The sequence below is a fragment of the Microcaecilia unicolor genome, chromosome 12 (assembly GCF_901765095.1).
Source record: "Microcaecilia unicolor chromosome 12, aMicUni1.1, whole genome shotgun sequence".
Lineage (NCBI taxonomy): Eukaryota > Metazoa > Chordata > Amphibia > Gymnophiona > Siphonopidae > Microcaecilia > Microcaecilia unicolor.
The window spans coordinates 18,860,899-18,932,987 of NC_044042.1; the positions used below are offsets into that span (position 1 = coordinate 18,860,899).

Sequence of the window (72,089 nt, forward strand, 5' to 3'; positions counted from 1 at the left end):
AAAAATCCTAGCTTTATGGAGAGTCCCCTAGTTTTTGTACTTTTTGAGAGAATGAACAATCAATTTACTTTTACCCGTTCCACTTCACTCAACCCTATTTTAACCCTATAAGCTGTCTGTCAATGTGTACGTCTTCTCTGCTTTCTTCTCTGTCGTAAAAAAAAAAAAAAACCTTATTGCATCGCCTTGTTGCTTCCCCTTCCTGGAAACATACCAGCTAAAGAGAAGCCACACCAAAAACCAGAACTTACTAAGAAGAGCTCAGAACTAGATCTCACAGTCATTTGGAAGAGTTAAACTGAAGGTTGAGGAGAAACAGCCACAGATCTAAGGTAGGATTCCGATTTTTACTCTTTTTTTTTTTTTCAGGTTTCTCTTGAATGTACTTTTAGGGCTTTTATGTTCAATCGGTACAAATCTGACTTTTCTTAGGGAAAACACAGGGTTTTTTTTTTTGAGGGGGTACTTGGGGGTACTGAGTACCGGCACCTTTTTCATTGTCTGCTGAAATTGACCCATGGTCCCCACAGTTTTAATGAAAGAGCTCAGGCCCTACACACCAATTCTGCCTTGCCATAGATTCTGTGACTGGTTGCAAGGGACCTGGCTGTTGTGTGGTGGGTCCCTCAGTGATCACCCCACCCTTGCTGGAAACACCGCACTGGGAAAACAAGTACAAGTAAATGTTTATTTTAGTTACATTTGTACCCCATGCTTTCCCACTCATGGCAGGCTCAATGCAGCTTACATAAACAGGTACTTATTTGTACCTGGGGCAATGGAGGGTTAAGTGACTTGCCCAGAGTCACACGGAGCTGCCTGTGCCTGAAGTGGGAATTGAACTCAGTTCCTCAGGACCAAAGTCCACCACCCTAACCACTAGGCCACTCCTCCACTGCCTGCAGAGGGGTCATGGATGGTTCGATTTTATGCCATTCCACCTATGGATTTGGAGCAAAGAGCAGGAAGCTGACAAGATGCTGCTGAACAAACAGACTCTCACTTTCAAGATACATATTTTTGGGTGGAGGGTTAACAACATAGGGCTGTATTGTAAATAGCACGACACCAGGAGCCTTGAAAAGAGATGTTCTAAAGCAGCTCATGACCTATAGTGAGTCTCACAGAGCTACATCAAAAAGCCCTGGGTGAAAAAGCCAATTAGAGCTCCTGAGTATCGCCACCGGATTCAGGGGTAGATGCTCTGCTGGTTTTCTAGATCCTTCAGTGGAGTATTCCAACTCCATTATTCATCGCTCCTTCCCACAGCTCCTTTCAGTAGTCCTTCCCATCTCCTGACTGCTCCATCACCAATCTTGTCATTCTCAGTGGAAGAAATTTCTCATCCTCTGCGCCTAGAAGCTGCCACAGGTCCCTCATCCTCATCCCTACCCCTGTACCATAAGCCTGGTTTGCCTATTTCATTTGGGGGGGGATTAGGGGGAGGGAGTTCAGATTAGTGGCGGAGGGTGAATTTTCTAACCCTCCCCGGAGATGGGCATTAATTAGCTCTTTCTCTAGACATTCATGCTATTGTACACACTCAATCACTCTCAGCCCATAGTCTTTCCTACCAGACCTGCAGCCTCAACCTTCCCACCTGCTCAGCCGTAGCTGCAGCAGGGTGACACAACAACCTATTTTCAATCTTTGTATTTCTTTGTTATTTCATTTTTCTTTGTTTTTACACATTTTCTCTCCCCTCTGAGTTCTACATTTTTTTTCTGGTTGTCCACATTGTTCTTTTGGCATTTCCTCCAGATTTTGCCATCCCTTTTTAGCTTATGTTATAGGTTCCATTTTTTTGGTTTAGTTTTCACATTTTCCTTGTCTTTCCCTTTATCCCACGTATACTCTACCATTCACCTCTCCTCCTCCTGCCCACAGCCCTTGCTCCTCACCACACATATTCTTCCTCCCCACCGCTCCATAATTCCTTCATCTTTCACTCTTTCCCTAATCTTTTCCTCCACACCTCCCTCTTACTCAGGGGTGTGCTGGTAAATTTTTAACAACAGGCTGTTTCTCCGAACGTACCCAGCTCTGCAGTTGGAAGGGCCAGGGGTGGCGGGGGGGGGGGGGGGGGAGCAACACTTGCCTCTCTCTCCTCCCTCCCTTCGTGCGGGCACGCTAGGCATACCTTTGCTGGCAGCCAATAAATGGACTGCCACCACTCCCAACGTCTTGCTCTGAGCAGCATGCTGGAACTTCTCACACATGCTGGAGAAGTCCCAGCCTGCTGCTCAGAGCTGAAAACAAGGAGCGGGGAGCAGCAGCAGTCTATTTTACTTGGCTGGCAGGGCTCAGCATCCTCACCAGCAAAGTAAAAGAGAATTCAGCAGGGGGCCCAAGCCCACATTTTGGGAGCCAGTTGTTAAAGTAGCCATGGAGGGCCTTCCTTTAACAACCGGCTCCCAAAATTCTTAAAAACTTAACAACCGGTTCTTGCGAGCCTGTGAGAGCCTGCTCCAGCACACCACTGCACTTACTCCTTCTTTTGTCTGCTTCTGGTTCTTCCCACTGATCCCTCCTCCCCACTTTTTTCTTAGCAGTTCTTCTGCCCCTCTCATCTTTCTCCTTTTACCCCCCTCACCCTCCCTCTCTCCTCTTGCTTTTTTCCATCTCTCCCCTCCACCTTCTATCCCACCTTTATCTCTTTCTTTTTCACTCCCAACACCCTCCCCTCATAATGTTCCCTTCTCTCACCTTCCACCTGTCCAGCATGTTCTTTCCATCCCTTTTTCCTTTCGCTTTCTCGTCCTGGCATACTCTCTCCCTTCCATCCTTCCTGCCACTCACGCTTTCTCCCAGCCTTCATCCTCTTCTAGCACATCCTCTCTCTTCCTCATTTCTCTCTTTCTCTTCCTCCCTCCTCCTGGCTTTCTTCCTCAGGTGCAGCGGGACATCTTTTTATTTGGAAGGACCAATCAAACTAAGCACTGCCCTTGCCTTCCCCTCCCCCTCCCTTAACCCACAGGTGCTGATGGTGTGTGGGGAAAAACACTGGTAAAGCTATGGTCCCTGTAGCCTACCCCATTCTGCTGCCTGTGCTCTACTTCCTTCTCGCTCTGCCAGCACACTTTCCTTCTCTCTCCACTGCCAGACTCTATATGAAATAACACAAAATCCTGCACCCCATACCGTACCAGCACCAAGCCCAAGAACTCAAAATGCATAGGCGGGGCTGGTGGTTGGGAGGCGGGGATAGTGCTGGGCAGACTTATACGGTCTGTGCCCTGAAGAGGACAGGTACAAATCAAAGTAGGGTATACACAAAAAGTAGCACATAGGAGTTTATCTTGTTGGGTAGACTGGATGGACCGTGCAGGTCTTTTTCTGCCGTCATCTACTATGTTACTATGTATATGTCAGCATTACATCTCCAGTTGGGAAAAGAGGACAAGCCAGACTGCTAAATAATACAACCAGTATGTTAACAGAACCCCTTACCTCAGTTACCACACACATGGAAAATCTAGACTACCAACCTAGTAATAATAAAAGAACGCAAATCAAAAACAAATATGTAGACAAAAACATTAAACAGAAACCCCCGACTCTTAACAGTGGAACACTAAATAAAACAGCAGAAATGCATTTCCTCTTGTACAGAACTAAATGTAAGTCATGCGCATTTTCAAAGCTGATATTTTTCATTCTGGTCTGTCTTCTTCTTGTTTTTGCATAAGTCCTTTTCCAGGATCTCATTTCCATTTTCTATTTCTTCACTCCCCATGTTTTCTTCTCTTCATCTATCTCAGTCACTGATCCTTCTTATTCTTTTTTTCCTCCATTCCTCTTATCTGCCTTTTTGTCTACTTTTGACTTTATTTTATTCCTCCTTTTCCCCTCCAACTCTGTGTCTCTTCACCTCATATCTTACTCCTCTAGTCCTCCCATTTCCACCTGTCTCTCATTCCCATCTTTCAGCCATTTTCTAGTTCCTCGTTTCCACCATCTGTATTTATACCCATAAGAACATACAAACATAATTATAGCCATACTAGGTCAGACCGATGTCAATCTAGCCTAGTATCCTGCTTCCAACAGTGGCCAATCCAGGTCACAAGTACCTTTCAGAATCTGAAAGAGTTGCAAGAGTCCAGAATCCCAAAGAGTAGTAAGATTCTATTCTACTGATCCCAGAGATAAGTTGTGGCTTTCCCTGTATCTATCTTATTAATAGGTTATAGATTTCTTCCTTTTAAACCCAGATACGCTAACCGCTGTTACCACATCCTCCAGCAACGAGTTCCAGAGTTAACTATTTGTTGAGTGAAAAAAATATTTTATCCTATTTGTTTTAAAAGTATTACCATGTAACGTCATTGAGAGACTCCTAGTCTGTACTTTTCGAAAGAGTAAACAATCGAGTTATGTTTACCTATTCTACACCACTCAGAATTTTATAGACCTCTATCAAATCCCCCCTCAACTGTCTCTTCTCCAAGCTGAAGAGCCCTAACCTTTAAGCTTGTCCTCATATGAGAAGTGTTCCATCCCATACCCTGTCTCACCTACCTCTGCATCTCATCCCCTCACCAACCCCATTCTTTCCCTGTCACTACACCTCTAGACTCTTCCTTATGTCTTACCCCCTTATCCAGATTCCCATTTCCCTTTTTACTTCCATTTCTACCTGCTTCAAAGACTTTTCCCTTTCTCACCTTCTTCACTTTCTCACCTTTTCCTAGCAACCATTGTCCCGCCTTTCCTCTATCTCTAGCATTCATTTCCCCATCTCTTCCCCCATACCTCCTTCACCACCAACTCCTCCTCCAAGATTCGTTTACCTTGCCATTCCTATTTGCCCCAGCATCCATCCCTCTACTCCTTCATATCCACCTTCTACGGCATCTGCCCTTGTTTTGCCCACCCCACTCTTTGTACTCTTATCACTTGCCCAGTATCAACCCCCTTCTCCCACTGCCACCTGTCAGCATCTTCCTGCTTCTCCCAGCCCCAGCATCAGATTCTTCTCTCTAAATCAGTCCCTTTCTCCCAACTCAACCCCCAGCCCCAGCATCTGACAGTATCTGCCCACATATCATATCCTTCTCCCACCCTATCATTTGTCAATGTCAACCTCCTTGTCTCTTCCTCCTGTTCCTCTCCAAATTTAACTTCTCCCGTCTGTCTCCCTATTCCTCCTGCTTGGTATCTAGCATGTCCCCTCTCCTTCCCCCAAATGGTCCAACATCTTTCTTCTCCCCCCCCCCCCTCCCCACATGGTCCAGTATTTTCATCTCTCTCTCTCTCTCCTCCATCCCTGTCCAGCATCACCCCTTCTTGCCACACCCCCATAGTCTCTCCTGTCCGGTTAAACTCTTTTGAATATCGAGCCCATAGTGCCTATGGGTACTAAAATCATAAATCTGAGCCTGTTCTGGGAGGCCCTTGTACTGCCTGGGGTCAGGGCAGCTTTGCCTTTCCTCATGTTTTCCCAAAAAATCACTATCTCCCACCCAGGACTAAAATCTCCCACTTGGCTTCATAGACAGTAAGATAACCATGGACAAAGCCTGAGACGGGAAGGAATAGAGCCCAGGATACTAAGGGAGCTCAGAGAAGTTCTGTCGGGTCCCCTGAAGGATACCTTTAACGAGTGCGTTTTTCCAGCAAAAAAGGTGCTGATACTCAAATGCCAGGCCATCCTTCAGGGGTGGGGTGATCACCGAGGGGACCCACCCCACAATATTCAGGCCCCCTGCAACCAGTCACAGAATCTATGACAAGGCAGAATTGGTGTGTTTAGCCTGAGCTCTTTCATTAAAACCTGGGGACCATGGGTCAATTCTGGCAGACAATGGAAAAGGTGCCGGTACTCAGTACCCCCAAGTACCCCCTCAAAAAAAGCCCTGCCTTTAACAGATCCTTTTGATTACTTTCTTAGAGGACAATGGATCTTTATGTTAAAAAAAGCAAATGAAAACAAAAGAAAAAGGAAATCATTATGGTGATTCAAGGAGGAGGCTGTCAAAATAAGAGCAAAAAGACTAGTGCATAACCTGAATTTTGGGTACAACTTTCCCACTCGCACCCCGAGCTTGTCTACTAGGACTGAACAATACAGCGGGCCATCGCTGGCAGGTTAAACTTAAAAGACTTTGTTTGGCAGCAACTAAATGTGTTATTGCAGGGTTTTGGAAACAAACATCTGGGCCCACTGAACTGGATTGGCTGATAAAGGTGGCTTGTCTTAGAGACCTGGCCATTTTGACTGATCGACTTAAGGGATGTTATCACCCTACTTTGGAGGAATGGACATGGTAACATAGTACATGACGGCAGAAAAAGACCAGTCTGCCCAACAAGATAAACTCATATGTGCTACTTTATGTGTATACCTTACCTTGATTTGTTTCTGCCATTTTCAGGGCACAGACCGTAGAAGTCTGCCCAGCACTAGCCCCACCTCCCATCCGGTCCCATGGCTTTGTCCACCTTTATATTTTCAAGTTGTTCATACACATTCTCTTCTGTGAAAGGTCCTATATCCACTCCATTCTCATATATACTTTTGCCAGCCAATTATGGTCCTTCACCAGGATTTTCTTAATTGAAAACAGAACAAAAGTATCTATTTAGCAAATTTGCTTTTTCTTCATCATTACCTACATAGCGGTTCGCAGCATCTTTCAGTCTCACAATTCCCTTTTTAGTCTTCCTCCTTTCACTAGTATCGGTTTCCTTTTTCTCTTGCTTTTATTTACTCTCCTTACATAAAGGTTTGTGGCCATATTTATAGCTTCTTTCAGCCTGGACCACTGTCCTTCCACTTCTCGTTCGTCCTCCCAGCCCATCAGCTCCTTCCTCAGGTATTCCCCCATTTTACTAAAGTCAGCATGCTTGAAATCCAGGACTTTGAGTTTTGAGTGGCCACCCTCCACTTCAGCTGTCATATCAAACCAAACTGTTTGATGGTCACTGCTGCCCAGGTGGGCACCCATGCGGACATTTGACACACTATCCCCATTTGTGAGCACCAGATCCAGCGTCGCTCCCTCCCTCATGGGTTTCGTCACCATTTGTCTGAGCAGAGCACTTTGGAAAGCATCCACGATCTCTCTACTTCTTTCCAATTCCACAGATGGAACCTTCCAATCTACATCCGGCAGATTGAAATCTCCCAGCAACAGCACCTATCTCTTCTTTCCCAACTTTTGAATATCTGCGATCAGATCTTTATCTAGTTCCTCCAATTGTGTCAGAGGTCTGTAGACAACACCCACGTGGACAGAGGTTCTATCATCTCTTTTTAAGGTGATCCATATTGCTTCTTCCTTTCCCCAGGTCCCTGTCATTTCAGTTGCTGCGATATCATTTCTCACATACAGAGCTACTCCTCCACCTTTACGACCATCTCTAGCCTGGTATGTTTGCATCCCATTCATGGGAACCATTGAGCCATGTCTCCGTGATTGCAACAACGTCTAAGTCTGCCTCCAACATCAGGGCTTGAAGGTCATGAACTTTATTGCTTAGGCTGCGAGCATTTGTGGTCATCGCTTTCCATCTACATTTCCGAGGAATTTTTATCTTCTGTTTAGTTTCTTGTTTAGTCTCACTTCCTGCTGTGTTGGTAAGAAGTGATTTGCTAAGATTGTTGTTTTCATTGCTTTCTTGTCGACTGACGCATCTTGTCTTTAGCTTTAGCTAGGGGTGACCACTTGAAGTGAACTGCCTTCATATGCCACCCCCGCCTTCTAGTTTAAATGCCTAGAAATATATTGTCTGAATTTCTCCCCAAGGATTTTTTTTCCTGCCACAGTGAGATGCAGCCCATCGTTACAGTATAGTCTTTTGTTTTTCCATGTATTGCCCCATCCTCCTATGTCCCTAAATCCTTCTTGGTGACACCAGGCTTTGAGCCAGCTATTGAAATTCTCAGTACTTTGCAATCTTTTCTCTCCCTTTCCAAAGGTAGGTAGTACTTCAGAGAAAGCTATTGATTTTATCAAAGGTTTTAACCCCTCTCCCAACCCCTGAAAAGCTCTCTGCGTGGCAAGTGGGGTATTACTGGACAAGTCATTTGTTCCTAGGTGGACACACTTGGCTATGTTGTACCCAGCACCAGAAATGATTGTTTAGGGAGAGAGGGGGGTTGGGAAAGAGGAGGATGGGGATGGGGGTTAGAGAAGGAGGGCTTATAAGGACGGGTTGGCGATGTTGTGGGAATGGGGGGGTTAGTGGTGCTTTGGTGGGGGGTGGAGAATTGGGATGAGCTTGTTTATTTGTTGTTGTTGTTGTTGTTGTTGTGAAGTGCTTTTTTTTACTGTTTTGTTATATAAAATTGTACAATAAAAATTCATATTTCAAAAAAAAAATACTATTTGCATACTCTTTAAATTGATAGTCCTTACATTTAAAACCCATAGGCTTGGTCTATTATTTATTTATTTATAACACTTATACCCCGCGCTTTCCCACTCGCTAGCAGGTTCAATGCGGCTTACAAAGTATAACAAGTTTACAACGAAACATAGAATGGATGCAGCTGTAATATAATGAATGAAGAGGTTGTCAATTTGATGTGGGTAGGTAAGATGGGCAAGGGGGAGGATGGTAGAGGTGGGGGAGTGGAAGGAAGGTGTGTATTGGGATTAGTGAGTTGTTTAGAATGGGAGAATGTATAGGGAGGGCTTGGAAAAAGGATGTGCTTAGAAAGGATTAAGTAGGGGAGCATATTCCAGGTTCTGTCAACATAGTCTGATCCGGGTAGCACATAGTTTAAGTCAGGTCATTTGTGTAGGCTTGTTTGAAGAGGTAGGTTTTTAGCAGCTTCGGGAAGGGCAGAAGGTCAATGACTATTTGAATGGATCTTGGTAAGGCGTTCCAGAGTTGGCTGCCTATAACGGAAAAGTTGGATGTGTAATATGTTTTGTACTTAAGACCTTTGCAGTTAGGAAGATGTAAGTTGAGATAATGATGAAGAAAAAGCAAATTTGCTAAATAGATACTTTTGTTCTGTTTTCACAGAAGAAAATCCTGGTGAAGTTCTACCCCACTACCTCTCTTCCCTGACTATCCCATACTCTCCAGCTCATCTCCTTCATTCAATAAGTGATCACCATCTAATTCTGCTCGGCCCCAAATGTGCCCAGTTACAGTCTACTCATCTGCTGTTATCTTGACTTGCTTTCACTTGACTTTGATCCACTTCACTCTGGCTTTCACCCTCTACATTCAACTGAAACAGCCCTTGCTAAAGTCTACAATGACCTGTACCTAGCCAGAACAAAAGGTCTCCATTTTATCCTCATCCTTTTCAATCTATCTGCTGCTTTTGACACTGTTGATTACCACCTACTCCTTGATATCCTGTCCTCACTTGGATTTCAGGGCTCTATTTTTTCTTGGTTTTCTTCTTGTCTTTCCCATCACACTTTTAGTGTGGTGGATCCCCCTCCGGTTCTATCTCACTATCAGTTGGTGTACCTTAGGGTTCTGTCTTGGGACCTCTTTCTTTCCCTATCTATACTTCTTTCCTTGGTGCTCTGATCTCCTCCCATGGTTTTCAGTATCATGGTTTTATGCCGATGACTCCCAGATCTACCTCTCCACACCAGAAATTTCAGCAAGAATCCAGGCCCAAGTCTCAGCCTGCCTGTCTGACATTGAAAGTAAACATGGCCAGGACTGAGCTTCTTATCTTTCTCCCTAAACTCACCTCTCTACTTCCGCCATTCTCTATCTCTGTGGATAACACTTTCATCCTCCCTGTCTCGTAATCTTGGGGTCATCTTTAACTCCTCTCTCTTTTTCTCTGCACATATCCAACAGAGTGCTAAAACCTGTTGTTTCTTTCTCTATAATATCACCAAAATGTGCCCCTTCCTTTCTGAGCACACTACCAAAATCCTTATCCACACTCTTATCACCTCATGCTCAGACTACTGCAACTTGCTTCTCACAGGTCTCCCATTAAGCCATCTCTCTCCCCTTCAATCTGTTCAAAATTCTACTGCATGACTTATAATCCACCAGTGTTGTTATGCTCATATTTGCTCTCTCCTCAAGTCACTTCATTGGCTCCCTATCCATTTCTACATATAGTTAAAATTCTTCTTATTGACTTACAAGTGCATTCACTCTGCAACTCCTCAGTACCTCTCCACTCTTATGTCTCCCTACACTCCTCCATGGGAATTCCGTTCATTGGATAAATCTCTCTTATCTGTACCCTTCTCCTCCACTTCTCCAGACTCCATTCCTTTTATCTTGTTGCACCATACGCCTAGAATAGACTTCCTGAGCCAGTATGTCAAGCTCCAGCTCTGGCCACCTTCAAATCTAGGCTAAAAGTCCACCTTTTTGAGGTTGATTTAGCTCCTAACTCCTATTCACTTGTTCTGTACCCATGTTTTATCATTCCCACCGTAACTAATTCCCTTATCCCTTATTTGTCATGTTTGTCTGTCTTGACTAGATTGTAAGCTCTGTCGAGCAGGGTCTGTCTCTTACATGTCTAGTGTACAGTGCTGCATATGTCTAGTAGCACTATAGAAATGATAAATAGTAGTAGTAGTAGTAGTAGTAGTGTTTGGGATTCCGGAATCTGGCTACTCTTTGGGATTCTGCACAGAATCTTGCTACTCTTTGGGATTCCGGAATCTTGCTACTCTTGTCCTTATCCCTTATTTGTCCTGTTTGTCTGTCTTGACTAGATTGTAAGCTCTGTCGAGCAGGGTCTGTCTCTTACTTGTGTAGTGTACAGTGCTGCATATGTCTAGTAGTGCTATAGAAATGATAAGTAGTAGTAATGGTGGTGTTCACAGAAGAAAACCCTGGAGAGAGGCCACGGATAACTAGCAAAAATACATTGCAAAATGAAATGTGGTTAGGGTGGTGGACTTTGGTCCTGAGGAACTGAGTTCGATTCCCACTTCAGGCACAGGCAGCTCCTTGTGACTCTGGGCAAGTCACTTAACCCTCCATTGCCCCATGTAAGCCGCATTGAGCCTACCATGAGTGGGAAAGCGCGGGGTACAAATGTAACAAAAATAAAATAGATACTATTGGAGATTCTACATAGAATGTTGCTACTATTGGAGATTCTACATGGAATGTTGCTATTCCACTAGCAACATTCCATGTAGAAGGCTGCGCAGGCTTCTGTTTCTGTGAGTCTGATGTCCTGCACCTACGTGCAGGACGTCAGACTCACAGAAGCAGAAGCCTGTGCGGCCACATTGGTGATCTGCAAGGCGGAATGTTGCTAGTGGAATAGCAACATTTCATGTAGAATCTCAAATAGTAGCAACAGTGGAGGAGTGGCCTAGTGGTTAGGGTGGTGGACTCTGGTCCTGAGGAACTGAGTTCCATTCCCACTTCAGGCACAGGCAGCTCCTTGTGACTCTGGGCAAGTCACTTAACCCTCCATTGCCCCATGTAAGCCGCATTGAGCCTGCCATGAGTGGGAAAGCGCAGGGTACAAATGTAACAAAAAGAAAATAAATAGATACATCATCATTCATAGAACAGGATGTTTGTGGAGAACTTGCAAGACTGATGACTGTGACATAGAGAAACTTGAACAGGAAAATGTATTTTGAGGAAGGGACCACAATCAGCACAAGAGAAAAGAGAAGCAAAACAAACCCATTTGGAAATACTGCTCCCACATATTATTTCCTATGGGAACAATGACACTTAAAACATTTTTACACTTGGACAAAAGTAAGAAAGCACTCTGGCTGTTTTAACATGCGTTAGCCATTAGCGTTGGTCTGCGCTAACATTTAATGCTCGGTAAATGCCGCTTAGTAAATATGTCCCGAAGTTAGGCCGATAAAAATATCAGCCGATGCCTCAATAACTTCTGGGTAGATGCGATTATCTGGATATTCGATATCGGTGCCCAATCATGGGCTGGAATCGACTATCCAGGCTTAATTCAGACCAAGGCTGTAAGATGCTTAAAAACTGCAGATTGCCCTGGGCCGAACAGCAGGGGCGTAGCCACGGGCGGGCCCAGGCCCAGACACTTTTGCTCCAGGACCGCCCACCCTAACTAGCCCCAACTCAACAACATCCCTCGCTTCCTTTTCTCCTGCGGGTCCGGCCGTCCGGGAGCGTTGCCTGCCTGAACTTCTGCTCCTCCCCGCCGCTGCCTCGGTCCCTGCAGCATTCTTGTTTTCACCCATCGCCTGCAGCGCTGCGATTCACACAGGCAGCTCCGCTCCCCCCTGCCGCATCCATCTGGCCCTAGGTAAACAGGAAGTGCATCGGAGAGGGCCGGATGGACGCGGCAAGGGGGAGCGGAGCAGCCTGTGTGAATCGCAGCGCTGCCGGCGATGGGCGAAAAAAGGAATGCTGCAGGGACCGAGCAGTGGAAGACGCTGAAGCAGAAGTTCTTCAGGGAGGGAGACATGTTGCATGGAGAGGGGATAGGTTGTGAGAAAGGGAGAAATGTTGAATATAGGGGAGGAGAGGAGGGAGAAATGGTACACGAGGAGGGAGGGAGAAATGTTGGACATAGGGGTGGAGGAAAGGGACAAATGTTAGACAAAGGGTGGAGGGGAGGGAGACATGTTGGACATGATGGTAGAGGGGAGGAAAGAGATGCTGCATGGGAGGGGGAGAGAGATGTTGGACCCAGAACACAAGGGAGGGGGAGTGAGAGATGGTGGACAGTGGGAATGAGAGGGGGAGATGTTGGACATGGGGGTGGATGAGAGGGGGAGAGAGGTACATAGGAGGTGGAGAGTGGAGAAAAATGCTGGACTATGAGGGAGAGGGCAGGAGGGAAGATAGAAGGGACAGAGAACTGTCAGGCTATGAGGGTTGGGTGGGGAGGGGAGGGGAGGGGAGGGGAGGAAGAGGGATCAGATGCTGGGCTAGAAGGGCGGATGGAGGAAGATGATGGGAATGGTAGAACCCTGTGGAAGAGGCCAGGAGGGGGTGGCAAGGAAATGAATGAGAGGATAGTGATTACAGAAATATGGTAATGGGTAGTAGATTAAAGACGAAAGGGAATGTAGGGCTGGGGAAGGAGTGAGATGGGGAATGGAAGAGCTAGTGGGTGAAAGAAGAAGATGGAAATTTGATAGGTAGTTGAAAAGTAAAAAGGAGACGAAGAAGGGTGAGAGAGAGGCAGAAAAGAGCTAAAAAGGAATGATCAATATGTCAGAGGCAAGAATAGTGAGGGAACAGACAGGAGAGAGGAGAAAAGACAAATGGACTGCAGCCGCTTGAAGGAGAATTAGCAGACAGACAGGAAAGCAGAGAAGAGAAATTGGAACCAGCAAGATGGAAAAATAAAATGTCCAGACAACAAAGGTAGAAACAAAGCATTTTATTTTGAATGTTTTAAATGGAATGTGTTAGCTTTTGGAAACGTGCATAGCAAATGTCTTTGTATTGTGTTCAGTAGAAAAGGAAATGCATTTCTGTTTTATGTCTCCAGTGTTGCATTAATTCCAAGTTTAACTTCTTGGGGTTCCCATTCAAGTCTTGTCTAAAAATGTTTATTTCTAATTTGTGATCCCTTGTTCTGTGTTTGGTGAGGGTCTGTTGCTGTGATAGTAATGGAAGGTGAAAAATCGGAGCGGAGGTAGAGAGGAGAGAGAATCGAGGAGGGGGGGCCCTCCTTTATTTTCTGATCTGGGATCAAGCAGGGTCTAACACCAGTTCTGACCCTTGCTGTATAGCCGGTGAGGATCCCCAAGCATCCCCAGCTAAGGACCTCCTCCAAAGACAGCCAGAACTCTCGTCTACCAAGCTCTGCAGTTGGCAACAGCATCCTTGAACCATCGACAACTAAGTATGTGTGGGGTACAGGCATCAGTGGCTTAGGGTCATTGCTGCTGCCTGCCAAGGTTGGTAAAAGAGAGTTCTGGCCACCTTCAGAGAAAGTCTTGAGCCGACAGAGCTTGGGGATCCTTATTAGCTAAAGTGTATATATTTTGAGGTGGGAGTAGGGCGGGGCAGAGAAAATTTTGTGCTCACCCACTTTGGGCTCAGGCCCATCCAAAACTGGCTGTCTGGCTACACCACTGCCGAACAGTGAGTGACCTCTCGGCAGTGGCGTTCCCAGGGTGGCTGACACCCGGGGCGGATCGCCGATGCACCCCCCCCCCCCGGGTGCAGCGCCCCCCACCCCCGGTGAAAGGCCACCCCCCTGGTGCAGCGCGACCCCCCCACCCCTGGCGAAAGGCCACCCCCCCTCACGAAAGGACACACCTCCTCCCCGGCAAAAGGACACCCCCCCGGGTGCATTTTTACCTGCTGGGGGGGTGCCGCGCGCCTGTCTGCTTCGCTCGTTCCATGCTCCCTCTGCCCCGGAACAGGAAGTAACCTGTTCCGGGGCAGAGGGAGCATGGAACGAGCGGAGCAGACAGGCGCACGGCAGCCACCCAGAGGCGTGCACCTGGGGCGGACCGCACCCATCGCCCCCCCCCCCCCCCCAGGAACGCCACTGCCTCTCGGTGTCTTTCTTGCCAGGTGAGGAGATGATGAGGTGGTGAAGTACAGCAGGGGCCCCCTTTCCTAAACATCTCCTCCTCTTGCAGGATTCTCTACTATAAAGCAGTGGCGTAGCCAAGGGTGGGCTTGGGTGGGCCCAGGCCCACCCACTTTGGGTTCAGGCCCACCCAGTAGCAGCATACCTATGATGTGGCTGGCAGGGATCCCCAAGCCCCACCAGCCGAAAACTCCCAACAACTGTCCCTCCTGCATACCTTGTAAGTAGCAGATCTTCGCCTGCAGTGAGCAGTGACATACATACTGCTCGCACCGGCCCCACAGCCTCCCCTCTGATGTATTTCTGCCTAGGCGGAAACAGGAAGTTGCATCAGAGGGAAGGGTGTGGGGCCAACATGAGCAGTGTGTATTAGTTGCTGCTCGCTGCTGGTGAAAATCTGCTATTTAAAAGGTTTGCGGGGGAGGGGATGTTTGAGAGACCATATGGCATGCAGGCGAGAGAAGGAGAGACCAAATCACCTGTGGGACGGGGCGAGGTTCTTCTGCCCACCCATCTTGGGCCCAGGCCCACCCAAAATTGGGTGTCTGGCTACGCCCCTGCTATAAAGGACCCCAAAATTGTTCCCTTTTTTTCAGCTGATAATTGTATTATCAACAAAGTGTGACTCCTAGTAGACCTGTTTTAAGAACTAAACCTATGGATTTTGTAAATATTAATTAGACCCAGATGGGTTGTGGGGAGGAGGGAGAGAGGAATGAAAACCGATTCAGCTAATCAAATTGACGCTGCTTTGTAACAGCAAAACAACACAGTAAGTTCAGCGGTTTTTATAACTGTTATTTCTAACAGCGGAATCTATAAACGGAAAGTGGGTGAAGGTTTCATGAAATGGGAACTTCCTGTTACATCTTGCAGCTGCCCCATGTCTGGTTCCCACACACAAAAACATGTTTAAGGTACCTTAGAAAGCGATTTTCTAATAGGTCAGCTGAAATCAGACCGGCAGCTTACACATTCTTCAAGATATAAACTTCCCCCCTTTTTTTTTTTAACTGTTACTTCCTCTTTTGGCTATATTTTATTATTTATTTATATCTGAGTCTCAACTAAATTGTATTTTAGGCCAGGTTTCTAGCCTGTTCTTTTCGCTTTTCTTGTCCGAATGTTGTAGATTTTTTACATTTTATGGAAGGCTGGTATGCACCTTTTTTTTAATGACTCAGCAGTCTCCTGCTGAAAAGCAGCCAAAAGTCTAACCCCCCCCCCCCCCGTGCCCCCACCTCATAAGCCACAACCGAGCACAAGTTTGCCCTTTACCAGCCCCTCTAAATCCAGGACAGCAGACTGGCGCTAATTATTTCTTAATCTTTTCTTTCCTTAGGAATAAAACCCTGACAGAATGGCTAAAAATTGTTTAAGAATCCTGAAATACATGCTGTTTTTCTTCAATTTATTATTTTGGGTAAGTTTACGTTTCAACATTTTTATTGAATTAAACAGATACATACACATCTCGAAACTGGTGTTGACAAAATTCTTGTCTCAAATTTCCATTTTACACAGTACCACCATCAATGTTTTAAGATATTTTCTCCCCTCCCCCCTTTCCCTCCCTCCAAACCTCCGCTCCCTCAACTATTAGAGGCTTCAAACATGTCTTATATACCAACAGTCCAACCCCCCCCCCCCCAAACCTCCTACCACCTTAGTATTCCATTAACACGAAGTGACAACAATTACCAACTTCTCTTCCTACCCATCCTAGCCTTCTCCACTCTCCCCCCCCCCCCCACTGTCCTACCCCACTGCAACGCTCAAATTGCCTAATAATCATAATTACCTTTGCCAAGGGAGTCTGTCCAGGATTTGACTGCGTGCTCGTGGCGAGATTATATTTAAATACGCCCCCCACACTGCCAGGAACCTCCGCTGCCTTCCTGGTGACAAACCCGCACCTCTAGCCTCCCAGATCATTAACTCATGCGGTTTGTTCCTCCAATTTTGGGTAAGTTTATAAAGCCAAATAAGAATGATTCAGAATTTAGTTAGAACATGCTATCTCTGATGCAGAGCTGTAACCTGGGGGGAGGGGCAGGCAAATATATCTATGCCCTCTCCCCACTCTTCTCTCCCTCTGACCCAACCACTCTGATCCCCAGTCCGTTTCCACGCTCCCCTCTTCCTTCCTCAGCCTGAATGGTAGGACAGTGCAAATCTTGGTTTTTCATCTGCTGCCTAGGGCTGGCCCAGACACTAGATGATCTCGTCTCTGCCTAGGAAGTCAGGCTTGGGGAGCACAGCTGGTAACTGGCAGCCCTTTAAAGGCGGTATAAGTGGTGGACCTTTCAGCATCTGTGTGTGCATGCTTAATGCCGGCCATGCCCACCCCCATGAAAGGCACAGAAGGAGAAGGGATGCTGTTGGCTTAAAATTTGCATGCATGCCATGCTGAAGCCTGCTGCTGCAGGGTAGGCTCCCAGCTCGGCTCAGGAGGTGGGGGCGACAGCAGTAGTAATAACAGTGGTCTCAGGGAGAGGAGAAAAGAAGGGAGGTGTTGGACGCTTTGGGGGAGGGAGAAAGGAGAGACACCTGGGGATGAGGGAAAGAGAGAGATGCCGGACGCCTTGGGGAGCGGGAGTGAAAGGGAGAAATGCTGGACATCTATGGGAGGGAAGGAGGGAGATGCTGGACACCAGAGTGGGACTAGTGAAGAGTTGGTGCTGGATTATGGGTAGTGTGTGGGCGAATGGCTGATGGATTGCCTAGGGCAGCACATATTAGGTAAAACTCAAGGACAGAGAAATTCATGCTGTATCTAGATGTGCACAGCTTTGATAACTTTGGGTCTTGTAGGCAGTATATAAGAAATTGAAATAAATCTTTGGGCCAACTACCAAGCTACACTTACATTTCAGTCATTATTCTTCCTGTCCGCCTCCCAAGGGCTTTGCGTTCAGGTTTGGCTGTTTCTGTTGCCCAACCCTAGTTATAGCCCTGCTGTGATGTCTTCTGGTTCCCCTAGCTGGCCTTTAGGACCGTGCAGTAAAGGCAAACAGAGGGACCCTTTTACTAAGCCGCGGTAGACTCTACGTATGTGCAGCACACGCCGAAACGAGACTACCGCCAGACCAGCACGCCCTCCTGGTGGTGATTTCAGATTTGTCACGTGCCCATAATGCCTAGATGAATTATTTATTTATTTCCTGCTACGCGCACCAGTTCCGATGTTAATTCGCACTTGGTGCGCACCAACCGGTCCCCGCACGTGTAGCGCGTGAGCCTTTACCGCTAGATCAATGGGTGGTGTTAAGGGCTCAGGCCAGTTTTGAGCGTGCACTAGTTTCATTTTTACCGCAGGCCCTTTTCCCGTCCCATTAAAAAAAAAAACCACATTTTTTGTAGATGCGGTAAAAACTGGCCGGGCGAACGCCCAACACATGCACCTACACTACCGCAGGCCAATTTTTACCATGGCTTAGTAAAAGGACCCCAGAATGTTCTCTGAGCTTTTGGGGGTAAAATTCAGCCAGTAGAGGTCAATCTTTTTTTTAATCACTGACCACTGCCACATTTCGGTACTGACATTAAATATGCAAGTATGTGCAAGCAGCCAGCATTTAACTGTATAAGTGCCAATATTCAGGGCGTCTTTATCAAGCTGTACTAGCAGTTCCTACGTGGCCTTACCTCAGCCTCATGATCAAAAGCAAACGCCGTCGCTAGAGGCTGTTAGCGCCATACTAGTGCCGGCGTTTGCTACCGCCCCATGATCAGAGCCCTCAAGCGCGTGAAACAACGCCCTTGAGGGCTCTTAGCGCAAGTAGCCTGAAAATGCATGCTAATCAGCACTTAACACATTCATCCCCAATGATCAGCATCCAGCGCGCCAAAGATTGGGTCGCTGGCCTTGACAAACCCTACACCAGCTCCGAGCTGGCGTTAGGGTTTGCAGATCATTGGGGAGGAATGGTGAGCCCTGTCCAGCATGCATTTGCATGCTGGCAGGCCCCCATTCCCCCCAACGACGCAAACAACCCCCCCCAGCGACAGGGGATTGGAGGTCCAGCGGACCTCCGGTCCCCCCGACTATCCCACCCCCCCAGGTTCAGGGAGGGTTGGAGATCCGGTGGGTCTCAACCCCCACAACCCCCCAACAAATGGTCCCTGGTGGTCTAGTGGGCGCCAACCAAGCCCCCCCCCCCCAGCGACAGGGGGGCTGGAGGTCCGCTAGACCGCCGGTCCCCTCTCCCCAACCCAACCCCCAGCATTGGCAAGGGTCCCTGTGATGGTGTCACTCTATCTGCCGCCCGCCCGCCCTCCCTCTCTGCCTGCCTGCCCCCCTACCTTGGTTGGAGGAGGGACACAGCCTGCCTCCCTCCTCTTCCTTCGACACCACAAAATGGCGGCGCCCAGCCCTGCCCAGCGCATTCTGGGATGTGCTGGGTGGGGCTACACACCATATATACACACCCAGCCCAGACCTGTCAAACAAGTGCGGGAGGACTGTGCTGAGCGCACGCTCAGGCACAATTCTCCCGCACTTCTACCCCCCTGATCAGAGATAATTGCACTGCTTCAATTTGCATGCATTATCTCTGATCATACATACATACATACATACATACATACATAGTAGATAACGGCAGAAAAAGACCTGCATGGTCCATCCAGTCTGCCCAACAAGATAAACTCATATGTGTATACCTTACCTTGATTTGTACCTGCCTTTTCATAGGTCTAATAGCGCTCTGCGCTGTTCCAGCGCTATTTTAGAGCGCTGTTTGGAACAGCTCAGGGCTTTTGATCATCTGCCTAAAGCCGCTAAAAGAACTTGATAACTCAGTTTGCAACTGGTTAAGTTAAAGGGGCCAGAGACAGGACTGCTATTTATGTGGTCCTCTTTGACCAGTTAACTTAACCGATAAAGAGCTGAATATTGGCACCTATTTGGTTAAGTGCGGACTCCACCCCAGACCACCCACACAATAGCAGCACTACCGGTGGGTAGGGGGTGGAGAAGGAGAAGGGCCCAGGGATACCCACAATTGAAGGTTTGTCTACCATGTGTAACAGCCTTGCACCAACCTGCAGGGGTATATTATTATCTCCTGATGATATATTTTCCATCTAAAAACGACCAGCAGAAAAAGAAGGTGCAAATCCCCACTGGTGCTTTTCCCCAGTGCAGTAATGACAGGAAAGAAAAAAGAAGCAGTAGATCTAAAAAAAAAAAAAAAACCTCCAGGATGTGCAAAATGTACAAAATGTTCAATTCATTCACCACCCAGAGGAGATGACAGAGCACGTCACCTACTGGTTTTAAACTCTCTTCTCAGAAGCTGCAGCACTGAGTCACCACACCATGACTTTATGAAATGTACAATAAATGTTGCATTGCACCATGTGCTTTGGGACTTTCTTGTCACCTTTGCTATTTGTGATTTTGGTGAATAAATTCAACATTATGTACATCTTGGAATTTGTTTGAGATCCTCTGAAGGAAGCAGGACTGAGAATCTGAAAGCCATTTCCCTGGGGTGGTGGGAGAGAGAAGGGAACTTGATATACCACCTTTCTGTGGTTTTTGCAACTACATTCAAAGTGGTTTACATAGTACATACAGGTTCTTATTTGTACCTGGGGCAATGGAGGGCTAAGTGACTTGCCCAGAGTCACAAGGCGCTGCAGTGGGAATAGAACCCGGTTCCTCAAGATCAAAGTCTACTGCACGAGGCGCTAGGCTACTTCTCCACTAGCAACATTCCATCTAGAATCTCAAATAGGGAAAGGGAAATGGGACTTGATATACCGCCTTTCTGAGGTTTTTGCAACTACATTCAAAGCGGTTTACATATATTCAGGTACTTATTTTGTACCAGGGGCAATGGAGGGTTAAGTGACTTGCCCAGGGTCACAAGGAGCTACAGTGGGAATAGAACCCAGTTCCCCAGGAATCAGGATCAAAGTCTGCTACACTAACCACTAGGCTGCTCCTTCACTAGCAACATTCCATGTAACATACATGTGATATAGTAAATGACGGCAGATAAAGACCGGAACGGTCCATCCAGTCTGCCCAACAAGATAAATTCATTTTACATGGTATGTGATACTTTAGAATCTCAAATAGTAGCAACATTCCATTTAGAATCTCAAATAGGGATGCTTAGTAACTTGACAGTATTAATTTACAATCCTTAGTCTGATTTTTATTTTTATTTAAGAACATCTGATCTACTGGTCTCTTTTGCAACCTCACTATCAGGATACCCTATCTTCCCCGTTTTGGTGATATCTTTGAAAGATACCTTATCTCAAACCATGCGCTTTTGAGCGACTGTCGGCCTTCCCCCCCGTTTCTAGTTTAAAAGTTGCTCTATCTCCTTTTTAAACGCCGATGCCAGCAGCCTGGTCCCACCCTGGTTAAGTTGGAGCCCATCATTTCGGAATAGGCTCCCCCTTCCCCAGAATGTTGCCCAGTTCCTAACAAATCTAAAACCCTCCTCCCTGCACCATCGTCTCATCCACGCATTGAGACTCCGGAGCTCTGCCTGTCTCCTGGGCCCTGCGCGTGGAATGGGTAGCATTTCAGAAAATGCTACCCTAGAGGATCTGGATTTGAGTGTCTTAAGCAAATTCCAACGCATTAAAAAAACAAACAAACTTGATATAACATCGACACAAGAAAAAAAGACCAAAATACATCCTGGTATGAAAAATCTTTGGAGGATGGGTAATAGCTGGGGGGTGGGGGTGGGGGAAATAGTCCTAGGAAGGAATTTTCCCCAGGGAATTGATGGGTGGGAGATGTCCAGGGGAAACTGTTCCAGTGGCAACTCACTAGATGTAAGTAGGGGCAGCTTTTAGATCTGGGCTTCCCAAACCTGTCATGAAGACCCCACAGCCATTTGGATTTTCTGGATAACTTCTAGGGATGAAGAGCAAATCCAAGAAAACAGGAGGAGCCTCCAGGGAGAATCAAAGCGAAACAGCAAAAGCAGAGGCTGACAAATGTGCAAACCAATAGGGAGATAATATCAAGAAACAGTTTATTCAGAATATTCATATCAAGGACCCGACAGGGTCCGTGTTTCGGCGCCAAAGCGCCTGCCTCAGGGGTCACAAAAAACTTTCTACAAAAAAAAACAGGACAAATTAACAAAAATGTTTAAAACATAATATTAAAGAGATATCAAATAATATATCTGCCTTTATTAAATATATAGCCAAACATATATGGACATTCATAATAGTATTGCACATTCGTAGATTTATAACGATAAATGATATGAAATTTTTTTAAAATTCATAATATATTATAAATTTGTAGGCAGAAATTACGGACAGAGAAACACCAAATAAATAAAAAGTAATAACTATCCAATAATGGCTGATAAGCAAAAGACATAGGTCGGGCTGATGAAACATTGACATATCTACATACCGTATTTTTCGGACTATAAGACGCACCTAGGTTTTAGAGGAGGGAAATAGGAAAAAAAAAATTTCCTTTTTCCCTCCTCTAAAACCTAGGTGCTCCGGTGCGTCTTGTCCGAGTTTTGGATCGCCCTCCCCTGCTCTCTGTGCTCCTGACTGCTTCCTGACGGTCTCGGCGAGACCGTCAGGAAGCAGTCAGGAGCACGGAGAGCAGCGCGCTGGGCAGGAAAGAGGGGGCTCTTTCCTGCCCCGACGTCATTAGACCACCAGGGAACATCGCGTCACGTAAGTAGGGGAGGGCGATCCAAAACTCGCTACCTTCGGACTATAAGACGCACCCCCCATTTTCCTCCCAAATTTTTGGGGAAAAAAGTGCGTCTTATAGTCCGAAAAATACGGTATATGTTTGGCTATATATTTCATAAAGGCAGATATATTATTTGATATCTCTTTAATATTATGTTTTAAAAAATTTTTTTAATTTGTCCTGTTTTTTTTGTAGAAAGTTGTTTGTGACCCCTGAGGCAGGCGCTTTGGCGCCGAAACACGGACCGTGTCGGGTCCTTGATATAAATATTCTGAATAAACTGTTTCTTGATATTATCTCCCTATTGGTTTGCACATTTGTCAGCCTCTACTTTTGCTGTTTTGCTTTGATTCTCCATGGAGCAGTGGCGTACCAAGGGGGGGGGGGGGCGGTGGGAGCGGTCTGCCCCGGGTGCACGCCGCTGGGGGGCGCCGCGGCATGCGCCTGCTGCGAGAGTTCGCTAACTTCTCTCGTTCGCTGCAGCTCCCTCTGCCCTGGAACAGGTTACTTCCTGTTCCGGGGCAGAGGGAGCTGCAGCGAATGAGCAAAGTTAGTAAACTTGCAGCAGGCGCGCGCTACGGCACCCCCCCCCCCCGCGGCATGCACCCGGGGGGGGGCTCTTTCGCGGGGGGGGGGTCTTTCGCCGGGGGGGTTCCGCGCTGCATCGGGGGGGGGGGGGGGCGCTGCACCCGGGGGGGGCAGGGCGCCTCCCCGGGTGTCCACCCCCCTAGGAACGCCACTGCCGTGGAGGCTCCTCCTGTTTTCTTGGATGTTTTGCTTAACTTCTAGGGATGTGCATTCATTAGCATACATTTGGTTCATTAAGGTACCTTTAAAAATCACCGCATGCTTCCTGGTTACTGCTGGGTTAGCGCAGGAGCCCATACCGCCATCTCAATGGTTGGTGGTAAGTGCTTCCCCCCTCCCCACCCCCAAAAATGGCCATGCGGTAAGTGGGTCACTTACCACACAGCCATTTCTTGTAGAGAAAAAAGACAGCCTTTTACTCGCTGCGGTAAAAGGGGGCCTTCGTATGCATCAAAAACACACGCTGACACTAGCGCAGGCCTCCTTCTGCCGCAATACAGTAAAAGCGGCCCTGAATTAGCTAAATTTCCCCCACATAATGCTGGGAGGACACATTATATTAATATAAGTACATAAGTACATAAGTATTGCCGTACTGAGAAAGACCAAAGGTTCATCGAGCCCAGCATCCTGTTTCCAACAGTGGCCAATACAGGTCACAAATACCCGGCAAGATCCCAAAAATGTACAAAACATTTTATACTGCTTATCCCAGAAATAGTGGATTTTCCCCAAGTCCATTTAATAACGATCTATGGACTTTTCCATTAGGAAGCCGTCCAAACCTTTTTAAAACTCCGCTAAGCTAACCGCCTTTACCACATTCTCTGGCAACAAATTCCAGAGTTTAATTACACGTTGCGTGAAGAAAAATTTTCTCCGATTGTTTTAAATTTACTACATTGTAGCTTCATCGCATGCCCCCTAGTCCTAGTATTTTTGGAAAGCGTGAACAGACGTTTCACATCTACCCGTTCAACTCCACTCATTATTTTATAGCCCTCTATCATATCTCCCCTCAGCCGCCTTTTCTCCAAGCTGAAGAGCCCTAGCCTCTTTAGCCTTTCCTCATAGGGAAGTCGTCCCATCCCCTTTATCATTTTAGTCGCCCTTCTCTGCACCTTTTCTAATTCCACTATATCTTTTTTGAGATACGGCGACCAGAATTAAACACAATATTCGAGGTGTGGTCGCACCATGGAGTGATACAAAGGCATTATAACGAGTTTTACATTCCTTTCCTAATAATACCTAACATTCTATTTGCTTTCTTAGCCGCAGCAGCACACTGAGCAGAAGGTTTCAACGTATCATCAATGACGACACCTAGATCCCTTTCTTGGCCTGTGACTCCTAATGTGGAACCTTGCATGACGTAGCTATAATTCGGGTTCCTCTTTCCCACATGCATCACTTTGCACTTGCTCACATTAAACATCATCTGCCATTTAGACGCCCAGTCTCCCAGTCTCGTAAGGTCCTCTTGTAATTTCTCACAATCCTCCCGCGATTTAACGACTTTGAATAACTTTGTGTCATCGGCAAATGTAATTACCTCACTAGTTCCTCCCATCTCTAGGTCATTTATAAATATGTTAAAAAGCAGCGGTCCCAGCACAGACCCCTGGGGAACCCCACTAATTACCCTTCTCCAATGAGAATACTGACCATTTAACCCTACTCTCTGTTTTCTATCTTATAACCAGTTTTTAATCCACAATAATATTATGTCCAAATGAAAAAAGCTATGGGGTGATTATCTGAATTTATGTCATCGCCCTAGCAGGGAGATAATGATCTTTACTAAGATATGCCTGTTTTGTATTTTGCAGATATGTGGCTGCACCATCCTGGCCTTTGGAATATACTTCCTGGTAAACAACCATTTCACCGAGTTATTCCCCAGTATCCCTTCTCTCTCGTTCAGCAATGTTCTGATTGTCACTGGTTCCATCATCATGGTGGTATCGTTCCTGGGCTGCATGGGAGCCATCAAGGAGAATAAATGTTTGCTCATGTCGGTAAGTCAGTCCATGGCTGTGTGCTTGTTTTCAGGGTTGACACAGATGCGCTGAGGCCCAGGGCAGAAACTGAAGAGTAGGTCCCTCCGGTGCCTGGAGCCCTGAGCTCTGGCCAAGCGACGTCGCTCAGATTCACCAAGGAAGCACGCAGGGGCGTATCTGGACTCGGGCGGTAGGGGGGGCCAGAGCCAGAGGGAGGGGGCACATTTTAGCCCCCCCCCCGGCGCCACCGATCCCCCCCCCCCCGCCATTTCCGGACCCCCCCCTCGCCACCAATGACACCCTCCCCCGCTGCTGTCACTTACCTTTGCTGGCGGGGGACCCCAACCCCCCGCCAGCCGAGGTCCTCTCTTCCATGCAGGCTGCGCCGCTGCAAGTTTCAACGCTTCCTGTTCTTCTGAGTCTGACGTCCTGCACGTACAACGCGCAGGACGTCAGACTGAATTCCAAATTCTGAGTCTGACGTTCTGCACGTTGTACGTGCAGGACGTCAGACTCAGAAGAACAGGAAGCGTTGAAACTTGCATCCTGCACGGAAGAGAGGACTTCGGCTGGCGGGGGCTTGGAGTCCCCCGCCAGCAAAGATCGGCGACGGGTTGGTGGCGGGCGGGAGGGAGGGGGAGGTGGAGAGGGTCTGTGGTAGGAGGGTCCAGGGTGAAATCTGCGGGGGCCCAGGCCCCTGTGGCCCCACGCAGATACGCCCCTGGAAGTACCTAGTACTGCTGGGACCCTGCTTGGCCACTCTCTGTAGCCAGCCCTGCATGTTTTAAAGGAGTTGCAGTGGTGATCTGCTATTATTTTATGCTACCAATAGGGTTGCCAACTAGATCCAGATTTGTTCATTTGCAAGGTCAGTGGACCGCTGAGGAGGCTCGCTTGTCAATCGGTTGGAGCTCCAGGCGGCGGTCAGCGCTCTAGAAGCTTTCCGCTCGGTGGTAGAAGGTAAACTGGTGCAACTGAAAGGTATTAATCCGCAAACGAATCTTTTCCGGAGATGGGAAGGCGGTAGAACGAGAGGACATGAAACGAGATTGAAGGGAGGCAGACTCAAGAAAAATGTCAGGAAGTATTTTTTCACGGAGAGAGTAGTGGATGCTTGGAATGCCCTCCCGCGGGAGGTGGTGGAAATGAAAACGGTAATGGAATTCAAACATGCGTGGGATAAGCATAAAGGAATCCTGTGCCGAAGGAATGGATCCTCAGGAGCTTAGTCAAGATCGGGAGGCGGGGCTGGTGGTTGGGAGGTGGGGATAGTGCTGGGCAGACTTATACGGTCTGTGCCAGAGCCGGTGGTGGGAAATGGGACTGGTGGTTGGGAGGCGGGGATAGTGCGGGGCAGACTTATACGGTCTGTGCCCTGAAGAGCACAGGTACAAATCAAAGTAGGGTATACACAAAAAGCAGCAAATATGGGTTATCTTGTTGGGCAGACTGGATGGACCGTGCATGTCTTTTTCTGCCGTCATCTACTATGTTACTATGTAACTGCTTTCTGACAACATGACTGCAGTAGCTTACATCAATCGCCAGGGCAGCATGCACAGCATCACTTTAGCAGTGGAGGTGTGTCGTCTCTGTGCTTGGGTGGAAAAAAGGGGTAAAGTGGGAGTGGGTTATATCTGGGGAAAGCAGAGAGGTGCTCAGATCCAAGAGGGGATAAAGTCTGGGGTGAGGGTAGGGAAGAAGAAAAAAATGGAGGAGGGCAGGCTAGGGAAGAGAGGGTAGAAGCAGAGAGAGTGAGTACAGCTTGAAGGGGTCAGGCATAGGCATGCAATTGAGGTCTGGAATTCGTTGCCAGAGAATGTGGTAAAGGCGGTTAGCTTAGCGGAGTTTAAAAAAGGTTTGGACGGCTTCCTAAAGGAAAAAGTCCATAGACCGTTATTAAATGGACTTGGGGAAAATCCACTATTTCTGGGATAAGTAGTATAAAATGTTTTATACATTTTTGGGATCTTGCCGGGTATTTGTGACCTGGATTGGCCACTGTTGGAAACAGGATGCTGGGCTCGATGGACCTTTGGTCTTTCCCAGTATGGCAATACTTAAGTACAACAAGATTGATCCAGTCCTGGATTTATCCCATGGCATGCAGGGACTTGTAGTTATGATTTTCCCATGCAAGGCCGCCGAGAGAATGAGCAGGGCCCGGGGCAGTGCGATCCTGAGGCCCCGCCAGTAGAAGAAGTCTTCCTCCAGCGCACTCCGCTGCGATGCCTGCATCGCCCCTGAGGCTGCTTTTTCTTTCACGTCGCACGTGCTCGGTTTCAAAACCGAGCATGCGCGACCTGAAGGGGGAGGGAGCAGCCACTTGGCAGGCAATGCATCAGAGTGAAGAGCAGCGCTGGAGAAAGGCCTCTTCTGTTGGCGGGGCCTGGGGGGACCCCCGCCAGCCAAACCAGAGGCCCTGGCCCGAAGCCCTGCTGTGTCTGCTCCTCGCCAGCCACCAAGGGGGGGGGGGCCTGGTGCCAGAGTTTTCTCTCTTCTGCTTCTGTCGGGACACGATCACATGGGTCCCGTTAGGAGCAGGAGAGAGAGAGAGACCCTGGCACCGGGCCCCCATTGGAGGCTGGGTCCAGAGAATTTTGCCTGCTGCTTCTCTTTTTTCCCCCCCAAGATTATACAGAGTTTTTCCTGCTTGTTCTTTTTTGGAAAGTCTTTGATTTTCTTTGTTAGTTTTGGGAAATGTATATCTACTACTACTACAACAAATCATTTCTATAGCGCTACCAGTCGTACGCAGCGCTTCACAATTGAACATGAAGAAAAGACAGTCCCTGCTCTAAAGAGCTTACAATCTAAATCAGGACAGACAGATAGGACCAATAAGGGATAAGGGTAGGACAGACAGATAGGACACATAGGAATGATTCTAAATGGAATGTTGCTACTATTGGAGATTCTACATGGAATGTTAATGTTGCTATTCCACTAGCAACATTCCATGTAGAAGCCTGCCCTTGCAGATCAGCAACGCGGCCGCGCAGGCTTCTGTTTCTGTGAGTCTGACGTCCTGCACGTACGTGCAGGACGTCAGACTCACAGAAACAGAAGCCTGCGCGGCCGCGTTGCTGAACTGCAAGGGCAAGCTTCTACTACTACTACTATAAATCATTTCTATAGCGCTACCAGTCGTACGCAGCGCTTCACAATTGAACATGAAGAAAAGACAGTCCCTGCTCTAAAGAGCTTACAATCTAAATCAAGACAGACAGACAGGACAAATAAGGGATAAGGGTAGGATAGACAGAAGGACACATAGGGATAAGGGACTATTGAAGAGAGGAAGACAAGATAAAGGTTACGAACAAGTGACAAGTTAGGAGTCAAAAGCAGCATCAAACAGATAGGCCTTTAGCCCGGATTTGAAGGCGGCCAGGAATGGAGCTTGACGTAACAACTCAGGGAGTCTATTCCAGGCATAAGGTGCGGCAAGATAAAAGGAACGGAGTCTGGAGTTAGCGATGGAGGAGAAGGGTGCAGTTAGGAGAGATTTACCTAGTGAACGGAGTTCCCTGGGAAGGAGTGTAGGGAGAGATGAGGGTGGAGAGGTAGTGAGGGGCTGCGGAGTTAATGCACTTACAGGTCAATAAGAGGAGTTTGAATTGTATACGGAAACAGATAGGGAGCCAGTGAAGTGACTTCAGGAGAGGGCTGATATGAGCATATCTTTAGAGCGATAGGATAATGCATTTCTGTTTCTATTTCTCCAGCATTGCATTGCTTACAAAGTATGACTTAAACTTCTCTACACAAACTGATTACAATGTTTTCTTTCCCTTAGTTCTTTTCATTGCTGCTGTTCATCCTTTTGACAGAAGTCACCTTGGCAGTGCTTCTCTTCATTTACGAAGCAAAGGTACATTTCAAACCCCTATATTCTTGCCTTTCCTTGGTCTTTTTCCTCAGTACTGCTTTTGTAGTGCAATTACAGGGGCGTAGCCAGACAACAGACTGTGGGTGGGCCTAGGCAAGAAGTGGGTGGGCACCAAGTGTTCTCCCCCCACCCCCCCACCACCACCACTACCATCACCAAAAAAATATCTAAGCTGGCAGGAAAACGCTTCTTTCCACCTCGGTAGTCTGCAAAGGCATGCGCTGAAAACTGAGACTGCGCAGGTTCCGGTATCGTTGAGAGTAGCGTTTTTGTTACCATTAGGCGGAAGTCTTCAGCTGGCGGAGCCTGGGGATCTCCACCAGCTACCGCTAAACTTGTGCTACTGTTGGGTGGGCCTAAGCCCTAAGTAGGTGGTGCAAGATCAAAGCCTAGTATCACCTGAACAACCTGGATGCTCTTGAGTCCGAAATTCAATTCCTAAGGGCCCTCCAGCCACGTCTATAGATTGGGTGCAGAACTTGGTTCTGTGCCCAACTGGTACCCAAGTCTTCTGCTGCTTCAGAGGCCTGGAAACACCAGTACAAGTTGTTTTACTTATTTATTTATTTATTAGGATTTATTAACTGCCTTTATGAAGAGTTTCGCCCACGGCGATTTACAGTAGGTACAGTTCAACATCAAAGTTACAATTTTGTTAACAGCATAACAATGGTTAAATGAACAAGTATAAACATAAATACAATGAAACAGGAAAACTTGAAAGCAGCAAATTGAAAACTAATACTAGGATTACAACAGGATGAAAAATATACACATTTAACAGCGCTGAAATTCAAATGACAAATATAATAAGATGCAAGCATAACAGTGATAGAATATCTAATATGCAGACAATTAGAACATTTAAATAACATTGCTATGATCCTAATGCTTTTCTACAATGCTGCGAAGTTGTGTTGAAATAAACAGTGCCCCCTTTTACGCCATGTACTGATTCAAAGACCTGTTCTTGGTTTTGGCATTGATTTTTCAGTATCAGTCAAGTCCAAGAATTGTCCCATCATTTACCGCTCCGTAGTTTTAACGTTTCAACCTTCACAAAGCCTTAAGGGTTACCACCAGATGCTTCAGTGACACCGTAGTTGGCTGGTATCACTACTACTACTACTACTACTTAACATTTCTAGAGCGCTACAAGGGTTACGCAGCGCTGTACAAATTAACAAATAAGGACGGTCCGTGCTCAGAAGAGCTTACAATCTAAAAGACGAAATGTCAAGTTGGGGTAGATGAGATTTCCTGAGAAGAGATGAAGTGATTAGGTGCCGAAGGCGACATTGAAGAGGTGGGCTTTGAGCAATGATTTGAAGATGGGTAGGGAGGGGGCCCGGCGTATGGGCTCAGGGAGTTTGTTCCAAGCGTGGGGTGAGGCGAGGCAGAAAGGGCGAAGCCTAGAGTTGGCGGTGGTGGAGAAGGGTACTGAAAGGAGGGATTTGTCTTGAGAGCGGAGGTTACGGGTAGGGACGTAAGGGGAGATGAGGGTAGAGAGGTAAGGAGGGGCTGCAGATTGAGTGCATTTGTAGGTGAGTAGGAGAAGCTTGAACTGTATGCGGTATCTGATTGGAAGCCAGTGAAGTGACTTGAGGAGAGGGGTGATATGAGTATATCGGTTAAGGCGGAAGATAAGACGTGCGGCAGAGTTCTGAATGGACTGAAGGGGGGATAGATGGCTAAGTGGGAGGCCGGTGAGGAGTAGGTTGCAGTAGTCAAGGCGAGAGGTAATGAGAGAGTGGATGATCACAGCCGCAAAACAGGACAACATAAAAAAAAGACATCAGTGCCGTTAATTTGAAAAAAAGCGTTGGAATTGTTGCTATGAAATGGGATCTGCAGCTATGCCACCTTGGGCCAAATCCCCAGAAGAATCCAGCTGTTGCAAGAGGCGGTACTGCTGTGTACACAGCAGAACAAGAGTTTTACAATAATACTCGGGGCAGGGGGGCAATACTGCCCGGGCCCAGCCTCCAAGTGTGGGGCTCCAACGCCGGCAAGCTTCTTCTTGCCTGCCTGCTTCCGGGTTTCTCTCTCTCCTGCTCCTGTATGCCGGGACCCGGATGATTGTATTAACACGATAACCCGGGTTATAGCGTTAATGCAATCATCCGGTTCCAGCACGCAGAAGCAGGAGACGACAGACCGAGGGAGGAGCAGTCAGACACAGGAAGGTAAGGGGGCTGGCGGGGGCAGCGGCTGGAATGTGGGGGCCAGCCCGAGTGGGGGGGGGGGGTGCAGCATGGCACGGCAGCCCAGGTGGGGGGGTGGCGGTCGTGCCCTGGGCCCAGCTGTGTCTCTCGGTGGCCCTGCTCGGGATAGAGGGTTCCCTGTGCTTCTTAAGGTGACATCTTTTGGAAGGTACATTTTATCGAGCCACAAGATACTCTGCGGATAGTCATATTCCCGGAGCACATCACGGGCTGGATTCAGCAAATAGCACTCAATATTCGGCGCTGAACAGCATTCCAGGATCAGCACCCTTTATAGAATAGCGAGCAGGGCTGGGATCCGCCCATAACTCTGTGTGCAAGGAGTTGCACCAACTGAAACCAGGGGTAAATCCCAGCCCACCGGTCAGGCGCATTATTCTATAACACTATGTGCATTTTAAGAGAACACCCCTGACCTGCCTGTGCCCCTCCCATGGTCACACCCCCTTTGTAGATCATGCGGAAACACTTAGGTGCTATTCTCTAAATGGGTGGCATTATTGTGTTTTCACGCAGATCCACCATTCTTGGCCCGTTTTGATGCCTTGCATCCGTTAGAGCGCTTTCCTGCACCGAAAATTCAGCAACGCAATTAGCACTTAATGTTCAGCACCAGATATAGAATTCCTCCCTTATATATGACCATAACTAACCCCATCCTGTGCAGAAACCAGTGCACAGCTTTTTATGATGACTTCCTACCTGCCTGCTGACATGATGCTTTGATTCAACAGCTGGATGCCATCATTGAAGAACAGCTGCACTCAAGTCTGGAAGAACATATTAGGAAGAATGCAACAGACTCATCCATCTGGGATCAAATTCAGAAAACTGTGAGTAAAGGGGGGGGGGGGGGAACCCATCAAGGTGCAGTCAGCTGCTCTGTAAACACAGCAACAGATGATGGCAGATAAAGCTGAAAATAGCATGAACAAATTATGATCAGGTTTGGACGGTTTCCTAAAGCAAAAGTCCATAGACCATTATTAAAATGGACTTGGGGAAAATCCACTGCTTTTGTACTTGGGATTATGAATGGAATGTTACTACTCTTTGGGGTTCTATATGGAATCTTGTTACTCTTTAGGATTCTAGAATCTTGCTGTTGTTTGCAGCTCTACATGGAATGTTGCTACTCTTTGGGTTTCTGCCAGGTACTTGTGACCTGGATTGGCCACTGTTGGAAACAGGATGCTGGGCTTGATGGACCTTTGGTCTGTCTCAGTATAGCAATACTTTTGTACTTATGTACTTGGGATTCTAAATGGAATGTTACTACTCTTTGGGGTTCTATATGGAATCTTGTTACTCTTTAGGATTCTAGAATCTTGCTGTTGTTTGCAGCTCTACATGGAATGTTGCTACTCTTTGGGTTTCTGCCAGGTACTTGTGACCTGGTTTGGCCACTGTTGGAAACAGGATGCTGGACTTGATGGACCCCAGTATGGAAATACTTATGTACTTATATACATATGTTGTATCACCTCATACCTTTATGTATTGAGTTTATCTACTCGGGCACACTAGATGGACCGTACAGGTCTTTATCTGCCGTCATCTACTATGTTACTATGTAAGTAGCTGCATGGTCCATCCAGCCTGCCCAATATTGCAAATGTTATAACACAATCGAAGCATACATGTATGCTTCCTTGATTCCGTTTTGTCTTTGCTATTTTCGACCAGCACTGGTCTTACTTCCCAACTACAGCAGTTACCGTCAAAACCCACTACAGCCAGTGCCCTGCTTCCCCCTCCCCTGTGCGCATTCTGGTTTTTAATGACATTGAGCTTGCACAAGGTTCACATATGCTCAATTTCACTAAAACCCAGCATGTGTGCCAGAGCAGGAGATCATGGCAGGCAGCTAAAGGTGGTTGATCAATCAGCTTAACCAATTGGGTTTCAGGATACCATAATACATGAAAACTCACAATGGATCTCCTGAAAATCCAAGCATCTCGGTTGGGAATCACTGTTTCTAGAAGGCCAGTAGATGCAGCTCCTATCCAGTGCTTAATATTTTTTTATGCCATTTTCATTTTAGCTGAAATGTTGCGGTGTGAAGAATGGCACAGACTGGAAACAGTCATTGCCGCAGTCCTGCAAAGAAACCCCTGGCCACTACTTCAAGGAAGTAAGTACAAAGCAATGCATACAGGTCAACTGAACATAATATAAACAGCACCCTGTAACCCTTTTACAGAGCAGCAGAAAATTGTGAAAAGGACGCTAATGGCAAATGAGATCATTCATTAAAGAGGAACACCAAAAAAGCTGAGGTGGATAAGGAGCACACGGTCATGCTTCTACGTTTGGCAGCTGTCACAGGGTGGGCCACAAAGATCATGGCCTGACCAATATTTTACCCAACACAGCATCAACATCTAGAGAACTTGGGGGTGGGGCCAGAGATGTACTGCTGCCCCTGGTGCCTGATAAACCTTAGCAGCGCAGACCAGAATGACTGGGCAGACTGGATAGGCTAGTTGATCTTTCACATCTGAGAGCCTATTAAATTCATAAGGCACCTAAACAATGAGACCAAGCAGGTTGGAGGGGGGGGGGGGGGGAGTTAGACACCCACCCCCAGATTCTATATATGACGCCTGAAAATCTGCGTGGAAATCGAAGCATAATCCATAACGACACGCATAACCTAATTGGTTAACTAGCTAATAAGCCCTGTTAATTGGATGTTGTACTGCTATGGATTTACAGCCTGTCTCACTGACACAGGCTACCCAATAATTACCGTGGATTCTTTTGGATTCGTATTAGATAAATGAAACCTTTATTAGAGGTGCTAAAATCTACAATGATTAAGATATATACAATGGTTAGCTATATACACACAATGATTTGCTATTTAACTGAAAATAAAGCTATAAGACAGATATATTATACATACAACAAGTTTTACTTGGCGTAAATGCCCGCAACTACATTTATACAAATCTTATGTCCCAAACATCCAACTTTATCTAGCACAGTTCAGTCTCTCTTATTCATTGTGCTCTATTTATTCACGGGGATTATTTCATCAGCAATTCCCATTTGGGCACAGCGTCCCATTCACTATGGTGCTGTGTATACCTTCATAGATACACCCGAATATTTTTTTATATATGTATATATTTTTTCTGAATTACCAAACATTTCAATCTTTTAGTGCAATAACTAGGTACTTAACTTTAGCAGCAGCCCTGCAAACCGATCAAACCTCTGCCGACAAGGCCAGGTTTCGAGATTCTTCATCAGGGTAGAGGTTTGCTCATAATCCGCTCTTGCAAGTATAAAAAGATGGCCGCTCGGCCTATTCTATAAACTGCACCAAAATGTAGGCGTATTCTATAAAGTTTGCCTAAATCTAGGCATACTTTATAGAATATGCCTAGGCGTATTTTTTTGTGCACGGATTTTTTAGGCATGATATATAGAATCTAACCCCATGCGCTTAACTGCCAATAGATAGTCATGAGCAGTTTGCTCACGCCTAAAGCTAGGTGCAATACTGCAGACTTACACTAGTATTGTATAAAAGCAGGTTCCATGTGGAACTGCCGTTATGGAATTCACGTGCTCAGCACGCATCCTCCCAGTGACAAAGTTTGGACACTATCAGGGGCATTTTTGAATGAGAAGGGCGCCCATCTTTCGACACAAATTGGGAGATGGGTGTCCTTCTATCAGGGTCGCCCAAATCGGCATAATCGAAAGCCGATTTTGGGCATCCTCAACTGCTTTCCGTCACGGGGATGACCAAAGTTTACGGGGGCGTGTCGGCAGTGTAGCAAAGGTGGGATTGGGGTGTGCTTAAGAGATGGGCGTCCTCGGCCGATAATGGAAAAAAGAAGGGCGTCCCTGACGCGCATTTGGCCGACTTTACTTGGTCCCTTTTTTTTCACGACCAAGCCTCGAAAAGGTGACCGAACTGACCAGATGACCACCGGAAAGAATCAGGGATGACCTCCCCTTACTCCCCCAGTGGTCACCAACCCCCTCCCACCCAAAAAAAAATAAATAAAAAACATTTTTTTCCAGCCTCTATGCCAGCCTCAAATGTCATACCCAGCTCCATGACAGCAGTATGTAGGTCCCTGGAGCAGTTTTTAGTGGGTGCAGTGCAATTCAGGCAGGCAGACCCAGGCCCATCCACCCCCCCCCCCCCACCTGTTACACTTGTGGTGGTAAATGGGAGCCCTCCAAAACCCACCCGAAACTACTACTACTTATCATTTCTATAGCGAAACCCACTGTACCCACATGTAGGTACCCCTCTTCACGCCTTAGGACTATGGTAGTGGTGTACAGTTGTGGGGAGTGGGTTTTGGGGGGGCTCAGCACCGGAGGTAAGGGAGCTATGCAGCTGGGAGCCATTTGTGAAGTCCACTGCAGTGCCCCCTAGGGTGCCCAGTTGGTGTCCTGGCATTTGAGTGGGACCCGTGCACTACGAATGCTGGCTCCTCCCACAACCAAATGCCTTGGATTTGGTCGTTTTTGAGATGGGCATCCTCAGTTTCCATTATCGGCGAAAACCGGGGACGACCATCTCTAAGGTCAACCATCTCAACATTTAGGTCGTCCACCTCTAAGGTCGACCTAAATGTTGAGATTTGGGCATCCCCGACCGTATTATCGAAACGAAAGATGGACGTCCATCTTGTTTCGATAATACAGGTTTCCCCACCCCTTCACCGGACAGAGATGGTTGTCCCCGTTCGATTATGCCCCTCCACTTATAGAATTTACCCCTATTTGCATTTAGCACACACTCTTTAAGAAAAGTCCACAATATCAACATTCATTTTGAAATGAAAAAAAAAGTGGGGGAAAGCGAAACATCCCTTAGTTCCAAAACAAAACTTTTCTGACTGCCCATCCCTTTGTTCCAACAACCTTGTCAATCCTTTCTTCACCGCATGTGCTTACATTGGTCACTCTGTTGCACGTATCCTACATTGTGGGGCCCTTTTACTAAGCCGCATAAGCGTTTATGGACGCCCAATATGCGCCAAAATGGAGTTACTGCAAGGCTACTGCGTGGATCTTGCGGTAATTTCATTTTTGCCATGCTGAAATGATTCTTGAGCACGTATATCGGTTGCGTGCCAAGTGGCATTTGGCACGCGTAGGTCATTACCGCCCAGTTACCTTGTGAGGCTTTACTACTAGGCCAATGGCTGGCGGGAAGGTCGCAGACCCAAAATAGACACGTGACAATTTTGATTTTGTTGCACATCCATTTTTGGCGGGCCTTTTTTACAGGCATGTTGAAAAATGATTGGCACACGCCCCAAACCCTCGCCTACACTACCGCAAGCCATTTTTCGGCGCACCTTAGTAAAAGGACCCCTGTGCATTTTGAACTGGCCTTGTCTAAGAAGCTCCCCATCTCTGTCACCTTTCCATGTTTCATCCTAAATACCATTTGTCTTCATTTATTATTATTTTTTAATGTATGTGTGGTTTACAAGAATAACATTCATAATAAAACCTACATAATGTAATTCGAGTTTCTACTTCTTTAGAAGTCAATATCGAGACTTGGAAATTTCTGCACCACAATTCAACTGTATAATAAATTTCATTGTTGATAGTTTGTTCTTAATTGAATACAAATTCAATTTGAATCTTTATATGTAAGCCACATTGAACCTGAGCTTCCTCGGTATAATGCGGGATAAAAATGTCATCATAAATAAATAATAACTAAAACAAACACAACAGTAATACACAAAACAATCATTACAGATCAAAATCATCCAGCATTAAAAAGCTTGTTGGAAAAAGAAGGCCTTTAGCTGTTCCCTAAAAGAAAGGACTAATTGAACATGACATAAATGCTGCTGTAAACCATTCCACAATTTAAGCGCTGCAATCATAACAACCTTTTCCCTATATGGATTTAATCTCACCTGATGAAAAGATAAGTAAATTCTGATTCTGGGATCTCATTGTATGCATAGAAGTATAAATCTTCAAAGTACTTGCAAGACGGGCTGGTGCTTGATCATGTAACAATTGAAAAACCAACACAGCGACTTTAAAATGGATCCACCAAACAACAGGAAGCCAATGTTGTTGTTTCAAAAATAGTGAAATATGTGTAAATTGTGAACAACCCACAGAGCTCGAAGGGATCTTCTTGGTCATCCCATCAGCGGCGTACTGAGGGCAGGGCGGTCCGCCCCGGGTGCACGCTGCAGGGGGGATTCAGGGAGCAGTCGGCTCTGCCGGTTCCCTGCTCCCTCTGATGTTACTTCCTGTTCCGGGGCAGAGGGAGCAGGGAACTGGCGTGGCCGACAGGCGCACGGTTGCTCCCTGCACCCCAGGAGGTAAAAACAATGAACCGGGGGGGGGGGGGGGTTTGAGGCAATGCGCCGGGGGACGACAGCACTACACTTGGGGGTGGGGACAACGCTGCACATGGGGTGGCAGCTGACCAAGGAACACCACTGAATCCCATGAATAAAGCATTACAATAGCTGACAAGTAGAAAGACAGATTCCTGAACCACTGTACAGAAATTATCAGCATTCAGGAAATCACATACATTTCTTAGATATTTCAATTTAAAATGTTTTTTTCCCATTTATTTATTTATTTATCATTTTACTTAATTACATTCACATTTAACATATAAATGTAAGGAAATACAGAAATTAATATAAAAAGGAAAACATTTTCTCTCAACAATATATATTTACATAATTGTCCACAATTGGAAGATCCAAGATCAGGAAAACAATCTTAAAGAAAATAATAACAGGGGACTTTTGCAGCTGTGCCAGCTGGTGGATCTCATTGACGTTTAGAACATTTGTTGCAGAATAATGGGGAGTTGTTGCCATTTGAGGCTATACAAGACAAGGTGGGAGTAGCCTGGGGTAACAGATTTGCTTATACGCAGGTCACGCACTATATGAAGTCCTTGCATCAGGCTTCTTTGAGGGGTCGATTGGGGGACCGGGTCCGAGGTTTTTTTGAAGGGATGAAAACTGATAGACATTCGGTCTCTGATTTGTTTGGAGCACTAGTTAAGCGTAGGCCTCGGAGAACATATGAGGGTCTTAAGCATAAGTGGGAACAGGATCTGGGGTCCTCATTGACTTCATGGAATGTGGAGACTACTTTAAAAGGCATTCGCCTATTAGTAACGGATGAACGGTTGAGAGAATGCGGGTATAGAATAGTTCTTCGGGGTTACATGTCTAAAGCGCAGTTGGCTCATGTGTTAGAGACGGTTGATGCTGCTTGTTCTAAGTGTGTGGGGGGGGGGGGTCATAGTTCCTTCTACCACGCGTTGTGGCAGTGTCCAGGGGTGCGAGCATTTTGGCAGCGGGTCCGGGGGTTTCTGATCAAACTTGGGAATAAAATTGAGGGCACGGAGGGACAGTTTTTGCTAGACCATCCACGGGCTTTTGCCTCTTTGAGTACTCCTGCAACTCTGCTATGCAGAAAGCTGAGTTTGGTAGCTCGAAAGTGTATAATGCAATATTGGACCTCTTCGGAAGCGCCCGCTTACTGGCATTGGCGTAATCAGGTGCACCTTTTAGCATCTTGGGAGGCTAGAGATTCCAAGATGTCGCCTAAACGTAGAAAACAATTTCTTCAGATCTGGATGCCTTATCTTCAGATTCTAAGTCCAAGGGGTCGGAGTTTACTTATTAATGCTGGTTGATTTTGGTTGTGGAGTGGGTGGGTGGGGGGGGGGGGGGTTCCACCTCCTCTCTGCTTCGTAATAAGCTGCTTTCTATAGAGTACAGAGGTCACCACATAATCTGTAGCCTGCTAAACAGTTCTGGATTATTGGTACTGTTGTACTTCCTTGAATTTATACAGAGTTTTTGGAAATTGAGTGGTACAGGGGTGGGATGGAGGGGATGGGAAGGGGAGGGGAGAGATGGGGGGGGTATGGGTAGTTTATAAGCTGTATGGTTCATGCATAGTATCTTATTGTTTGTAAGTTGGCATTATTGTGTATGCTTAACTTTGAGTTATCAATAAAATTACTTTAAACCAAAAAAAAAAAAAAAGAAAATAAGAAAAAATGGTTAATCTTACACTTCACATTTTCTGAGGGAGGAAGGTTCATCGGTTATTGCAGCCGGTACAGTGGTAACTGAAGGAAGTTGCTGCAGAGGATTCTTCATCTGTTTCCACAAACCCTTATAATTTCTTAGGTTCAAACAAATAAGTAATAAGGAAATAAAACACTTACAAGGGAATCGCGCTAGGAAGGTCCCACCTAGGGCAATGATTCCTGGCTTAAAAGCCAAGACCTCACACCTCCCAGTCTGCTATTCCCTTGATGTGTCAGGAAATATATGCATCTTTGAACCCAAAAAACTATCAACCATGTATCGGAAATACAATTTCAAAAACATTGTTCCTATTTAAATCAAAGACGAAAGTCACTAATAATAACTCTATCTATAACTTCTGAATTTTCCAAAATGTCAGTTAAACTTACATCTCTTTTCTCTGATAAAGAAGATTTTAAAGGAAATATATTAAAAAATATATTTTATGATAAACACTCTTTAAGTGAGGCTTCAATATCAAAAGCAGAGTCTATAACTCCCAAGTATTTCATCTCTTCAACAATGACAATATCACAACCATGAACAGCGTGAACACTTTAGGGAAATCAACCTTAGTCTTTCGTGAAAGAAATAGTATCGGAGTTGTATTCATATTTAAACTAAATTTATTAGCTTTAAACCAAGAATTAAGTGAATTTTAGACGTCACAGCCATGAACAACATGAACACTTTAGGGCAATGGTTCGCAAATCTGGTCCTGGAGGCACCCCAGCCAGTCAGGTTTTCAGGATACTCACAATGAATATTCATGAGAGAGATTTGTATGCACTGCCTCCACTGCATGCAAATCTTTCTCATGAATATTCATTGTGGATATCTTGAAAACCTGACTGGCTGGGGTGCCTCTAGGACCAGGTTTGGGAACCACAGCTCTAGGGAAATCAACCTTAGGCATGCCTGAAAGAAATAATATCAGAGTTTTATTCATATTTAAACTAAATGTATTAGCTTTAAACCAAGAATTAACTGAATTTAGACATAATCCCAGTAATGCAAATGTAGCAGACATCTTTACATTTATTAAAAGAGAACCATCTCTAACCTGTCCATCATGTCTCAAGTGTGTTAGAAGGAGGGAGGAGTTTCTGTCTATTTGAAAGGCTCGCTTTATTTTTTTTCCTAGGGTTGCTACATGAAAGTGAAAGACTGGTTTGAATCCAATTTCATCCATGTGGGCATAATAACCATCGTTATTTCTGTTATCCAGGTAAATTATTTGTGACTAGTAAAAAAAGGCCCGTTTCTGACACAAATGAAATGGGCGCTAGCAAGGTTTTCCTCGGAGTGTGTATGTTTGAGAGAGTGTGTGTGAGAGTGACTGTCTGAGAGAGAGAGAGAGTGTGTGTGTGACAGAGAGCGAGTGAGACTGGGTGCAAGTGTGTCTATGAGAGAGACTGTGTGTGTGATTCCCCTGCCCCCCCCCCCTCCAGCCACCCAGCAATTCTCCTCTCTCCCGTGCCCCCCCCCCCAGCCACCCAGCGATTCTCCTCGCTCCCCTGATTACCTCCGTTGAAGCGTTCGCATTGTTGAAAGCCCTGCCCGTCTCCAGCCTTCCCTTCGAGTTCGTTCCCTCAGAGTCCCGCCCTGACGGAAAGAGGAAATGACGTCAGAAAGTGGGACTCTGAGGGAACGAACTTGAAGGGAAGGCTGGAGACGGGCAGGGCTTTCACTGACACGGCCGCTTCGACGGAGGTAATCAGGGGAGCGAGGAGAATCGCTGGGTGGCTGGAGAGGGGGGGCAGGGGAGAGAGGAGAATCGCTGGGTGGCTCGGGAGAGACCTGTGAAGTGACCGCAGCTCATTTATATAGTAGGATCCTCTCAGCTCATTTAGTCTAGTTATCAAATAGGCAGTGCTTGGATATGGGTCACATTCCAGGGCTCTTTCAGGAACCCTGAGTCATGAGCCTTACATCCGGTCATTAACCCTTACCAGAGGCCTGGCCCAGGAATCAAACCCAAGCCCCCAACTGAGCCAGCATAGTTACAATTGTTTTGCTCAACATTTTGCATAGGGAAGTGGTAGCAAAGCTGACCTACTGACCGTACAGGCAAATCAGAATTTCAGGATACCCACAATAAATATGCATGAGATAGTTTTGCATTTACCTTCATGATCTATCTATGGGGTCAACCACTGGCCTGTAAATATTTGCATCATTTTTTACAAATCTTGATGAGAAATCTTGCGATAATCTCAAATTTGGCTCAAATGCAAACTAATTCCTGTTGCATTATGTTGAGTTTGATTGTTGTACTCACAAGATTGTCTAGAGAAATGACCGTTTGTTATGATTCATTGAAAGGAGGAGTGGCCTAGTGGTTAGGGTGGTGGACTTTGGTCCTGGGGAACTGAGTTCGATTCCCACTTCAGGCACAGGCAGCTCCTTGTGACTCTGGGCAAGTCACTTAACCCTCCATTGCCCCATGTAAGCCCCATTGAGCCTGCCATGAGTGGGAAAGCGCGGGGTACAAATGTAACAAAAAAAAAATAGATACTATTGGAGATTCTACATGGAATGTTGCTACTATTGGAGATTCTACATGGAATCTTGCTATTCCACTAGCAACATTCCATGTAGAAGGCTGCGCAGGCTTCTGTTTCTGTGAGTCTGACGTCCTGCACGTACGTGCAGGACGTCAGACTCAGAGAAGCAGAAGCCTGCGTGGCCACATTGGTGATCTGCAAGGGCCGACTTCTACATGGAATGTTGCTAGTGGAATAGCAACATTCCATGTAGAATCTCCAATAGTAGCAACAGTGGAGGAGTGGCCTAGTGGTTAGGGTGGTGGACTTTGGTCCTGAGGAACTGAGTTCGATTCCCACTTCAGGCACAGGCAGCTCCTTGTGACTCTGGGCAAGTCACTTAACCCTCCATTGCCCCATGTAAGCCGCATTGAGCCTGCCATGAGTGGGAAAGCACAGGGTACAAATGTAACAAAAATAAAATAGATACTATTGGAGATTCTACATGGAATGTTGCTATTCCACTAGCAACGCGCAGGCTTCTGAGGACATCAGACTCACAGAAGCAGAAGCCTGAGCGGCTACATTGTGCAAGGGTCGACTTCTACGTGGAATGTTACTAGTGGAATAGCAACATTCCATGTAGAATCTCAAATAGTAGCAATAGTGGAAGAGTGGCCTAGTGGTTAGGGTGGTGGACTTTGGTCCTGAGGAACTGAGTTCGATTCCCACTTCAGGCACAGGCAGCTCCTTGTGACTCTGGGCAAGTCACTTAACCCTCCATTGCCCCATGTAAGCCGCATTGAGCCTGCCATGAGTGGGAAAGCGCGGGATACAAATGTAACAAAATAAAAGCACCTCAGACATCCAGAAAGATGCCACTTGAATCAGGATTGTGGTGGGTGCTGTCTCTTGCTGGACCCCAGGTGTCTTTGCAGAGCTAGGCCCTCAACAGATACTTCACACTGCATATGTCCTTTGTCTTACTATGTTCTGTACACACATTACTAATGGAAGGAATTTTGTTCTTTCAGGTGCTGGGAATGTCATTTTCTTTGACTCTCTACTGTCAGATTGCAAAAATGGCAGATAACTGAACAACTTTACAAACCCTGGAGAAAAATGAAGAACAAGGAGGATGAATGTAATGGTTAGCACAGTGAGCTAAGATCCCGAGGAACTGGGTTCAATTCCCACTGCAGCTCCTTGTGACCCTGGGCAAGTCACTCAGGGGCCCTTTTACAAAGGCGCGCTGAAAAATGGCCTGCGGTAGTGTAGACGCGCGTTTTGGGCGCTCGCGGAATCATTTTTCAGCGCACCTGTAAAAAAAAATGCCCTTTTAAAAACGTTTTTGCCGAAAATGGATGTGCGGCAAAATGAAAATTGCCGTGCGGCCATTTTGGGTCTGACACCTTACCGCCAGCCATTGACCTAGCAGTAAAGTCTCACACGGTAACCGGGCGGTAGTGACCTACGCGCGTCAAATGCCACTTGGCGTGCGTATGCTATGCGCGTCCGAAAATAAAAATGATCTTTCGGACGCATGCCAAAAATGAAATTACCGCAAGAGCCACGCGGCAGCTGGGCGGTAACTCCATTTTGGCACGTGTTGGGCGCATGTAGACGCTTACGCGGCTTAGTAAAAGGGCCCCTTAACCCTTCGTTACCCCAGGTACAAAAACAGATTGTGAGCCCTCTAGGGACAGAGAAAGAACCTGCATATAATGTGTACAGCGTTGTGTACGTCTAGTAGCGCTATAGAAAGGATAATAATAGTAGTAGTAGAGTCCTAAAAAATGCTGCCAAGTTTCTTATAGACACATTTTGTCCACGTAAAATCTAACTCCCAAGATCAAGGAAGACCAGGGGCGTATCTGGACTTCGCCGTTAGGGGGGTCCAGAGCTGAGGTGACGGGGCACATTTTAGCCCCCCCCCCCCCCAGCGCCGCCGCCCCCCTGCCGCTTTTGTCGACACCCCCCGCCGCTGCCAGAACCACCTCCAACAACTGTGGCCCCCCCCCGCCGCCGACCCCACACCTGCCGTCGCCGTGACATCGCCTACCTTTGCTGGCGGGGGACCCCAACCCCCGCCAACCGAAGTCTTCTTGCTTCGTTTGGTTTCTGAGTCTGTCTGACGTCCTGCACGTTCTGCAGATCGCAAGGCTTCGTTCTGTTTCTGTGAGTCTGACGTCCTGCACGTTGTGTACGTGCAGGACGTCAGACAGGCTCAGAAACGAAACGAAGCAAGAAGACTTCGGCTGGCGGGGGTTGGGGTCCCCCGCCAGCAAAGGTAGCAGACGGCGACGGCAGGTTGACGGCGGCAGGGGGGTCCAGGGCCAAATCTACGGGGGCCCTGGCCCCCGTGGCCCCATAGCAGCTACGCCCCTGAGGAAGACTCTACTCATTTTGAGGCAACCTTTGGGACTTCCTGGTTTCCATAACTGAAATAAAATGAAGACCAATAATTTAGCATCAGGGACTAAAATGCTCTTTTGCTACTTCAGGTTATGGGCCTGATATTCATACCGCGAGAGTTAGCCGGGCCGACTCCCGCGGTCGGTGCTGAGCCCATATATTCAATACCGGGCCGTTTCCGGTGACTGTCGTTGAGTATCTGGTTAATTTTTTCCTGGTTTCAACTTAACCAGCCCAGTCAATATTCAGCACTGGCCGGTTAAGTTGAAACTGGCCAAAAATAGACCTGCTATTTTAGCGGCCCAATTTGGCTACCAAACTTAGCCAGGGATGCGCTGAATACTAGTGGATAACCGGTTATATCGCGTGATATAGCCTTCGTAAAAGGACCTCTACATGTAAATTCTGTATAGGATTGCTTTAATAAGTTTTTGGGGAGGACAGAGGAATTTTTTTTATAGGCAACCTATTTATTCTTTAACTACTTCGTGCTACAACCTTTGGGAAGGACAGAAAACAAGTAGAGCACGGATTATTGTTGATGGGTGATACTGAATCCTACCGTGCTGCTCCTGCTTTATCGATACATTGTTGTCTTTTTATTTAACAGTATTGCTACTTTGCAAATTGTTTTACCACTGAGAGATTATTACCATAAAGATGTGTTTTTTGTGTAAATACAATGATGCTATTTTGTTCATTTTTATAATGTTTTATGGCATGCTTCTAATTTATGTTGAATGGAGTTTCAACCCCTTGAGAGCCATTTAATTCCCAAATTAAATTAATGTAATTTTGTGTATGTCCTCAACCCCATTCCACAAGGCACACTCAGCCAGTCTGGTTTTCAAAATATCCAAAGTGAGTATGCCTGAAATAAATTTGCACATACGTCTTCCACTATATGCAAATCTATCTCATGCATATTCATTGTGATTATCCTGAAAACCTGACTGGCTGGGTGTGTCCAAGACTGTGTCGAGAAACACTGGTTTATGATTCAACATTTTTTATCGATGACAAGTCAAAGGAAACACTTTCCACAGTCTGAATATACAAAACTCAAATATGAAAATGTACTCAGGAGAGTCAAATTTCTTCAATCTGTCATCAAACTTTTAACATTTTATCCCCCACACCACCCCTTCTATTTATATTTCAATCAGGTAGAACCCCAAACTGATCCATGGATTCCCTCTCAATGTGCTTACAAACAATCGTGTTCCAAACTCTGTAGTATCACCAAAGGTAACCTTGTCCTAAACCCCCCCATGTCCTAATCCCCCTTAGCCCCCCTTCCACCTCCTGGACCTTGTGTTCTTATAGAGAAACACTGGTTTAGAAGGAAGTGTTGTTACTACTCCCTCCAAAAATCTGTTAAAGATACAGTACGACTGGGCGGAGTCAAGAAGACGATGGCTTGTTGAGGCATGCTAGGAGCTCCCGCAGTTTACCTGGTTGCTTTTTTTTCCTTGATGGCTCCTAAACACCACAGTAAGATTCCATCAGTTCCAGGTGTGGAGATCTCTTTGCAGACAATATGGCAGATGCAGGTTAAGATGGATTCTTCAACTTCTAAGTGTTCTCTGGATTTATCTTTATTAGAAGACACAGTGGGACAATTGTATCAGAAGTAAGAGACCACTACCCAAAAGTTTCAGCAGGAAATTCAGGCAACTGAAGAGAAGATTGAGGAGAACCAGTCTGCCATTAATGCATTGGTTAAAGATAAAATCTTAATACATAGTGATGCATGTGGGTAAGAGGAACCCGAATTATAGCTACGTCTTGCAAGGTTCCACGTTAGGAGTTACGGATCAAGAAAGGGATCTGGGTGTCGTCGTCGATGATACGCTGAAACCTTCTGCTCAGTGTGCTGCTGCGGCTAGGAAAGCGAATAGAATGTTGGGTGTTATTAGGAAGGGTATGGAGTCCAGGTGTGCGGATGTTATAATGCCGTTGTATCGCTCCATGGTGCGACCGCACCTGGAGTATTGTGTTCAGTACTGGTCTCCGTATCTCAAAAAAGATATAGTAGAATTGGAAAAGGTACAGCGAAGGGCGACGAAAATGATAGTGGGGATGGGACGACTTTCCTATGAAGAGAGGCTGAGAAGGCTAGGGCTTTTCAGCTTGGAGAAGAGACGGCTGAGGGGAGATATGATAGAAGTGTATAAAATAATGAGTGGAATGGATCGGGTGGATGTGAAGCGACTGTTCACGCTATCCAAAAATACTAGGACTAGAGGGCATGAGTTGAAGCTACAGTGTGGTAAATTTAAAACGAATCGGAGAAAATTTTTCTTCACCCAACGTGTAATTAGACTCTGGAATTCGTTGCCGGAGAACGTGGTACGGGCGGTTAGCTTGACGGAGTTTAAAAAGGGGTTAGATAGATTCCTAAAGGACAAGTCCATAGACCGCTATTAAATGGACTTAGAAAAATTCCGCATTTTTAAGTATAACTTGTCTGGAATGTTTTTACGTTTAGGGAGCGTGCCAGGTGCCCTTGACCTGGATTGGCCACTGTCGGTGACAGGATGCTGGGCTAGATGGACCTTTGGTCTTTCCCAGTATGGCACTACTTATGTACTTATGTACTTATGTAGGATATTAGAGCAAGTTGAAAATCATTTGAGATACTTAAATCTGAGGATATTGAATTTTCCGAAAGTATATGGACAAACTCCAGTAACTGCTTGAAAAGAATTTCTGGTACAAGCTTTTGGGATGGGAGAAACAGCTTTTCCTCCTGTTAACAAGGTTTATTATGTACATCAAAGAAGATACAGAAATACTGGTAATAGCCAACAAGCTCTTGATATTTCAGTAATTTTAAAGTCTTCTTCTGAGGAAGTAAAAGGGGAGCTATTTGATTACTGAACAGTATTTAAATGCTATTCTGAGACTATACTTTAGAAATTGGACTAATGAATTCTTGGGACAAAGACTATGGATATACCCTGATGCGGTGAGAGCCACTCAGGAAAGACGAAAGCTATTTCTAGTCCTGCATCAAGAAACTGTTTCCTTAGATGCATCTTTTTTCCTTCGTTATCCGGGTAAATGTTTAGTGAATTATATGAATGCACAATATATATTCTTTCTGCCAGAACATTTGCGTTCTTTTTTTTTTTGGACATTAAGAAGCTCTCCAAACTGCTCAGCCTATCCTTACTACTTAGGAAGTAAGAATGTCGTTAAGCTAATTTCATGACCAGTCTTGTTACTTCTTTCTTGATCTGCAATATGTAATTACTCCGCCCTTGTTTCTACTGTGGTCTAAGGTGGAAAATGTCAAGGACCCAGCCTAGTTCCTTGTATTTAATTTTAGTCGTCTTGTTGAATGGTTTTTCTTTCGTTTTTTTCAATATTTTTGTTAATATGTGGATACTTGTGATGAATACATTAAAATTCTATAAGCAAAAAAATAAAATAAAAGATACAGTATGACCAAATGTATTTATTTTACTCAAGAAAAATGTCAGGAAGTATTTTTTCACGGAGAGAGTGGTGGATACTTGGAATGCCCTCCCATGGGAGGTGGTGGAGATGAAAACGGTAACAGAATTCAAACATGCGTGGGATAAACATAAAGGAATCCTGTTCAGAAGGAATGGATCCTCAGAAGCTTAGCGGAGATAGAGTGGCAGAGCCGGTGGTGGGAGGTGGGGCTAGTGCTGGGCAGACTTCTACGGTCTGTGCCCTGAAAATGGCAGATACAAATCAAGGTCAGGTATACACAAGAAGTAGCACATATGAGTTTATCTTGTTGGGCAGACTGGATGGACCATGCAGGTCTTTCTCTGCCGTCATCTACTATGTTACTCACGTTACTCTGGCTGACAGCTGCCTCTTTCCTTTGGTAACTAAGGGGCCCTGCCCTAGTGGCAATGGCCATTTTTGCAATGCAAAAGTAGAGACTAATAGACGATTCACCACTGGAGACGTGAGTCCAACAGTCTTTATTATATCAGAGATAACGACCCACATATTCTGTTTGGTGCTACGTGATCAGTGAGTTGACAACACATATACAAGTAGGACTCTTCGTTTTGCATCCACTACTTGGTGTATTTATTGACCCCTGATGCAGACGCTTTTCAGCGTCGAAACACGGCCTGTGTCGGGTTGTTATCTCTGATATAATAAAGACTGTTGGACTCACGTCTCCAGTGGTGAATCGTCTATTAGTCTCTACTTTTGCCTTCCGTGATTCGTCATCGTAGAGAACTTTTCCTGTTCTATATTTTGCATTTTTGCAATGCGCCAGGGCCCCTTTTACTACAGCGGGTACAAAGGCCGAAAAAGAAATGGCCATTCACACTTGCCACATGGCCATTTCGGGGGGGGGGGGGAGCACTTACTGCCATCCATTGAGGTGGTGGCGGTAAGGGCTCCTGCGCTAACCTGGTGGTAACTGGGCAGCGCACAACACTGCCCGACTACCATTGGGTAACCCCCTGCGGAAATATTTTAAAAATATTTCCACTAGCGCCAGAAACGGCGAGCGCTACGGATGAAACTACCTCTGGCACCTGTGTTGGGCCGGCAGTAGTTCTGGGTTAACCACGTAGCAACCCTTTAGTAAAAGGGTCCCTAAGGCTAAGAATCCACCTCTAATAACTGTTAATCATCCGGAAACTCTTTAGTAACAAAAGAACAACTATATAATTACAGCACCTTTAGTAACTAAAGCTAATTACCAGCCATTTCTTGTAATTAACGATAGATGAGGTTTCCTTTAACAGCCAGGGATAACTGCACAACTCTCTCTGGGATTTTAATATCTAATTATGTAACTACAGTTCCTGCCTGTGACAGTCTTAACTGCAGGGTTTTGTTTTTTTGTTACTGTTTTGTCCTCCTTGTTGTCCTCATCTCCTGAAGCACCTACTGCATTCTTTATTCCTTCTGATTCTCTCTGCTCAAGTTTATTACCCTCCTCTCACCTACCAACACCCATTCTGTTAGAATATCAATGAAATGCTTTGATGTCCCCATGCATACCTCCGACCCACCCCCATCCTCCCATCCTGTCAGACTGTCATAGTAATGCTTGAATGTTTTCACTTATATACACTGTCAGCTAACACATTTGCTTATTTCCGATCTGAGGAAGAAGGGCGACCTTCGAAAGCTAATCAAGAAATGTATTAAGTTATGTCCAATAAAAAAGGTAACATCTTATTTTCTTTTCCATGTTTTATTTTGTTTGATTTCTATTGATAACCTTTAAGAGTGGACTAACACAGCTACCACACCTCTCTGCTCCTCCAAACAAGAAAAAAAAGGAGGGGGGGGGGGGGGGGGGGGAACCAAGCAATCCCACACAGTCAGAAGTAGCTTACAAGAAAGGTGGGACTGACCAACACGGTGAAGCAAGATTTAAAAAAAAAAAAAACCCGAGTTCCTTATTAGGCACAACATGCACTAGTGGCAATGGCCATTTTTGCAATGCGCCAGGGCCCCTCCTCTGCCTATTGTCTCTCTACTTATATATTTTTGTTAACCGTTTTATGCATATGGGTCAGTGGCATAGCTAAGGGTGGGCCTGGGTGGGCACAGGCCCACCCATTCTTGCCTTAGGCCCACCCAGTCAGCAGCCCATGAGGCCCCCAAAAGTCTTCAGTGGCAGCCCCTCACTACTCTCTCAGAGAGAAATGGGCAGACGTGGAGCCATTTAAAAAAATACTATATTTTATGTATGTACAGGGGTAGGGGTGGGGGGTGAGAAGGGCCCACCCAGGTTAACTCTGGGCTCACCCAAAATGTCAGGTCTGCCTATGCCCTGGTATGGGTAGGCCCGAGCGGTATATCAAATGTACAGAAATCAATAAATAAATCTGCAATTGTCCCCTTCCCCAACTCGACACCCACCCACAGAAAGTAACCCCCAACCAGGTCCCCCTGGGCCTACCTTATTGGAAATCCGTCTAGTGGCGCAGGCAGGAGTGATCCTCAGTCACTCCTGCCCTTGTTGGCGCCGTATTCCAAAATTGTGCCAGCAACCCCTAGCAGCACTTGGGGTCATGTTTCTGTAGATGCCCTTATAAGGAAACATGACCCCCCTAGTGAAAATACCACGAGACTATCACTAGGGACCACAGGAGCCATTTTGGAAGCGTGATGCAGTCTAGAAGTGCCAGTTGACTAAGACAAGAAAAACATACTTGAAAGCAAACAATGCCTTGAAGATTTGGACAGGTGTACGGTATGAAACAAGCTGCTTAACTGGGGTTTGTTAAGAGAAGATGTGACAAAGATCTAGTCCAGATATATTTACATCCCACCTCAAGATAGGGAACAGTCAAGAAAGTCTGGAAGGAGCCTCCAGAGGTTATCTCCAGGCTCTGTTTCTCTCCTCTTCATGTTTACATCAGGAGCTTGGCTTTGCTGTATTCCATTAGATGGACACTTTCATAATCCTATATTGCTCAGCAGGGGCGGAGCTACAGTGGGCCACGGGGGCCCCTGGTTTGGCTGGCAGGGGTTGCGAGGTGAGGTGTGAGGAGCGAGGCAGGGGGGAGGTGAAGCGAAGCGAGGCAGTAGGGGGGGGGGGGTGGCAGCAGGGCGGCACTCAAACTGTACCAAAACCTCGGGCTCTGGCACCCTCCCACCATAAGGTCTGGCTACACCCCTGTTACTGAGACTATTTGTTCACAAAAGAACACACCCCCTTTTTTTTTTCCCCTCCTCCTCCTCCTCCTCCTCCTCCTTCCTCTTTAAAGAGTTGCACAGGGACAGAAATTTCACCCGTCCCCACTGGAATCTCCTTCATCCCTACAAGTAATCTTCATCCCCACTCACCTCCTGTACTAAAATAACCTGACTTGTGGTAAAATAACCCAACGTAACAGCAGCCCATGTTGATAACTTCCCCACTCAGTGCTTATGAGGATTTCAATGCTGTCAACCATTATTTTTTTTTAAGCTATTATAATTGTAAACTAGCTTAGAAACAGAAGGAAAGGATAGGTAGGCTGGTCTGGCACTAAACTTCCACAGGAACCCTGCAGGACCTGTATCCATCTCACATGAGTCCCATGGACCTGGAAGGGATACCCGCGGGATTCCTGCTAACCCCATTCCCGTGCATCTCTCTATTCCGCTTTTCATTTCTGAATCTGCATCTTCACTGTTTCCCCCAGTGTTCCTTAAATCAACCTTTTTTTCTTTCCTCCTCTCCTTTTTCCATCTTTATGCGTAATTATGCTGCGCTAAGGCACTAATGGCGATATATTACACCTCTGTAATAAATAAATAAATAGACAGACGCTCTCCTATATCACCACCAAAGAATGTCCATCAGGTGCTGGTGTTTTCAATATGGTTTACTTTGTTTATTGAACATGCAAATCATTATAAAAATAAATATTTTTTACAAACATTGCAAGCTTAAGGCAGAATACAGTCTTCAGTGTCACTGTGAATGTTAAGTAGAGGAGTGTGGTAGCCGTGTTAGTCCACTCTTAAGGTTATCAATAGAAATCAAACAAAATAAAACATGGAAAAGAAAATAAGATGACACCTTTTTTATTGGACATAACTTAATACATTTCTTGATTAGCTTTCGAAGGTTGCCCTTCTTCGTCAGATCGGAAATAAGCAAATGTGCTAGCTGACAGTGTATATAAGTGAAAACATTCAAGCATTACTATGACAGTAAAATAGATACCATTGGAGATTCTACATGGAATGTTGCTACTATTGGAGATTCTACATGGAATGTTGCTATTCCACTAGCAACATTCCATGTAGAAGGCTGCGCAGGCTTCTGTTTCTGTGAGTCTGACGTCCTGCACGTATGTGCAGGACGTCAGACTCACAGAAGCAGAAGCCTGCGCGGCCACATTGCTGATCTACAAGGGCCGACTTCTACATGGAATGTTGCTAGTGGAATAGCAACATTCCATGTAGAATCTTCAGTAGAGGAGTGTGGTAGCCGTGTTAGTCCACTCTTAAGGTTATCAATAGAAATCAAACAAAATAAAACATGGAAAAGAAAATAAGATGATACCTTTTTTATTGGACATAACTTAATACATTTCTTGATTAGCTTTCGAAGGTTGCCCTTCTTCGTCAGATCGGAAATAAACTGTGAATGTTAAAAGCACTCTCAGGTTTGGCACATTGTGTACACTTGCAGGCTTATTTTCGAAAGAGAAGGGCGCCCATCTTTCGACACAAATCGCAAGATGGGAATCCTTCTCACAGGGTCGCCCAAATCGGCAGAATCGAAAGCCGATTTTGGGCGTCCTCAACTGCTTTCCATCACAGGGACGACCAAAGTTCCCGGGGGTGTGTTGGAAGCATAGCGAAGGCTGGACTGGGGCGTGCTTACACACATGGGCGTCCTCGGCCGATAATGAAAAAAAGGGCGTCCCTGACGAACACTTGGACGACTTTACTTGGTCCTTTTTTTTTTTTTTTAGGACCAAGCCACAAAAATGTGCCCTAAATGACCAGATGACCACCAAAGGGAATCGGGGATGACCTCCCCTTACTCCCCAGTGATCACTAATACCCTCCCACCCTAAAAAAAATGTTTCAATATTTTTTCCAGCCTCAAATATCATACCCAGCTCCATGACAGCAGTATGCAGGTCGCTGGAGCAGTTTTAGTGGGTACTGCAGTGCACTTCAGGCAGGCGGACCCAGGCCCATTCCCCCCACCTGTTACACTTGTGGTGGTAAATGGGAGCCCTTCAAAACCCAACGTACCCACATCTAGGTGCCCCCCTTCATCCCTAAGGGGTGTAGTGTTGTACAGTTGTGGGGAGTGGGTTTTGGGGGGGGGGGTTGGGGGGCTCAGCACACAAGGTAAGGGAGCTATGTACCTGGAAGCAATTTCTGAAGTCCACTGCAGTGCTCCCTAGGATGCTCGGTTGGTGTCCTGGCATGTCAGGGGGACCAGTGCATTATGAATGCTGGCTCCTCCCACGACCAAATGGCTTGGATTTGGTCGTTTCCGAGATGGGCAGTGCACATTGAGTCCAGTCTGCACTCATTCTACGCCCATAACCCACTCCTAACACAGCATGCAGTTACCCCTGGATTCTACAAATAGCATGGCGCGTAGCTTGCGTTACATTGTGCGTGTGGCCAATTTACGCTTGCGCTACTCAACTGAGTAATGAGCCAATTAGTGATGATAATTAGACGATAACACTGACTGGCAATAATTGGAATTTGCGTGCGGTTCGTTTTAGGTGCATTCTAAAAAGAGGCATGTTTAAATTCCAACGCGCGTAACTGACAAGGGGACACGGTCATGGAAGGAGTGTGGGGGTGTCGGGGGCATTACTCAATTTTACACGCTTTATTATAGAATTATGGGCTACGCGCCTTAGGGGTGGGTATTTACACCAGGTTTCACTGGAGTAAAAGGCCGCACCTAAATGCAAGCGCATTCCCCGGTCCTATGCGCTATTCTATACACCACGCCTAGCTTTAGATGTGTTATATAGAATTGCGCTAGGAGTTTTAATCGGACGTGTCTAGATTTTAGACGCTCTTTACAGAATCTGGCCCTTAACATGTGAATTAGTAACCACCACGGTAAGTTACCGTACTCATGCAGTGAGAGTACAGGCTGGATCTGTGTGTTTTAACTGCGGAACGTGCTGTAGTAAACGGGACTGTAAGCTAGAGAATGACACGGGAATGGGGACCCGCAGTAACTGCGAGGACGGGGACGGGGACTGAGCTTGCGGGGATAGATCCCATGTGGATAGGGCAGGAACAGATCCCACGTGGATGGGGTGGGGATGGGGACAGAGTCGACGGGGGACATCCTTTGTCCCTGTGTCATTTTTCTACTTTTAAACCTGTTAATGAACTGGACTGTTATGTTTGATTGATGTAGACAATATTTTTAGTTTTTGGAAAAACAAGCAAACGTGTTGGCCACAGCTAGCAAAATTTGCATGGGGGATCCTGTACATCCTGGTACCAGCACATTTTCTAAGAAGACATCCTCTATTGCAGGAGGGACTGTGGAAGACAGGAGAGGTAGACTGAATCCTGAGATTGTTGATGATTTCAGATTAAAAAATCATAACAGTGCTTCATAGGGCATATTTCTCCCCTCTAGGGCCTACAGAACAGGTTGTATTTTGTACCCCTGAACATTTTAATAGGGTGGATTAGGATTCCTTGGGGTAGTAGAAGTCAGCTATTGTTGGGGTTGGAAGGGTAGAGGGTGGTGGTGAGGAGGGTTATTATAGCTGCTCACTGTTATTATTGTTTTCTATTTCTAATTTATACAAAATAGTTGCACAGCATATTGTTCCTTTTCATGCTTTAATAAAAAGATTTAAATATAAAATCGTAATTGTTCGAGGTTTCTGCAGATGGAGACAGGGCTGGGACAGAGACAAACTTTGTTCCTGAGTCATTCTCTGCTATAAGCCATTTAAACCCTGCCGGCGAATTACTGCTTCTCTTCCATAGATTCCTGTGGCATTGTAGGGAGGCACTTGTCTCTCTCGCATTGCCAGACTGATGCCTTAATCTTTGCAACTGTGAAACTCAGAAATCCTTAGGAACTACCTTGTATGGTACTGTACTTGCTTCTGGCATTATAGAGCCTACATTTTGCCTAGTAGAAGTTTTAGTATTCTGCACAGGTGTAACATACATAGTTAGAAGACGTTTTATGACACATCAGTATAAAAGCCTATCTATTTAAAACTCTGCTATATCAACAAGTATCTTAATAACTGGAGACTGGGTAAAGGCCACCACATGCTGTGACCTTGGGAAATATCACTTTATCATATGTGACTTCAGGCAATGCAGGGGATTCACCATATGAGGTATAATTTGTCTTAGGCTGCCCAGCAGTGGCGTTCCTAGGGCGGCTAACACCTGGGGCGGATCGCCGATGCCCCCCCCCCCCCGGGTGCAGCGCCTTCCCCCTGGCAAAACGACACCTCCCCCCGGCAAAACGACCCCCCCCGGGTGCATTTTTACCTGCTGGGGGGTGCCGCGCACCTGTCTGCTTCGCTCGTTCCATGCTCCCTCTGCCCCGGAACAGGAAGTAACCTGTTCCAGGGCAGAGGGAGCACGGAACGAGCGGCACCGACAGGCACGTGGCACCCCCCCCCCCCCAGCGGCGTGCACCCGGGGCGGCCCGCCCCCCCCCCCCCCAAGGAATGTCACTGCTGCCAGGTCTCAAAGGACCACGTTAAGACTCCAACATAAATCCATACAGGAAATATACAGTAACATCTCCAGTCAGGGGCTTCTTTTCGTTTGAGCATGCACAGGGAATACTGGCACAGCAGGACTCTGTGATTTGTGTATTCCCTGAAACAGGGAAGAGCAGCCCAGGTCTTGCCAATTCCTTTCACGTTCAGACTCATTTTATTTATTTATTTATTTATTTAATTGCATTTGTATCCCACATTTTCCCACCTATTTGCAGGCTCAATGTGACTCATGTTGGAGAAGGGAGTTTAACTCTCAAAAGACCATCAGAAATGTGTTAGGTTCCTCCTAATGTGACTTTTTATTCTGTCCTAAAATACAAAACTTTGATAATTTGCTTTAGTCTGATTTTAATTTCACAGAAATTGATGCCAGATGAGGCCAGCAGCCTGAAGAAACTAAGCGAGCCTTTGTGCAAAAACTTCAAAATCTAAAGAGCAAGCGTTATTTTCTCTATATGGAATCAAACATGGTCTGCTTCAGTCACTTTTTAAAATTCTTAAAGCTGTTTTTCTGCTTATGTTCTGCACCTGGAGGAGTTTCTCTGTCAGGAAGAAAGTCACAAATTATACTGCAAACAATAGATCCAATCATGCTGTGTTAATATGAGGTCATAAATGCATGAACCAATCAGAGAGCGGGATGTATGTGATGTATTTCCTTCCAAACAGGGCGGTTCCTAAGGGAGAAGCACCAAGTCAAAATGCCAAACCATTTACTTATTTACAAAGTTTTCTGGCCCGCGCTACCTACAACTCTAGGCGGGATACAAATGCTCACAGAAATAGTTAAAAACAATCCCATGAGGCAATCAGGTATCACGGTTCTTTTAATTTCATCCTCTGAACTGTTCTGTGATTGACTCCCGCCCGGAGTGTGGCTATCACATATCTAAACCGAATCGCCAGGTTTCAGAACAGTTGTCAGCCCTCCGGTCAGGAAAATCTAGTCAACAATTTCAGAACCTAAAGTTTACAATGTTTAACTGAATTGCTGCTTCCCAATGTGTCCAAAGACAAATGTTTCTCCGACAGGTACCTGTTTGCGTCTAAAGAACTTTTAACTCTACCTCAGGAAGTGAACTCTCCATTCTCCAACCTCAATGCTGTGTGGCCTACTGGGACCGCTGACAAATTGTTTCCACTTCTCTGATAAACAGGGAAATCCAGAAATGCAGAATAGGATGTCAGTTACCGTCCCCCTTCTGCTGTGATACTGCAACAAGTTTGGCTTGCCTCTACCAATACTGGTGCAGAAATATTCCCTTAGGTTACTCTCGAGTCTCCTCCTTTTCAGTCTGATCCCATCAGCACCCGTCCTGGACCACCCTACTTACAGTTTACACCTCCAAGATGTCTACTTTATGGCCCCTGTAGGACACACCTGCATCTAATGTTTAAGAATGCCGGAGGTCCACGGCAAGCCACACGTGATACTGCCTTTCTGGGAAGTAGCTATTCACACAAAACACATGCACGCTGGGCAGACCAAGGACTCTGCCTTCCAGAACAACTCTGGGAAGAGGCGAAACTTTTGTCCTTTGCAGAACTGAGGGAAGATTATGGAGTTGAACAACGGGATGAGTTTAAATATTTGTACTATAATAAAAAGCACCTCCAACATTCTGAAGCTGACTCCTTGGCTTCACTCGTGAAGGGTTCGTAAGGTTCGTTAGCTCCGTAAATCTGTAACCATCTCTCTTGGCCCCGCCCCCGCAACTCTGATAGGTCCGCCGCCCTCGACGTCAACACGTTTTGACGTTCGCAACGTCATCACGTTATGACATCAACGCAGCGGACCTATCAGAGGCGTGAGGGCGGGGCCGAGAGAGATGGTTAGAGATTTTGGAAGGTAACGAAACTTACTAACCCTTCACTTCAATGAAGCCACGGAGTCAGCTTCATAACTTTGCAGGTGCGTCCTCTAAAACTACACAGCTCACAAATATACAAATTAAAAATCAAAGGGTGCACAGAAGGTGGGGGGGGGGGGAGGGGGGCAACTACCCTGGAACTGGGAGGGAGGGAGGGAGAGAGGGGGGGCAACGACCTTGGAACTGGGTGGGTGGGGGCAGGGCCACAACACTGGAACTTGGAGGGGGCCAGGCGGACCCTGGAACTGGGTGGGGGGCGGCCCCTGGCACACACTCTCATTCTCACACACACAATCACAGCTCCCTAATTTTTCAATGAAACATCGCAGGGTGGACGGGGGGTAACTACTCTGGAACTGGGAGGGAGGAAGAGAGGGGGGACAACGACTCAGGAACTGGATGGGTGGGTGGGAGGGAGGGAGGGTGAACCCTAGAACTTGGAAGGGGGGCCAGGCGCACCATGAAACTGGGAAGGAGGGGGAGAGGGGAGGGGCAACAACCCAGGAACTGGATGGGTGGGTGGGAGGGCGGAGTCTGTAACTTGGAGGGGGAGCGGACTCTGGAACTTGGAAGGGGGGGCAATGATCCAGGAACTGGATGGGTGGGTGAGAGGGCGGACTCTGGAACTTGGAGGCGGGGCGGACTCTGGAACTTGGAAGGGGGGGGGGGCGGGCGGACACTGAAACTGGGAGGCAGGGGGCCCCTGGCACACACTCATTCTCACACACACTCGCACAGTCTCACTCTGTCACACACACTCACACATTCACTCTCTCTATCACACACTCACTCTCACACAAACTCTGTAAAACACACACACTCTGAGGAAAACCTTGCTAGCGCCCGTTTCATTGGTGTCAGAAACGGGCCTTTTTTCCTAGCACACAAACAAAAGACTACCTACAACGGAGGGCAAAGGGTGACCTGAGCCTTGATATAACGAATCTGGAGTGAGCAATAGATAGAGTGAGTGGAAGAGGCTGTATCTCACACTTTTATATTACTCTCCTGACACAGAATACTCCAATAGAGAAATATATTGCTAAACGGGAAGCTAACTTGAGCATTACGCGTACACTAAAGAGATGGGAAAAAGGAATCAAACATCTCCTTAAAATATCAATTGCAAACAATCTAACTGAAAATAGTTAACAAACTTTTGTACAGATGGTACAACACACCAATGAGACCATCAAAAACATATAACCATGGCTCTGGGAAATACTGGAGGGTGTGTAGAGCCTCAGGTGATATGTACCACATATGGTGGACTTGCTCAAGGGTGCAACTCTTTTGGAAAGCAGTATTTCAGACAGTGACATCCATAAGGAAGTAATATACCTCAAGAGGGCTGACTTCTGCCTCCTATGGCCATGGTATTACAAAAGCTGGACTATGTCTACCAAATGACCAAATTCACTATCCTGCGGTGAGGCCACTTGGCTAAATTTCAGAAGATATGGGCAGTATTAGAGGACCCAAAAGATAGATTAGGTTGTAAACTTTACAATAAAGATTTGTTTGTATCTTCTACGGATCTGCTGTGTTTTGTTTCCATCTAGCCCAGTATCCTGTTTCCAGCAGTGGCCAAGCCAAGTCACAAGTACCTGGCAGAATCCCAAATAGTAGCAACATTCCATGCTACCAATCCCAGGGCCAGCAGTGACTACCCCTATGTTCATCTCAATAACAGACTATGGACTTTTCCTCCAGGAACTTGTCCAAACCTTTTTTTAAACCCAGATACGCTAAGTGCTGTTACTACATCCTCTGGCAGCGAGTTCCACAGCCTAACTATTCTATTTGCTTTAAAAGTATTTCCATATAACTTCCTTGAATACCCGCTAGTCTTTGTATTTTTAGAATGAGTAAAAAGTCAATTCACTTCTACTCGTTCTACACCACTCAGGATCTTGTAGACCTCAATCATATCCCCCCCCCCCCTCTTCTCTTTTCCAAGCTGAAGAGCCCTAACCTCTTCAGCCTTTCCTCATACGAGAGGAGTTCCATCCCCTTTATCATTTTGGTCGCTCTTCTTTGAACCTTTTCTAATTCCGCTATATCTTTTTTGAGATACAGTGATCAGAACTGAATGCCATATTCAAGGCGAGGTTGCACCATCGAGTGATACCGAGGCATTACAGTATTTTCGGTCTTATTTACCATCCCTTTCCTTAACGATTGCGCCTTACTCTAGGCTCCTTGGGTAAGAATGAGTAAGCAGGATTAGTATTTATGGCAGAGAAGGGAGGATTATTAATCTTAGGAAACTATACATATTCGTTAATTGAGATACAATATGTAAACTATTTGTTCAACGTATGTACGGATAGTATTATCATTTATAATTTTTATTAGTTTTATAAACTTAATACAGACATAAACTGTTCAAGTGAAATACAGCCAGGCATAACAATAAAGTTATTACAGAAGAATTATCTTTCATAACATAGTTTAAACATTGGCTTCATTAGACCTCAATTATTAAGGAGAACAAGGGGGGGGCAGGAATTAAGTGAAGATTATTTAATGCAAACAATAATAAAGAAACTATGGCGTCGTTTTCTCATGTTTATGTCTCTAAATGTTGTCTAGCTTCTAGGAAGGTCTTAAGCTGATCAGGTGTATAGTGAACATATTTTATCTGATTTAACCTTATGACACATTTACACGGATATGCAAGAAGGAAAGAACCTCCTAAATCCAAAATTTTAGACCTCATAGAAAGAAACTTTTTCCTCTTTTCTTGAGTAGTCTTGGTCACATCAGGGTATAGCCAAATTTTTTGGCCCCCAAACATATGGTTAGCTGATCTAAAATAAAGTCTCATTATTGAATTCAAGTCTTGTTGGAAAACAAAAGAAACTATCAGCGTCCCCCTTTCTGACACATCTTCAAGTGATTGTTCCAATATGGCTGTAACATTTTGCAAATCAATGGATTTTTCTCCCTCTGTTTTTTTCATGGTAGTTGGAACATAATAAATTTTGTTCAATGGGGGAATAACTTCTTGAGGAAAATTAAGATTTTCTTTCAAAAATCTGGTAAACATGTCCTGTGGAGAAACTCCTAATAGTCTGGGAAAATTAAGCACCCGAAGGTTCAATCTCCTATTAAAGTTTTCCATTTGTTCAATTTTCCTTCTTATTTCTGAGCTTTCTTTTATTACAGCCACCTTAAATTCATCTGTTTGTTTAGTCTCTCTCTGCAAGGCCTCTATTTCCAAAGAAACATCTTGTTTAACCATAGCTATAGAGCTCTTTACTTCCTGCATGTTCAAATTCAAAGTTTTTACCTCTTCAGATGACTGCCATAAGGTTTTCTCCATTTCAAGCAATTTCAGCCAGATCTTACCCAGATTCACCTCCGTTTCATCCGCAACTGGTGTTATCGCTGCAAATTCAGGTTCCCTACGGGGCTCACCAGATTCGCCCCTTCCGGGTTCCACTGGAAACCCCGCCCGACTCGCTGCAGTTGCTGGGTTGGGAGGGATCTTGGAGCTCGGCGGAGGAGAAAGAGATGTTTCAACTTCCAGCGTGGAAACCGCTTCACCGGGATCACACGCTAAGGAATCCAACCCGCTTGTTCGAGAAATTGCGGGGAAGAAGTGTTCTAAGCCTCGTTTCGCCGGAGTGGACGTCTCGGTAGGTAGGGGAACCCCCCGAATCGTCGCTTTGCGCTTTGTATGAGGCATATTTTAGAATTTGCGTTTGTATTCGGCAAAACAAAGCTGGAGCTCACTTGCTGCACCTCCGCTCACGGCGCCATCTTGACACGCCCCTCTGTACGGATAGTATTATAAACGAATAAAGAGTTTTCATTCAAAAAAAAAAATAAAAAAGAATGCCAGAGGCCCCGTCTGGTACGACCTCTCTGCTGCTAAGTGCAATCAGTCTTGTGTAATTACTGCTATCTAATCTTTTCATACATTGCACAACATTCCATGGCTCTGATATTTACCAAATACCTTTCACAGCGAATGTAAGTGTCCTTTTTCTTAGTGATTAAAATGAATTGTAGAAAAAAAACCCATTCCTGAGGATATAAAGTGGCATTGTGGTTTCTATGCAGACGGTGAGCTACATCACAAGCTCCCGGCAAGAAGTGGACTCTTCTCGTGTCTTCCCACGGAGTCTGGCCAGGAAGTGTGCGGGTCGGGTCCCTGTAGGTGAACCTGTATGTGGATGGCAATGTTCTGCAGCAGAACAGAGGAAGAAAGCATCAGATGCCATGACATTGAAGCTCTTCCTCTGAAAACATGCTTCTCTTTCCCCCACATTACTCAACACCTGTTCTACCCCATATGACACTCCCTGACGGCAGAGTGAGCCCTCACCAGCCCTGAAGGCTAAAGGGATTATCTTAATCTCTCAGTGCCACTCCATGGCCAGCAGCATCACAATAATAACACCAGCTCTGTTCGTTCACTAGGCTGGACTTCAAGAGGTACCTTTGCAGTGCTCCTGAGCCTGGATGTGCCTCACTTCAGTGCAGTGCTTCTCAACCTGTCTTGTTTTCAGGATATCCACGATGAATATATATTAGCTAGATTTGCATACAATGGAGGTAGTGCATGCAAATTTATCTCGTGCATATTTGTTGTGGACAATCCCAAAAGCCTGACTGGTTATGTGTAGCTTGAGAACCACTGTTCCAAAACAATAAGACCGACTCACAAAGGAGTAGCCTAGTGGTTAGTGCAGCGGACTTTGATCCTGGAGAACTGAGGGCCAGATGCACTAAACAATCGTTAGAGCCCTTCCTTTACCGATTCCCTTAGCGAATCGGTAAGGAACGGGCATGCATTAAGGAAAGGGAATGCAAATGAGCTGCTCGTTGTAGCTCACTTGCATTCTCTATTCCATCGTTAAACGGTCGGCCAATCGGCCGGTCAAGCATGCGCAGAGCAGCCAAGCGATATGCTGGCTGCTCTTGCTGTGCCGCCCGAAGACGCCGCGCCGCTCACCCCCTCCGATGCAGCTCGATCAGTGCAGTTGAGGACGCCCATCCCAAAAAAAAAAAAAAAAAACGTGCATTTTGGCCATCATTCCCCCCCCCCCGCCCCTGCAATAATAAAAATGTACCTTTTGGCCGTGCTTCACTCAGCTGAGACCTGGAAATCTCTGAACCAATCACAAAGCGTTTAGCTGAGCTAAACGCGCTGTGATTGGCTCAGAGACTTCCAGGTCTCTCAGCTGAGTGGAAGCACGGCCAAAAAAAAGACGTTTTTTTATTGCAGAGGTGAATGACGGTGAAAATGGACGGCTTTTTTCGAAGGCCGGCCTCAACTGCACTTTTGTTTTTATTATTACGGCGGGGGGGCGGAATGACCTTTTATAGCGGTTTTTAAGCTGTTTTCAATCCCGCGCAGCCCCAACGAGAGGTACAGACCTCTCGTTAGAGTTTCCAGCGTTAAGGCAATCGGAAAAGCTTACTGCATCTCATTACAATAGGGTTTCTACACAATTTGCTCATCTGCATTCCGTTTTCGTTAGCTGCTACCGTCCTCGTAAAATGGCTTTTAGTGCATACCAGGGTTTACAACTTGTTTGTTAATGGCTCGTTAGGTTTAGTGCATCTGGCCCTGAATGAGGCCAGGGAAACATTTACATTTCTCATTTAAGCAACAAGTAAGGAGGCTGTCAGAGGTGCTAAGCAGAAAGCAGAAAAAGGCAAGTAAAAACAGAACAGCCCCAAAACGCCAGCAAAAGCAGGAACTGCCCATAAAAATATCTACACTGAAGACAAAGCCCCTGTTCCCTCTCCAATGAATATTTTGCACAGAGGTGTCTTTATTCAATGACCACTGCAGTGGTTCCCAAACCTGTCCTGGGGGGGAAACCCAGCCAGTCAGGTTTACAGGATATCGGCAATGAGTATTCATGAGTTAGATTTGCATGCAAACCTGACTGACTGGCTAGGAATCCCCCCCCCCCCCTTCTCCCGACAAGGTTTGGGAACTACACAGTTCACTCCCTTCTCACCTTGCTGTATTAGTGATGCATTTCACCCTCACTAGCATTTCAAAACTACAATAGTGCAGGCACTGAAAAGCACAAAACAGCTTTAAAATGAAAAGCGTGACCAAGGTGACACGTAGTATCACGAACACCAAAACGAGCGGGGTTTTAACCAGGGATCTCGGCCTTACCTGAAAATCCCGAATGTAAGTCAAGAAAAAAGCGATGAAGGAAAAAGCCAGAAACCACTCAGACACGGTGCTAATAATATGTAATGTGAAGCCCTGCAACAAAGACACAAGACACTTGTGAGCATTCAAATTTTAATTTACAGTTGATATGGGTTAAGTCATAGGATGGAGGTGGTTTTTGAGGCCTGTTTTATTAAGGATACTGTTGGGAGATGAAGATGGGTCAACAGCAATTAATGCCTGTTTCTTCTTGTTGTGTTTATTTATAATGTTGTATGTTTTTATTTTACTTTCACCCGCCCAATCACTTCCTCTTTCTTCCCTACTTAATCTCTTCACACTACTAACTGTATCTGATATTCTAGAATGACAATCAGGCTTATTTTCAAAGCACTTTGGGAGGCTAAGTTCCATAGGTTTCTATGGAACTTTGGGAGGCTAAGTGCTTTGAAAATATGCCTCAATGTCATAACAAAACTATGTAAGCCACATTGAGCCTGCAAATAGGTGGGACAATGTGGGATACAAATGCAATAAAATAAATAAATAAAAAATACTTGTTATTTGGATTTTGCTCACACCTTTTTCAGCAGTCGCTCAAGGTGAGTTACATCCAGGTACATGGGGTATTTTCTGTAAACAACTTAGGTATAAGTGGGTTAAATTTTCTTTTTAATAAATAAATAACATAATTTATCAGCCACAATTCTAATAGTCGCATTGATGTTACAGAAAATACAGAGTTTTGTATATTGTGATATCTTTCACTGAACTAACAGTTTAAAAATGTATAATCCATGAGGTGGAGTCATGTCCTTGGAGCCTGAAAAACTAAAATATGTTACAAAGTTATAAAAATCGTAATAAATTGGAGGGGTTGGGGGGGGGGGGGATCTTTGGTTGGTTCACTGCTCCAACCACCAAAAAAAAAAAAAAAAAAAAAAAAAAAGAAGTGTTGTGTTTTATGCTCATTTGCTTTTCCAAGAATTAGCTCTGGTTTTGGTCTTGAGGTGTGGATTGTTCACAGTGGAACTTTGTTGATTGTTCTTTCCTGTCGCTATTGTACCTGGATACCAAAGGCAAAAGTAGAGACTAATAGACGATTCACCACTGGAGACGTGAGTCCAACAGTCTTTATTATATCAGAGATAACGACCCGACACAGGCCGTGTTTCGACGCTAAAAAGCGTCTGCATCAGGGGTCAATAAATATATGTGTTGTCAACTCACTGATCACGTAGCACCAAACAGAATATGCTGGATACAAACTATCATTTGCTCTGATAGTTTGTATCCAGCATATTCTGTTTGGTGCTACGTGATCAGTGAGTTGACAACACATATACAAGTAGGACTCTTTGTTTTGCATTCATTACTTGGTGTATTTATTGACCCCCTGATGCAGATGCTTTTTAGCGTCGAAACACGGCCTGTGTCGGGTCGTTATCTCTGATATAATAAAGACTGTTGGACTCACGTCTCCAGTGGTGAATCGTCTATTAGTCTCTACTTTTGCCTTCCGCTATTGTACCTGTACATTTTTTTTGTTCTTGAAAATTAATAAAGACTTCTCAAAATTTTTAAAAATAGCAATAAATTAACCCATTGATTAAAGCTTTTTATGTGGTTAAGATTTAAAAGTAGCTTCATAAGATGAGATTTTAGTCACCTCTCTACCTACCAGCAGGAATATATGTGAAGAGCAATTCTATAAACTGGTGCCCCGATGTCATGTGCTTACTGCCAATACTGGTTAAAAGATAGAAAACAGAGAGTAGGGTGTTAAACGGTCAGTATTTTCAATGAAGAAGGGTAGTTAGTGGGGTTCCGCAGGGGTCTGTGCTGGATCCGCTGCTTTTTAACATGTTTATAAATGACCTAGAGATGGGAGTAATTACATTTGCTGACGACACAAAGTTATTCAAAGGTGTTAAATTGCAAGAGGATTGTGAAAAATTACAAGAGGACCTTACGAGACTGGGAGACTGGGCATCTAAATAGCAGATGACGTTTAATGTGAGCAAGTGCAAAGTGATGCATGTGGGAAAGAGGAACCTGAATTGTAGCTACATAATGCAAGGTTCCACATTAGAAATCACCAACCAGGAGGGGATCTAGACGTCACTGCTGATATGTTGAAACCCTCTGCTCAGTGTATAGCGGCGGCTAAGAAAACAAATAGAATGTTAGGTTTTATTAGGAATGGAAAACAAAAAAAATGAGGATGTTATAATGCCTTTGTATCACTCCATGGTGTGACTGCACCTCAAATACTGTGTGCAATTCTGGTCACTGCATCTCAAAAAAAAAAAAAGATATAGTGGAATTTAGAAAAGGTACACAGAAGGGCGGCAAATGATAAAGGGGATGGGTCGACGTTCCTACAAGGAAAGGCTAACATGGCTAGGGCTCTTCAGTTTGGAGAAAAGACGGCTGAGGGGGAGATATGATAGAGATCTATTAAATGAGTGGAGTGGAATGGGTAGTCGTGAATTGCTCGTTTACTCTTTCCAAACGTACCATGACTGGGGGGCAAGCAATGAAGCTAGAAAGTAGTAAATTTAAAACAAATTGGAGAAAAAATGTCTTCACTCATAGTGTAATTAAACTTTGGAATTCGTTTCCAGAGAATGTGGTAAAAGCAGTTAGCTTAGCGGAGTTTAAAAAAGGTTTGGATAATTTCCTAAAAGAAAAGTCCATACGATATTAATAAGGTGGACTTGGGGAAAATCCACTGCTTATTTCTAGGATGAGCAGCATAAAAAGTATTGTACTGTTTTGCCAGGTACTTGTAACCTGGATTGGCCACTATTGGAAACAGGATGCTGGGCTTGATGGACCTTCGGTCTGTCCCACTAAAGCAATACTTATGTTCTTATAATCTAGAATGGCATTTTGGCCAATTTTCTCTGCTCATCATTATGAGACAGCCACTCCATATTTGATTTCATTGCAATGGCTCCCAACATCTGCATGTGTTGAGTTCAAAATATGCATCTTGGTGTACAGAATACTGGCATCATCTTATTTGAATTCTATTGTTTATATTTTGGACAAAGAGACTCGTAGGTCATCTAGAAATCTCTTAACTGTATCCCTTCCTACTGCAAGACTGTATTATTCAAAATAGACTTTCTATTTGTCTCTATCTTATCAGGCTGTGCATAATCGGAACGACCTGCCTTTTGCTTTAAGTATAATCAGTTCCTATCTACAGCTTAGGAAATCTTTGAAGACTTATCCTTTTAAGAAATACTTAGGTTAGAATTTATTTTTTCTCTGAGCTTTCTATTATTTTCAATTGGTGCTGTGGCTCCAGAAGAATATTCGGTCTTCTTTCATTTTGTTGTCCGCATTGAACTACTTAGGTACATGCGGCCTACAAGATCATTTTTGTATCTGTTATAGAATACTAGCACAAGGTCGGCATTGACGCACCCTCTTATACCACATCAATGGCAGGCATAAGTTGGTACGCCAAGAGGGGCATAATCGAACGGGGCGCCCAAGTTTTCATGAGGACGTGCTCGCAGGATGTCCCGGCGAAGGGGCGGGGAAACCCGTATTATCGAAACACAAGATGGGCGTCCATCTTTCGTTTCAATAATACGGTCGGGGACGCCCAAATCTCAACGTTTAGGTCGACCTTAGAGATGGTCGTCGATAATGGAAACCGAGGACGCCCATCTCAGACACGACCAAATACAAGCCCTTTGGTCGTGGGAGGAGCCAGCATTCGTAGTGCACTGGTCCCCCCTCACATGTCAGGACACCAACCGGGCACCCTAGGGGGCACTGCAGTGGACTTCACAAATTGCTCCCAGGTGCATAACTCCCTTACCTTGGGTGTTGGGCCCCCCAAAACCCACTCCCCACAACTGTACAACACTACCATAGCCCTTACAGGTGGAGGGGAGCAGCTACATGTGGGTACAGTGGGTTTCTGGTGGGTTTTGAAGGGCTCACGTGCAGGACGTCAGACTCACAGAAACAGAAGCCTGTGCGGCTGCATTGGTGATCTGCAAGGGCAAGCTTCTACATGGAATGTTGCTAGTGGAGGAGTACCTAGTGGTTAGTGCAGCGGACATTGATCCTGGGGAACTGGGTTCAATTCCCACTGCAGCTCCTTGTGACTCTGGGCAAGTCACTTAACTCTTCATTGCCCCTGGTACAAAATAAGTACCTGTGTATACTATGCAAACTGCTTTGAATGTAGTTGCAAAAACCACAGAAAGGCAGTAAGTCAAGTTCCATTCCCTTCCCTTATTTATTTTTTAATTGTTTTTTCCCCTCATTTTATTTATTTATTAGGATTTATTTACCACGTTTTTGAAAGAATTCACGCAAGGCGATGTACAGTAAGAATAGATCAAAAATGAACAATAGGCAATTACAGTAGTAAAGACATTCAAATAACAATACAAAGTACGGCATAGTATACTACTTATAATGTCAACACAATACGTAATAGAACATTTTAGCTGACAGTGAACGGTAAAGCAAAGATGGAACATATAGATAGGAAAGACAGTAAAAAGAGTTAGAAAGTAAGGTGACTGATTTAAAAAAAAGTTGCTCATGAGGTCAGAGAGATGGTTAAATATTATCTCAGCTAGGGTAGGAGTGGATAAACATGTCCCGCTGCAGTATGTGCAGCCCGAGTCAATCCTTGTGTGTGTGAGTGAGACTAACAAGTTAGTTACTTCTTCCATTAAAGGCCTGGCTGAAGAGGCAAGCTTTCACCTGCTTCCTGAAGTAGAGATAGTAACAGCTCCAAATAATTCTACCTCTGGCCTCCTCCCAAGTGTAGAAAGTACTGCTGCCAATATCTCCTTACCAGAGGAAGGGGTGGGAGAGCAAACCAGCACAATCAAGCTTTATAAAACAGCCCCAGGCAAATTCAGCCCTCACAATTTACTATCCCAGTGTCTGAAGAAAAAAAAAAGATCCTCAGACCACTTCCAGACTACACAGGCCCACCTCACCACCATCTGCTGGAGACTGAGAAATACTGGCTGACATCATCTAACCAGTGGTTCTCAGTCTCCATTTGCTGATGGGAGAACACAAGCCCACCTGTCTGGAATGGTCTGGAGGAATAAAACCATTGATTAGTCAACCTTTTTTGCATACCAAACCAAGCATCCAGTCTTAGTCTAATATTCTGAGATTATAAAAATGATGTGCAATGGGAAAGGAAAGGGATCACCATTGGCTAATACCACCCACCCTTTGATGATGCAACTACACATCCCTCTCTGGTTAATTGCCTGGGGTTGGGGTTATTAAGAGAAGTCATACTTTTTCCTGTGGATCCCAGTGAAGCTTCTTTGCAACCTCGATCCCACCGGACTCGCTGTACAAAACCACTGAGGAGAAAAACACTGGAGAAAACTGTCAAGGAAACATTCAAAGCACTGAACAAGTTGGATTTTGCTTTTACTGTTCATACACCACTAAATTTGATCCAGGGCGTTTATAAAATGTATATGTTTATTTTCCAGCCAATCTAGGGTTCTTCAAGGTTGCTAAAAGTCAGTGTTTATCAGTGTGTTTACACTGTGGCAACTTTCATTGGGTGAATTTATGGTTAATTGATGGTTAATTCACAATCCCTTACACTCACAGTCCTGCATTCTCAGGCCTTCCTCACCCTCCGGTCACAGCTCTGTACCCACAATCTCTCCAGCTCACCTCAGCACTCAATCAATCTCTCTTGCTTAGCATTCATTCACATACCAGTTCTACCTGGTGTTCAGGTGCTCAGATCCCAGCAATCAGCTGCTCAACTGTTCCCCTTTATCTGCTGGACCCATATTCCAGTGTTGGTCATGTGAGTATAAGAACTCCGTAAGTTACATTTCACTGTCAGCAGACTAGCTATGAGTCACACACTTGGTTTTTCTTTAAACGCTTTGGGGTCCTTTTGCCAACCTGCGGGAAAACGGACCCTGCACTAGCGGTGGGGGCCGTTTCCCCCAAACGCCAGGGCCCTTTTTGCTTCAGTGGGTAAAAAGCCCCCAAACATGGCCATACGATAAGAGAACTCGTACCGTGTGGCCATGCGGCGGGGAACCTTTACCGCCACCCACTGAGGTGGCGATAAGGGCTCCCACAGTAACCAGGCAGCAAGCAACGATGCCCGATTACTGCCACGCAAGCCATTTCAGTGTGGGGGGGGGGGGTCTTTTTCCCCCTGAAACGGCGAGCGCTCAGGGCGGAACTACCGCCTGCAGCCACACTGGGCCGGCGGTAGTCCCGATTTAGCGTTGGGCTTACCGACATTTTTAAGACCCCCTTTATTAAGTTTGGTGTGAGCTGCCCAGCTAGAGTGGGCTGAATTTGATACGATACTTTGCTCTAAATGGTGCATTTTTCACTGGAAAGGATACTGATCACCGCACTAAGTCCGCACCAGAGTACAATCATCAGTCGGACCCAGAAGATCTGTTTGCCATGTATGTGTGGCTGCATCTTATAAGATAGGATGGTCTGAATGCTGATGTATAACGCCCCGAACCCGAAGCTTAGAATTCCTCCCAGCACGTGAACTTGAATAAAAACAGTTTTCTGAGGATAAGAAGGGTAGGGGAAAAACATACATAGGAAAAGATGATGATGCAAAGAACATGCAAAAACTTGTCTAGCGCCAACACACTCCGCCCAATGTTGCAAGATCACAAAAACAAAGCCATCCCTGAGATCTTGCCAGGTACTTGTGACCTGGGATACTGGACAGCCAAGACCTGTCGCTTCTTCCTCTTTAACATCAGCAAAATTTGCCCTTTCCTCTCTGAACACACCACCCGAACTCTCGTCCACGCTCTCATTACCTCTTGCCTTGACTACTGCAACTTACTCCTCACCGGCCTCCCACTTAGCCACCTATCCCCTCTTCAATCTGTCCAGAACTCTGCGGCACGTCTCATATTCCGCTTGAACCGATATACTCATATCACCCCTCTCCTCAGGTCACTTCACTGGCTTCCAATTAGATACCGCATTCAGTTCAAGCTTCTCCTTCTTACCTACAAATGCACTCAGTCTGCAGCCCCTCACTACCTCTCTACCCTCATCTCCCCTTACGTTCCAGCCCGAAACCTTCGTTCACAGGACAAATCCCTCCTCTCTGTACCCTTCTCCAACACCGCCAACTCCAGGCTCCGCTCATTCTGCCTCGCCTCACCCTATGCTTGGAACAACCTCCCCGAGTACTTACGCCAAGCCCCCTCCTTGCCCATCTTCAAGTCTTTGCTTAAAGCCCACCTCTTCCATGCTACATTCGGCACCTAACTCTTACCTTTCAGGAATTCCAGACTGCCCCTATCGGTCTGACTGCCCACGCGTCTTTTAGATTGTAAGCTCTTTGAGCAGGGATTGTCCTTCTATGTTAAATTGTACAGCGCTGCATAACCCTAGTAGCGCTTTAGAAATGTTAAGTAGTAGTAGTAGATGGACCTTCTGTCTGTCCCAGTATGGCAACGTTTATATCTTATGCTTAGGATTTTAAACGACGGAATCTCATTAGATAAACTAGACCCCCAGCATTCTATTTCCTTCCAGTCCAATTGTTTTATTCATCAACATTCCACATTCCATACACTTCAGCTTTATCTTTCTTCCCCTTGTTTGCTCCCCTCTTACCCTCCTCCCTCCTGGCCAGTGGTGTAGACAAACTCCTTCAGCCCTCCCCACCTCTCCTTACCCAAACCGTCTTACCCTCCTCTCTCCTAGCCGAGTGGTGTAGACAGACTCCTCCAGAGCCTTTCTCCTTTTCCTCTCCATCTCTGCCTCTTCTCGCCATGTTCTTCTCTGTCTCTCTCGCTTAGCCTCAGATTCTCCCACTTTTTTTCCGATGCGCATGCAGGGGCCGGTCTTAGCAATTACAGGGCCCTGTGCAGACCAGTTCGTTGGTTGGTCAGGGAGCCCCTCTCTAGCGCCTAAAAGGGCGCTCCTGATTGGCCAGAAACCCACCCTGTTAGGCGCCAGAGAGGGGAGGACTGGTTGTTTACCGCGCAGCCAAGCGGTAACGCTAAAGCCAACCGAGGGAATAAGGTGGGGCGGAGTTCGGTGAGACGAGAGTAACTTGATGCTGACATGTCATCATGTTGGGGCCAAGCGCGACCCCTGGAAGCGAGAGGCCCTGTGCGGTTGCCCCTGTCACCCCTGCCTAAGACCGGTCCCGGGTGCATGCGCTTTGCAAATCAAATTGTTTTCTCGTTGTTTGTCCCACCTGAAGTCTCCACTTTATTTCTAATTCTAACAGTTTTTAAATGTGTAAAAAAAAAAAAAAAGTGTAGTATTATTCTAGCACAAACCTGAAAATTGGCCACGACGCAAAGGCCAAAACAGCTTATCATTCCCAGAGCAAAGCCAGCCTTGTTCCACTTGGAGACGTTGACCTCCAGAGGATTCTGTGCTTCGACCTGCTTATAGCGAACAAACATAGTGGCAACACCTGGAACAGAACAGGCCACAGGAAGTCACGTTTCCGTCTACGGACAGAGACAAAACCCCAAGACTAAAGGCCGGAGCCTGCAGGTGTCCTTTGGCACACAGCAAAGTAGTTTTGTGGTTCAAAGGAGAACTGCTATTAGCCAGGAATGTAACTTATAAGGCCGTGGAAGGAAAGAGCTGCATGATGATTCAGCCATTTAAAAGTGATTTTCCAGTTTTCTGGCATTTCAGGGCATAGGAGCCAACTTTTCAAAATGATTGGGGGTGCTGAAATTCCTTTTTTTTTTTTTTTTTTACAGGTGGTGCATTTTCCCCTCTCCCCCCTCCATTCATATCCAGCAAATTTTTTTTTTGTTACATTTGTACCCCGCGCTTTCCCACTCATGGCAGGCTCAATGCGGCTTACATGGGGCAATGGAGGGTTAAGTGACTTGCCCAGAGTCACAAGGAGCTGCCTGTGCCTGAAGTGGGAATCCTCAGTTCCCTAACCACTAGGCCACTCCTCCACTGTTGCTACTATTTGAGATTC

The 72,089-nt window shown here is 45.8% G+C and overlaps 2 protein-coding genes across 8 annotated transcripts in view; one reads left to right on the forward strand and one right to left on the reverse strand.

Moving 5' to 3' along the window:
• Window positions 1-243: 243 nt before the first annotated feature.
• CD53 (CD53 molecule) lies at window positions 244-42,668 on the forward strand. The gene is made up of 8 exons (XM_030221302.1): window positions 244-332; window positions 15,807-15,887; window positions 24,590-24,778; window positions 28,560-28,634; window positions 31,612-31,710; window positions 32,925-33,014; window positions 40,109-40,192; window positions 42,485-42,668. The coding sequence occupies exons 2-8, from the start codon at window positions 15,825-15,827 to the stop codon at window positions 42,545-42,547; spliced, it is 663 nt and encodes a 220-aa protein (XP_030077162.1). The 5' UTR covers window positions 244-332; window positions 15,807-15,824; the 3' UTR covers window positions 42,548-42,668.
• Window positions 42,669-60,815: 18,147 nt separating this feature from the next.
• The window catches only part of DRAM2 (DNA damage regulated autophagy modulator 2), a 24,198-nt gene continuing 12,924 nt past the window's right edge, over window positions 60,816-72,089 (reverse strand). For all 7 annotated transcript variants that reach the window (XM_030221104.1, XM_030221107.1, XM_030221103.1 and 4 more), the window contains 5 exons: window positions 71,422-71,561; window positions 69,496-69,673; window positions 68,405-68,487; window positions 63,104-63,196; window positions 60,816-61,147 (listed from right to left, as the gene is read on the reverse strand). In XM_030221104.1, coding sequence (XP_030076964.1) covers window positions 61,037-61,147; window positions 63,104-63,196; window positions 68,405-68,487; window positions 69,496-69,673; window positions 71,422-71,561 — 605 coding nt within the window. In that variant the 3' untranslated portion in view covers window positions 60,816-61,036. The remainder of the gene's footprint in view (window positions 61,148-63,103; window positions 63,197-68,404; window positions 68,488-69,495; window positions 69,674-71,421; window positions 71,562-72,089) is intronic.

Excerpts from the sequence above, each read along its gene's own strand:
- CD53 (XM_030221302.1), top strand. The coding sequence starts at position 15,825 with ATGGCTAAAAATTGTTTAAGAATCCTGAAATACATGCTGTTTTTCTTC. Across the intron at positions 33,015-40,108 it reads CTGGCCACTACTTCAAGGAA|GGTTGCTACATGAAAGTGAA; the intron begins GTAAGTACAAAG and ends TTTTTTTCCTAG. Across the intron at positions 40,193-42,484 it reads TCGTTATTTCTGTTATCCAG|GTGCTGGGAATGTCATTTTC; the intron begins GTAAATTATTTG and ends TTGTTCTTTCAG.